The 72,089-nt window shown below is 43.2% G+C and overlaps 1 protein-coding gene across 1 annotated transcript; it reads right to left on the bottom strand.

The window, feature by feature from the left end:
• Window positions 1–18,576: 18,576 nt before the first annotated feature.
• On the bottom strand, window positions 18,577–54,137 carry LOC126456971 (UDP-glucosyltransferase 2-like). The gene is made up of 7 exons (XM_050092915.1): window positions 54,075–54,137; window positions 49,195–49,379; window positions 41,196–41,377; window positions 36,335–36,794; window positions 32,332–32,554; window positions 26,345–26,564; window positions 18,577–20,968 (listed from the first exon to the last, which is right to left on the bottom strand). The coding sequence occupies exons 2-7, from the start codon at window positions 49,369–49,371 to the stop codon at window positions 20,689–20,691; spliced, it is 1,542 nt and encodes a 513-aa protein (XP_049948872.1). The 5' UTR covers window positions 49,372–49,379; window positions 54,075–54,137; the 3' UTR covers window positions 18,577–20,688.
• Between the last annotated feature and the right edge of the window lie 17,952 nt (window positions 54,138–72,089).

Here is a 72,089-nt window from a genome sequence, read left to right as displayed (position 1 = left end):
CTTAACTGCAGATAATGAGCTCTTTAAGAACATTTAAATAACACTGACCTACTCCAACTCTATGATTTTAACTTAGATACTCTTTCTGGCAAACTCAATAACTGTGTTGCTACACCACAGCAGTCAAATTATTTATAACAAACAGCTTACGTACTTGTGATAGTGCACAACAGTTCACTATGAGGTATACGAGAATTTTGAGTTCCACAACTTACAGTCCATTGTAAGATTAGTGTTTAACAACTTAGAAATCAAGCACTCCCCAGGTTAGCCGAGAGCGCTAATGCGCTGCTTCCTGGACTCGGGTAGGGACGCCGGCCCCGGATCGAATCCACCTGGCGGCTTAACGACGGAGGCCGGTGTACCGGCCAGCCTGGATGTGGTTTTTAGGGGGTTTTCCACATCCTACTAGGTGAATACCGGGCTGGACCCCACGTCCCGCCTCAGATACATGGTTCGCAGACATCTGAACACATTCGGACTATTCCATGGATTTTGCAGTAGGCGCAGACAGTTGGGGTACACTAATTCCGTCCTGGGGGACGGGGGGTGGTGGTATCTGGACACCCCTTAAATTAACCTTGCCAAATCCGATTAACCTTGCCGACCCTGCGTCATCGCAGGAAAAAGGCATAAACCAAAGAAAGAAATTTAGAAATCAAGCAAAGAGCAAATGGTCAGTAGAAACCGATCACTACAACCACGATAAAATATGCAAATGGTATTCAGGGTGAATCCTTAGGACAATAACACGTGGAGAAAGTGGAAAAGGTGAGCTCTTTTTCAAGGGAACAGCTCATGCATGGAACACACACGACACTCACCTTTTGCTAACATCATCCTGCCAAACGATGCATCCAGCTGTTTGGGTCAGCCATTTCCTCAAACTATCCCTTCATCAGCGACCACCATACAGCAGAACATACCAGGTCACACCTCGTCCCAAAATGACCAAGTACATTCGACGTACAACAAATGGCTCAGCTCTACCAAGACACCATTGCGTCACGTAAACCACAAGTGGTGCCGGGGACGAGGGACGAGAATACACAGGCTGCCCACAGCTGAATGAGGATGAGGTTTGCCCCTTCTACCTAGCGGACTCGGATATCAACGTGAATACGGCTGTGTCTACACTCCATACGGAATGTGGGCGCAACCCCACAGTTAACACTGACTGATGCACAGCACGTCACAGCCATAAGGCAGAACTCTGCTGTTTGCCTTCTTGGGCCCACTCGTGCCGAGCCCGTCCGTTCACGGCTAGAAGAAGCCTCACCAAAAACCATGGTGGCGCCAACAGAGCGGCCGCTCCCATGATCATATGAATGGTAGCACGCGTAAAATCAAATGGAGCTATCGCACTCGAGCCAGCAGCGAACTGGCTCAACATACAGCATTATTTTGCTGTCTCTAGTGAAAAGTTTCTAACAGTGTGCATCTTTAGCAAGATGCCATGTGTGGTTACACGAGCACCAGCTACCGGTGTGGCAGTTTCTATCGGTTTTGTAGTGCTGTTTTTTCTTGTGCAGTGAATACTGCTTATAAACAGAAGAGTAAGTCTTGAAACTTCATTATGCAGATGTGTTAGCTAATGCTTACCTGGAAGACAACAAACTTACTGATCTTTGCTGGGAAGAGGAAGCCTGACTTTGGCTACTGGATGGATAATAAGTCCAGAAGAAGAAGAAAACTGAATGATGTACGATATGATAGTTTTGCGCACTGGCCAGACTATAGGCCGAAAAGGAAGATATTATAACTGTTGCAGACTTTATTACTGTATATCGGTACACTAGCGCTGCCTGGCGCGGCAGATAGCCAACCAGCTACAACACTTTCGAGACGAGATTTTCGCCTATATGAACAAATATTAATGAGCATTTAGCATCACAGGTTGCCCCAGAGAGCATCCCAGGGTGCCCCAGAGAGCTACAACACCAAGAAGAATCGCTTCTCGGCTATTGGCAAGATCAATGTGTAGCTTTGTTTTAACAGATAAGGATTAAGGATAAGGAAGGGAACTTTATTTATTTTCTATAATAATGAGTCAGATCACCAACGAGTGAGATCTTTTTACAGTTGTCAACACCTTTCACCCACACTGAGACAGATTCCGATTCATTTATTTTACGACGGTTCCTGGTCCTGAGAACCAAAGGTTCTAATCTCTGTTGTACTCTTCACAAATCTGAAATGTCCCATAAGCGATGACATCACGTGAATTGAAATTATCTAGCCCTTTTACTTTATCGACTTTCGTCCCACGTACAAGAGCAACGGTGATCCAGCCGTTACAGTGTTCATTCGTATCCCTATTAGCGAGAGTCCACCGCAAAACCACAACGGACCATGCAAGATGACTTGGGCGCCTACGAAATCCTTGGTAGTAATAGAAATGTTGCTTTAAAAACTGTAAGACGCGAACGCCTGCTCCTCCTAAAATGGCGCGGCATAACTAATCTATCTCGATGCTGCTGCACGTGCGGAATCTGTCTCAGTGTGGGTGAAAGGTGTTGACAACTGTAAAAAGATCGCACTCGTTGGTGATCTGACTCATAATTATAGACATTAAATAAAGCTCCCTTCCTTATCCATAATCCTTATGCATTTCATGTTATCGGTATGGTGGTTGATTGTCGTCGCACGTACTTTGTATGATGTGAAATTTGACAGTTAATTGTTTGCTGTTCGTCTCACGCATCCTATATTATTAGCGATGTCATTCTATTTTATTTATTCTGTAGGGAAGGTATGCTGTTGCCTCTTAAGCTTGACTATTTTACTTCTGTTTCCACAAACCTGTTTCACTTTTGCTGTACAATTTTTATCCATTTGTTTTAAAATACTTGATTTATAAATGTACTCTTTGCCAGACCTTTGTAGGACACTACCGTCCGATTCTTATTTTGATATTCGGTTACCATTGATATCAGCCAATTTCGTTTCTCAAGATGACAATTTAAACTGTGAAAAACGATCAACTGAACTAAGTAAAGGTTTTCTTGTGCACCTGACAACTCACTTTTTACCTTTTTGAAATGTTCTGCAGCTAGCTGAATCACAGCTAGGAACAAAAATCACTGTAGCATTTATATTGAAGCATCCGTGTGCCTTTTTTGTGGACAATGTTACTTAAAGGCAACATACCGTATTTTGAAAAATGGATGTAAAAGTTTTTACGTAATCATACATACCTACTTTAAGTAACTCAGTATTTTTTCTTCACATTATTTCTGTGTGTGCCAAACGAAGGGTTGGTGATGGGCCAAGTCCGTATAAATACCGCGTATTTTAGCCAGTCAGTATCAGTCGCCGCCTGCAACCAGCTACCAGAAGTACTCCAAGTCAGTCATAGTCCTACCTCTGCTAGACAGTCTCATCACTAAGCTGTGGGACTGCCTGCTACGCCTAAGTCCAAATACCAATGCTAGCTGAACTGGTGCCTTCCAGCCAGTTGCCTACAAACTTCCATCGACTGCTTGGGGGGTCCTTGGTTCACGCCCGGGTCTGAAAGGCTGCCTGGTATGGGCATAGTCTACTACTGCCCATTAGCTAGTGTGGCCACACTCTACTGCTGCTGGTTTCCTCTGTGTAAGCAAAGGCTCACGTACCTTAGTGCTTCCTGCACCAGCGCTGGACCTCAAGGGCACCTTCTCCAGAGGCTTGCACAGCTGTTTAACGGACGCTTTGGACGGAGCTGTGAATCTGCGGTTCCTCCCTGCCTTAATGCTGACGACAAGGTACTGGACCACTGCAGCCGGCCTATTCTGTGAGACACATAACTCTGTCTGCATCTCGTGGTCGTTGGTTATGGTGCTTGGTCAGTCAGTGTAGAGGCTGTCGGGAAGTAGAAATGATCCCTCCCCCCCCCCCCCCCCTCACCTTGAGGATTAGCAGTTTCTTTAACACTCAGTAATTTTGTTTAGTTTCTTTTTTCACGTATTTCTGACATCACTGAGGCTTTTGGCAGATGATGCTGTGGTTTATCGAGAGGTTGTAACAATGGACAATTGTACTGAAATGCAGGAGGATCTGCAGCGAATTGACGCATGGTGCAGGGAATGGCAATTGAATCTCAATGTAGACAAGTGTAATGTGCTGCGAATACATAGAAAGATAGATCCCTTATCATTTAGCTACAAAATAGCAGGTCAGCAACTGGAAGCAGTTAATTCCATAAATTATCTGGGAGTACGCATTAGGAGTGATTTAAAATGGAATGATCATATAATGTTGATCGTCGGTAAAGCAGATGCCAGACTGAGATTCATTGGAAGAATCCTAAGGAAATGCAATCCGAAAACAATGGAAGTAGGTTACAGTACGCTTGTTCTCCCACTGCTTGAATACTGCTCAGCAGTGTGGGATCCGTAACAGATAGGGTTGATAGAAGAGGTAGAGAAGATCCAACGGAGAGCAGCGCGTTTCGTTACAGGACCATTTAGTAATCGAGAAAGCGTTACGGAGATCATAGATAAACTCCAGTGGAAGACTCTGCAGGAGAGACGCTCAGTAGCTCGGTACGGGCTTTTGTTAAAGTTTCGAGAACATACCTCCACCGAAGAGTCAAGCAGTATATTGCTCCCTCCTACGTATATCTCGCGAAGAGACCATGAGGATAAAATCGGAGAGATTAGAGCCCACACAGAAGCATACCGACAATCCTTCTTTCCACGAACAATACGAGACTGGAATAGAAGGGAGAACCGATAGAGGTACTCAAGGTACCCTCCGCCACACAACGTCAGGTGGCTTGCGGAGTATGGATGTAGATGTAGATGTAAGGATCCCACTCCGCGCAGCAGTATTCTAAAAGAGGACGGACAAGCGTAATGTAGGCAGTCTCCTTAGTAGGTGCGTTACATTTTCTAAGTGTCATGCCAATATAACTCAGCCTTTGGTTAGCCTTCCCCACAACGTTTTCTATGTGTTCTTTCCAGTTTAAGTTGTTCGTAATTATAATACCTAGGTATTTAGTTGAATTTACGGCTTTTAGATTAGACTGATTTATCGTGTAACCGAAGTTTGAGTTCCTTTTATCACTCACGTGAATTACCTCACACTTTTCGTTATTTAGGATCAACTGCCACTTTTCGCACCATTCAGATATTTTTTTCTAAATCGTTTTGCAGTTTGTTTTGGTCTTCTGATGACTTTATAAGTCGTTAAACGACAGCGTCATCTGCAAACAACCGAAGACGGCTGCTCAGATTGTCTCCCAAGTCGTTTATATAGATAAGGAACAGCAAAGGGCCTATAACACTACCTTGGGGAGCGCCTGAAATCACTTCTGTTTAACGCGATGACTTTCCGTCAATTACTACGAACTGTGACCTGTCTGACAGGAAATCACAGATTCAGTCGCATAACTGAGAAGATATTCCATAAGCACGCAATTTTACTACGAGCCGCTTGTGTGGTACAGTGTTAAAAGCCTTCCGGAAATCCATGAATACGGAATCGATCTGATGTCCCTTGTCAATAGCACTCAGCACTTCGTGTGAATAAAGAGCTAGTTGTGTTTCACAGGAAGGATGTTTTCTAAACCCATGTAGACTGTGTGTCAATAGACTATATTCTTCGAGGTAATTCATAATGTTCTAACACAATATATGTTCTAAAATCTTGCTGAGTATCGACGTTAACGATATGGGCCTGTAATTTAGTAGATTACTCCTACTACCTTTCTTGAATATTGGTGTCACCTGTGCATCTTTCCAGTCTTTGGGTACGGATCTTTCGTCGAGCGAACGGTTGTATATGATTGTTAAGTATGGAGCTAATGCATCAGCATACTCCGAAAGAAACGTAATTGGTATACAGTCTGGACCAGAAGACTTGCTTTTATTAAGTGATTTAAGTTGCTTCACTACTCCGAGGATATCTGCTTCTATGTTACTAATGTTGGCAGCTGTTCTCGATTAGAATTGTGGATTATTTACTTCGTCTTCTTTTGTGAAGGCACTTCGGAAGGCTGTGTTTAGTAAATCTGCTCTGGCAGCACTGTCTTCGATAGTATCTCCATTGTTATCGCCCAGAGAAGGCATTGATTGTTTCTTGCCGCTAACATACTTCACTTACGACCAGAATCTCTTTGGATTTTCTGCCAGGTTTCGAGAGAAAGTTTCGCTGTGAAAACTGTTATAGGCGTCTCGCATTGAACTCCGTTCCAAGTTTCGAGCTTCTGTAAAGGATCGCCAGTCTTTGGGATTTGGCGTCTGTTTAATTTTGGCATGTTTGTTTCGTTGTATCTGCAACAGTGTTCTATCCCCTATTGTGTACCAAGGAGGATCAACTCCGTCGTTTGTTAGTTTATTTGGTATAAACCTCTCTGTTGCTGCAGAAACTGTTTCTTTGAATGTAAGCCACATCTGGTCCATACATACATTATTAATTTGTAAAGAGTGGAGATTGTCTCTCAGGAAGGCGTCAAGTGAATTTTTATCAGATTTTTTGAATAGGTACATTTTTCGCTTATTTTTCGAGGATTTGGGGATTACAATATTTCGTCTCGCTACGATAACCCTGTTTTCACTAATCACTATATCGGTTTTGATGCTGGTTATTAACTCAGGATTATTTGTTGCTAAGAGGTCAAGTGTGTTTTCACAACCGTTTACTATTCGCGTGGGCTCTTGAACCAACAGCTCGAAATAATTTTCAGAGAATGCGTTTAGCACAATTTCGGATGATATTTTATGCGTACCTCCGGAATTAAACATGTATTTTCGCCAACATATCGGGGGTAAATTAAAGTCACCTCCAACTATTATCGTATGAGTCGGGTGCTTGTTTGAAATCAACTGTATCATCTGAACTGGGAGGTCGGTAAAAGAATCCAATTATTATTTTACTCCGGTTGCCAACAATGACCTCTGCCCATACTAACTCACAGAACGTATCCAATTGAATTTCGCGACAAGTTAAACTGCTTCTAACAGCAACAAACACGCCACCGCCAACCGTGTTTAGCCTATCTTTTCGGAACACTGTAGGTTCTTCGCAAAAATTTCGGCTGAGCTTATATCCGGCTTTAGCCAGCTGTCAGTGCCTGTAACGATCGTGGATAATTTCCTCCACGATAGGACTTTCTTGGTTACTCAGAAGAGGTCAACGCTCGAGCGCACGTCACATTTCGATGGATACTGCGAGCCACTACGGACGAGAAATACCCATTTGCGAGCTACACTGGGTCGAGAAAACCATTTATGACGTGCCGCGGTTTCTCTCTATGCGCGAGATCGGGAGAAACACACTGGTTGCAGTGGGTGATCTCACTAATTTTAGTTCAGAGCCAGTTATCTAGTAAAATTAGATGGCTCGAGCCCCCAAGTGCTTCTGCACGAAAAAACAAAAAACAAAAAAAACAGTTATCACCCAAGTACCACATAGCATGCATCCCCTTATGGTTCCGTGAAATGTGGTTGGACTTATTAACTAAATTGGCTACGTTAGGTCTGAGGGGTGCCAACCACATCCGCTGCACTGTCACCCGTAATTTTAAATTAATGTCAAGTTTATACAACAAATGTTAGCAGGCAGGAATAATTTTTAATGAACACAGCACACTTTTAAGTAACTGGGGTTTATTTTATCTTGTTCAGGACAGATTTGACTGAAATACTGTTAAGTGTTCTTGATTTGACCTCAGATATTTACCGAGTGAGTTTAATAGCGCCTCTCAAATATTAATCACAATCATTCAGCAGTTATTCACTTAATGTTTCTTTTAAAATAGCTGAAACTCCAAGATGAACAAAGTTCCAAGCGGAGAATACTTCTCGAAAAAAAATAGTAACAATAAACCAAACACAATCCGAAGTCCAACAGCAAGCTGAAATCTGTATGTCCCACAGCGGTTGTTCAGAGTTAAAAGTTCGACACGACTTCGAGGTACAAAAATATTTGAAGTTCAACTCGTGCACGAAATTTTCACAAGTCTCACAAACGCATCACAGTGAATTCTTCATAGTCCAGTTGCACCCAACTGCTGAAAATCACAAGTTCCACGAGACTTCGCGGTCCAATTCGTGCACGGACTTTTGCCAGTCACACGTGCTACCCTTTTCAACTCAACTGAATGACTGCCCTCTACCACAGAAAATGTCCGCCCTTAAAAGCCCTTGGTTTGAAAACTCTGAAGTCAAATCAAGTTTGTTTGCACATAAAATTTACTTTTACAATTTATAGATGCAATAAAATGCGTGTAACACTTCTATTCAGATGGAAACTCTCTGCTGAATTCAGATCATCATCAGAATATCTGTACAGAATCTTATTCTCACATTATTAAAATTTATGTATTCTTCACATAGAACTTTTCATTACTTAAAATACTTTCAATGCATAAATAACTGACATTATTATTGTATTACCTATATCCTTATGTTAACTTTTCTGTACTACCGCTATCTTTATAGTTCCTATTTTTTATTTATCAAAATTCTGCATTTTTAATCACTAAAACAGCATTCTCGCTCCTCATTTGAATTTTTAAAACATGTAGAAAAAAGTTACATAGATATCTTAATACTACTCATTCAGACCTTTCATTTGACACCTCGTTCGTAAAATTTTGTCAGAGCGTCTCCAAAATGTCCAATTTACAATCTTACTTAGTTATTAAAATATTCAACTTATTATAATTCAAAAACCACCAGGGCGACTAGAGGCACGTTTATAAGAGCACAACCGGCTAATTTTCTGCTTTAAAATGAGCCTACAAGCTCCTTTGTGCCACATTGGGATCAGTTTTTATTTATCTCTACATCATACATTCACTTTAGCTCTATGCTAAAAGCGTCCAAGAGAAAGCCCGCCATGAGCCAGCCTGCTGGCCGTTGAGATTCCTCGTCACGTGACTGGACCCCAAACTGACCGTACTCATTTTAAAGTACTGCCATCTGCCGGTCAGTGCCGAAACTAGGACGATTCTGCTGCTGTCAAGGCGGCTGACTTACACCCATCTTAGATGTAAACACGCCAGATTCTAGACTGCCACTTTGTCGCGATTTTTACTACAGAAACTGCGGTTTTCAGATCCGCCTCCCAAAGTCTGTCACCTCACAATACACCTCATGGCTCTGTGTTGTCTCTCATCCTTTTTAACATTTATGTTAACGATATGCCAGTCCTCCGACACTGCCACCTGGCGCAATACGCCAATGATGCGACGCTCTATACCACCGGCCGCAACACAGGCCAGCTCATTGCTCGCCTCCAGAGGCTGGTGTACGCAACAGTGATCTGGTGTTGTTCAAATAAGATTGAACTCAATGCCGCCAAAACTACGGCAGTCTACTTCACTAAACGGCGCCCCATCCTCTGCTGCAACATCACTATTGCAGGTGTCCAGGTCCCATGGTCCCCTGATACCAAATATCTAGCGGTCTGGACGGATAAAAAACTGGTCTTCCATCGCCGTCCTGAATACATAACCCAAAAAGGACACAAGCTGATAAAAGCGCACCCAATGTTCACCAGCAGAGAACTGAACCCCGACACCAAGCTCCAGCTGTACCAGATGGTTGTCCTCTCTTTCCTACCCATGACTCCACTACATTGGCTTTTTTTTCCTTATTTTGATTCATTCCCCTGCCCCATATGCGCAGGGGTGGGCTGTCAGTGGCACAATCCGCTGCTCTTCAGCTGAGTGCCATGACAGCTAATAGAAGAAGAAAATGTTATATATAGAGGCGAAAAAAATGGGAACATAAAAACAGAGTAAGGGGAGATAATGGAGGGAAAAATACACTGACATGGAGATGTTCATGGGGAGACAATTCAAAAAGTCCACATAAAGTTAAAAAAACACAGTTGGCTGTTCGTAGACCGCAAAATGGGCACTGAAGTCACACACACAGGTTAAAAGTTGGCCACAGTATTAAAAACACTCCAGAACAACACACTTTAAACCCACTTGGAGCACACACGATGAAGAATAAACTGTCAGGTAGACCTGCCGAGGGAGAGGCCTGAGAGGATGGAAAAGGAGGAGAGATCAAGGTGCAGTAGGTGAGGGGCAGGATGAAAAGAATGGGGGTGTCAGCTGGTGCACCAAGAGGCAGGAGACAGGTGGGGTGGGAGATGAAGAGGGAAGACAAGGCAGGAGGGAGTGCAGAGACACTGAAGGGGAGCACAGGAAAGGGAGGGGGCATAGGAGGGGAAAGTCCCTCAGGAGAGGGAAGGGGGAGGCAGGAGGAAGGTGGGGTTAGAGTTGGTCGGAAGGATAGGTCAGGTCGAAGCTCATCATCCAGGAGGGTTAGATGCTGGAAGTTGCGTTGGGAAAGTCGACGGAGGGTGTGGAGATGTAGAGTGAGTGGGACACAACGGTAAAGGCGCGGCAATGGGCTGGGGGTGAAGAGGAAGGGAGAAACCAGGGGGTGAGGGGGATCGAGGCAGTGGACAATATATAGGGTGTGGATGTGTTCAAGGAAAAGGAGAAGTGGGGGAAGGGGATGAGGTCGTAGAGGATGCGCGTGGGGGACAGAAGGCGGATGCGGAATGCGAGGTGGAGAGCATGGCGTACTACCTCTTGCTTGCAATCTGAACTTTCGGGATCACAGGGTGGTATGGAAGTTCAAGTACCACTGCCACACTTTCAATGTGCGCTCCAGTGATGTCTTTGGAATTACGTCATTGTCGAATGGAACAGTTTCACTATCCACCAAGACAGTCAGACCGTGAGCCAACGGTGAAGTTGTATTTCAACCAGCTAGAAAAAAAAGATTCAAAGGGCAGTCGAGCAGCAGCGAGACGCAGTGGAATTTACACTGGTTACCGAGAGAGAGCAGTGACGCTGCCAGTCGTCATCGTTGCAGTAATGGACGTACCATGGTAGGTGGTGAGCTGTATGAGTCCAGAGTTTATTTTGGCCGATTACGGAAGCAACTCTCGTGAGTGGACGGCGAGGCGTGAGGCTTCACGCTAATATCGGATTGGGGCCTTGCTGCGTCTGGAGGACAGTGTAATCATGCAGAGGCCTGATTACAACCGCCTGCCGCTGCCACCTTCAGCTATGTTAATTGTGGTGGACAAGCTGTTTTCTCGCCCAGGATCGTACAAGAACGATTAACTGGTGGGTAGCATTTTACGATTTTCACATTGACCTATGGTATCTCAAATGCGCTGTCGCTTTTTGTGTATGGGACCTCCTCGCCCTGTAAGTGCCGTTACAAGTACTACCTATAACTATTGCGTAATGTAGGTACTGGGTCCAACTTTCGAAAGCTGTGCAAATTGTTCATACTGTATAGATGTTGCGTCCGGGAAATTCTGCTGGAATAATACCTCTTTATTTGAAGACCAATGCCTGGAAAGTTCTATAAGCGCGACTGTGCTAAAGTCTGTTATGTTGTTTGAAATATGTTTTATTGAATAACAGCGTGTGTAGTCTTAAGTGTGAATCAGTCACATTACTGGTAACGGTTGCTCCTGTAGTACTAGATTCTGTATTAGTTACCTCTACTCTACTGTGTGCGCAAGCAACTCAAATTATGCAATGCCGTTTTAGTTCTTATTTTAAAGTGTCGACTTCATCTTAATCGTATAATCAGCTGTGCTTTTATTGCTTTGAGAACTGCTAGAGTATTTCAATACGCCTCCTCCTCAACTCATTTGACGGCAAAAGTTGAAATGAAATTCTCCTATGTTCTTTAAAATATTGCAATTTGCTTTAAGAACTTCGGGCTTATTGGCTGTTTGCGAGGCTGTACGTCAATATCTAAGATCTTGCAAGCAAAATATAGGTTCGCTTCACAGATGGGGAAAAACTGACCATTACTAATACTAATGCATCATCTTGGTTCCGAGGGTTCCGGAACCTGTACAGAAAATTGGAATAGAGATCAACATAAACATCATTTCCGCACTTTTTATTACTCATGAGAACCACGTATTGCCTGTTCCACCATACAGTGAGACCTTCAGAGGTGGTGGTCCAGACTGCTGTACACATTGGCACCTCTAATATCCATCAGCACTTCCTCTTGCATTGTATACCTGTATTCGTCATGGCATACTGTCCACAAGTTCATCAAGGCACCGTTGGTCCACATTGCCCACTCCTCAGCGGTGATTCGACGTACATCCCTGAGAGTAGTTAGTGGGTCACGTCGTCCATAAACAGTCCTTTTCCAACCATCCCACGCATGTTCGATAGGTTTCATGTCTGGAGACCATCCGCCACTCTAGTCGAGCGATGTCGTTATCCTGAAGGAAGTCATTCAGAAGACGTGCACGATGGGGGCGCGAATTGTCGTCCATGAAGACGAATGCCTCGCCAATATGCTGCCGATATGGTTGCACTATCGGTCGGAGGATGGCATTCACATATCGTACAGCCGTTACGGCGCCTTCCATGACCACCAGCGACGTACGTCGGCCCCACATAATGCCACCCCAAAACAGCAGCAAACTTCCACCTTGCTGCAGTCGCTGGACACTGTGTCTAAGGCGTTCAGCCTGACCAGGTTGCCTCTAAACACGTCTCCGACGATTGTCTGGTTGAAGGCATATGAGACACTCATCGGTGAAGATAACGTGATACCAGTCCTGAGCGCTGAATTCGGCATGTTGTTGGACCCATCTGTACCGTGCTGCATATTGTCGTGGTTGCATAGATGGACCTCGCCATGGACGTCTGGAGTGACGTTGCGCTTCATGCAGCCTATTGCACACAGGTTGAGTCGTAATACGACGTCCTGTGGCTGCACGAAAATCATTACTCAACATGATGGCGTTGCAGTCAGGGTTCCTCCGTAGGTAGCGGTCATCCACTGCAGCAGTAGCCCTTGGGCGTCCTGAGCGAGGCATGCCATCGACAGTTCCTTTCTCTCTGGATCTCCTCCTTGTCCGAACATCGCTTTGGTTCACTCCGAGACGCCTGGACACTTCCCTTGTTGAGAGCCCTTCTGGCACAAAGTAATAATGCAGACGCGATCGAACCGCGATATTGACCGTCTAGGCATGGTGGAACTACAGACAACACGAGCCGTCTACCTCCTTCCAGGTGGAATGACTGGAACTGATCGGCTGTCAGACTCCCTTCGTCTAATAGGCGCTGCTCACGCATGGTTGTTTACATCTTTGGGCGGGTTTGGTGACATCTCTGAACAGTCAAATAAAGTGTCTCTGTGGTACAATACAATACCCCCAGTCAACATCTATTTTCAGGAGTTCTGGGAACCGGGGAGAAGAAAAAACTTTTTTTAATGTTTGTAGTTAAACTGGGAATTATTTAACCTGAAGAAAACATGTAACTTTGTCCTCGTTTAATAAATGAGGATCGACAAGTGTTGAAAAAAATATTGTTATGAAACTTTGTCTTAGAGGTAGGACATGTTTAAACTTGGCCATTATGCAACTGTTGGAGTTAAATGCCTTCTTCATTTTCTTCCAACAGTAAGTACAACAATAATTCGTGATCACTAATTTGAAAAATGTGCGTGTATTTCCACGAAATGTTCACGACTGAGACGCAGGCTGCGGTTCCTGTCCGTTGAGCGCTCGGGTAGCACGCACGGCGCCAGTCGGCACAAGTAAAACTTCTACCTTTTCAATACTGTATTGAAATATGGCTTTCGTTCCAACTTTAAAAACAATTTCGATATATGAGCTACATTTCGTTCGCAGCAACATATCACCTAAAATGAACGAAACGTAAAGTAGTCAGCGACAGCGTTTTTCGCTGAAAACCCTTCAAAATTTATGCTAAATAGTACTTCGGAACTGGGTATCACAGTAACTATGATCAACATCGCCAAAATAGGCACTTCGACACCAAACTATAATGTAAAACAATAAGGTATTGACAGTGACTTCCTTCAATAAAAGAAGGAATTTTTAAAAGGTGGAACTTGTGACAAAGCTTAGTTGTAAAATATAGCTTTCTTCTTCTTTTAAGAAACAAGAAGGTTTAAGGAAAGACTTTACGGATATTCTACTTGTTCAAAGCAAACACTTTAGACAAAACTATTTGACAGAAGACTAACAAGCCTGGCGGTTCCGGAAGGGTTTGAAATCTTTTGAATAATTTAAAACATCAAAAACAAGCTTCAGTTTTGAAGCAGGAAGGACGGACGGACAACAGGGCTGAAGTGGACTGCCTACCCTTTGTAGACGACATAGCAATAGCAAGTGAGACGGAAGAAGACGCAAAGACACAACTCGACACCTTAAGTAAGGTGGCGAGAAAGGTGGGGGCTGAGGATCGCCTATAACAAGATAAAGACATTCAATACCACTGCAGACCGGGAAACACCAGAAAGCACTGTGCAAATGGTGGACAAATTTAAATACCTGGGAGAATTTATAACAGGAAGGAACAGAAGCACGGAGGGAATAACAGAGAGGATAAAGAAGATGAGGTATGACGAGAGAGATATACAATAAGAAGAATATATGCACAGAGGCAAAGATAAGCCACTACAATGCAACAGCCGGCCGCGGTGGTCTCGCGGTTCTAGGCGCGCAGTCCGGAGCCGTGCGACTGCTACGGTCGCAGGTTCGAATCCTGCCTCGGGCATGGATGTGTGTGACGTCCTTAGGTTAGTTAGGTTTAAGTAGTTCTAAGTTCTAGGGGACTGATGACCACAGCTGTTAAGTCCCATAGTGCTCAGAGCCATTTGAACCATTTACAATGCAACATCGAGGAATGCAGTATTATATACTGCTGAGACGATGACACTAGGAAAAAACTGGGCAGAGAAAGAAGAGAGGAAAATACTGAGAAAAGTACTAGGTCCCAAAAGAGGTGGAGAGAGATGGATGCGAAAACCTAGGGAAGAACTGTACCGGGACATGAGAACAATATCCGGGGAAATCAACTCAAAAGGGCAGGTTTTGCTGGCTATGTAATTAGGATAAGTATGGATAGAATGACGAACAGAGTGTGAGAAACAACAGGGAGGACAAGGGGAAAGACAGGAACCAACTGGGTGGTTGAACTTCGTAACGAATCGTTGGAATTGGGGATCCAGGTCGAAAGAAAGGAAAATTGGAGGAACAAATATACACCGACCAATATGCTGGAGATCAACGACAGAGAAGAATACAGGAATAGAATAGAATGTCAACAGTGGAAGCGACAGGAGAAAAGGACACAGAAGATCTCGGAAGAAGAGCGGTAGAGAAGAAGAGAAAGAACGATGAGGTTCTGGGAGAAGAAGAGGAAAATGCAATCCACGAAGGGGCTACCCGTGGTCCTACAGAGGCCGTAACGCAAGATGAAGACTGTTTTCTGCTATTATCATTATTGCTTGTTTCGATGGCTGGTAAATAAAGTTTGTTGTTGGGATCCTCTGCGAGCTTGGTCCTTTCACTCTCCCACAGCCCTGAGACCTGGTAGCGAAATAACAATTTTGCAACTGGTTTACTTATTAGACTTTACTAGACAATGAACAACAACAATCTAAGACCTGACAGCTGCTCAGATTGTCTCCTAAATCGATTATATAGATAGGGAACAGCATAGGGTCTATAACACTATCTTTGGGAACACCAGGAATCTCTTCCGTTTTACTCGTTGACTTTCCGTCAGATACTGCGAACTGTGACGTCTCTGATAGGAAATCACGAATCCAGTTTCCGAAAGTACGCAATATGATTAGAAACAGATCATGTGGTACGGTGTCAAAAGTCTTCTGAAAATATAGAAATCTATAATACGGAATCGGTTTGAAATCCTTGTCGATAGCACTCCACACTTCGTGTGAGTAAAGAGAGAGTTCTGTTTCATAAGAACGATGTTTTCTAAATCCGTGTTGACTATGTGTCAATAATCCGTTCTCTTCTAGGTAGCTCATAAAGTTCGAACTCAATTTAATTTTTTGCGTAAATTTTAGTGCATTCTTTGTGTGAGGCGACTTTCTGATGGAATATAAGCTGGATATTGTGTGGCAGCAGAACGTAGATTGCAACCAGCGATGTCTTGGGTTAGTGTTACTTTATTTGTGATACAATTATAAACTGATTAAAGATGGATAGGTACTGCAAGTGTTGTATACAGATGCAGGAGGAATTGGCCATTGTCTGTAAACAGGTTGAGCTGCGTTGACCACGGCTGACAGGCTCCAGGCTGTCGCTCTGGGCTGCCGTGATGTTGGTGGACCTGACACGAATGCTTTGGCACCTCTGCAGCTTACATCGCCATCTGGGATCCCTGATACTGCTGCTCCTCCCGCATCGCAGGTGCCGGTGAATGGCGAACGGTGGCGGGGTATAAAATCTCTGGGCAGAAGGTGGAAATGGGTACCAGCCGCACGGCTGTCACTTTATGCCTCAAAACAAAGTATGAGTTATATATGACCTTGCAGCATTATGCAGGCGAAAAATCGGTCAGAAAAGTGTTTTATAATTGAAATAAACGGTTGTAGCTCCATTACAATTTGTATTGAGAAGCACCTTTCGTTATTTCTTGATGAGACTAGTTGTGGACACCTGTGTCCATTTTCAGACCATCTGTATCATGAGTGTGACAATACAGGCGATAGAATATGTGCAGAAACTGCAGTGCCGTTTTGCTCATCACTGCAAGGGCTGCTTTTATACATAGGCTATTGCCTGTATTGTCACATTCATGATATAGATGGTTTGAAAATGGACACAGGTATCCTAAGCTAGTCACCCTGAAGAAATAAAAAAAAAGGAACAAGACACGAAAAATCATACAGTAAGAGCAAAAGATCTTCCAGCAAAATTTACTGAAATGAGCAATAAACACTGAGCCATGCTGGAGCTCGCGTTGGTGCTGTGTAGGTTTCCGCCCTCGGTTGGAGGCAAGACCGTATCGTTTAGTTGGCACGGTTGCAGTTGTTTCTCTTCTTCTCGTGTTGACTGGCGCCACTCCATTTCGCAAGCGTTGCCTGTCTGCTAGTGGCAGCAGCGATATGTAGTAACTGTTGCCCTGCTTTGGGGCGATGTCGTTATTTTTATGGGTCGTGTAAGTGTGGAGTCGGTTGGGGACTGAGGAGGAACCAGGTCCGCCCAGTGCGAGAACATGCTGGGGCCGCTGGTGGTGCGCATAGACTGCCGGATCGAAGGGCTGTGGATATAGGGGTGCACGACCTCGTCGTAAACCGAATCCTGAAAGCTTTAAGATGAGTGTACTTGAATTCAAGTAGAGAAGCCTCCACCAGTGTGATATCTCACGATTTTCCAGTGACTTGGGTTGTGTTGTTGCTCGTAGTGTAGCTGAGGCAAAGAGCAGAGAGTGAACTGTCTGGGGAAGGCAGATCTGATTAGCTTTCCTTGACTCCTTATTACTGTTCACTGCACTCAGCTCGTTACAATTTGTTAAGTTCAACCAGCGGTATTTTTCCTGCCTGGTAGCCTCTAACACCCCAGTTACCTGCCTCGTGAGTTGGTGTATGTAACGGCAGTGTACGTTTCCTGACCTTGCCGATGCTGTCCGGTAAGTTTTGACAGCTTTCTTGATTGTAGGCCGGTTGGTGATTTTTCGACTCTGGTGGTAGTGTTTCTCGTTCTGAGCGCTCTAAACACTGTATTCGGGGGACGTAGTGCTGACCGCCGGTTCCGGCTTTGGCGCATTGTTCCATCGTTGTATTTGGTTTGTCGGACGTCAGGCAGCTTCAGCAAGTCATCATTAGTCATTCGTTGGACTGACACTAGTCTGAGTTAACATCTTGTGAAGTGAATACAACTCTTGGCTGCCTATCTCATCGCTTGCGAAAGTGTTTGTTCTCAGAGGTCGATTCCTGGATCACCGTCTGTGACTGGTCCTTGTGTTTTATTATTCTATTATTTATTATAATACTTTGTAATGCCTACATTAAAGGTTATATATGCCTAGTTAATAGTCCTGGTCGCCTTCTAAAATAAATCTAGCAATGTAAGGGTTGTCTTACAAGATTTACCATCATTTTATTTCACCTGTTTTTGGTGATCAGTTGCTTGTTTTTTTTAATTAACCTTTGCTATTGTGTTTGCTGTTTTACGGCAGGTTTCTAAATTTTTTAATGTAATTGCCGTTCCTGTCGTGTAAGGCCTTCAGCCATAATTGCGGTTACTTGCCTTAAATTCTAATTTGGTATTGGTATTTTTAGCAGTAAGCCTTAAAATCTTATTTACTGCCATGTCTGGCGTTTGATGCCTTCTGCTGTGTTTGTGGCTACCGACCTGTAATATTTTGATATTTGTAAGTTGTAAATTGCAGCGAGTTCTTAAACATTCTTAATTTATTGCCATTCTTGGCGTATAAGGCCTTCAGCCGTGATAACAGTGGCTTGTTTTTAAAACATTATCTGTTGTATCTGTATTTTAAGGTGATTGTTACGCACTGAAAACACTATTATTTTACACAGTTGTTCATTCCTTCATTAATAACGAGTGGTTTTTTTATTTATTGTTGAGTCTGGAATTACTGGTTTAAAATAAATGTGTATAACTATAAAGGGCAACCAATAGTAACTGACTGCGGCGCTGCCCACAATTGTAACCAAATCCTGCCTTCCCCTGACTACTAGACCTCAGACACATCACCCCAAACGAAACTCATGCTTAGCAAAAAATTATATGAGCAAGATGATAATGCAGAACACAGGAACAAAACAACAGTTTGTGAGAAATATTGTATTTATGCCCAAATAATAAATACAGATATATTTAATCCTCATTGTCATATACAAAACTGTCATATTGATGTAATATTTGTTAATGTTACATCTGTAAATTATTTTTGCCATTAATTCACTGCCATAATTGTTTCACACCAAATACCACTTTATAAAAAAATCACATAAAAATCTGTTTGTAAGAGATATCAGTCAGATTTTGATACAGCACTTATGGTCTACAGTAATAAAGAGTATCTTCTATCAAACTTAAAGAAGAATATTTGCACATTAACATATGAAACACTGGCAAATTTCCAATGACTAAAAACAGTGGGCACCAGGAGGGTGGAATCAAGAGATTAATAAGGCACTGAAGGGAAACAGACGTTTACAACAATCTTCTACAAGAGAACGTTTTAAAATGAAATAAATTACAAACAGAAAAGAAACGAGGCGAAAAGTATTCCGTCATACTCATCGGTAAAACTTAGTTCATTTATAAGTAACATGTAACATAGTCTACATGGTAGACAGGAATACGCATACGACAGATTGTAACACTGAAGTAAAGAGGAGAAAGACACAGTTGATTTATATGAAGAAGTATGAGACACTCTCAAAAAAATTGAAAATTTGGACCTGACGACATGCTAAATTGTGTATTGCTGTTACATCTTTTGAATGTTCTGGAATCAAAAAAATCCTCAAAAAATTGATTTCAGTCAAATTCGTGCCATTTGTTAAGAAGAGGAATAAATTGATTGTAAGAGTTGTATAAAAATACTGGAATCATAAAAAGTGCAGATGTCACCTTGGACGAAGGCTTAAACGGATTCTGCAAAGGTTGCTCATAATTTTATTATGTATTTAGTAAGCAACAAATAATCTAGAAGTGCTGGCATTATGATTTCAAAATGCACAGTGCTTTTTTTGATTACACAAAAGCGATCAGTAGTGTTTTAAAATAGAAACAGTGTGAAACACTTTCTGACAAAAGTTTTTCGTGCTATATCACACAAGGTACAAAACATATGTAGAATTAGATCCCATTTCAGTAGACAATAATACTGTTGAGGTTAACAAAACGATAAAAATCAACAACCACGCTACATCAGACTCCACTCTCTCTCCATTATTATTCTCTTTAGTCGTTGACAAAATGGTCTGAGAATGATAATCAGAGGTAACTACTTAGATTCAGCAACGTTCTCCAGAAGACTGTAAGTAGAAGGAAATAATTTATTTGAGGAGAACCGCGTTTTGATTTAGTATGTAGCATGCTGCTGACGTACTGCGTTGGAGAAACACAAATTAAATTCTACAAAACAATGTCTATACCAGCTCTGACACACATGGGAGAGACAAGGTGGCTAAAATGCACAGTTTAATTACACAACAAGCAGAAATAAAATCCTGTTAAGAGCTCCTTCGAGAGAGATGACACAAGAACTAATTTTTTTTGGAAAAGAACCAGAGATTCATGCTGTAATGTTACGGTAAGGTTAGGGTATAATATCCACTGACGATGACTCCTTTAGAGACAGAGTATACGCTCAAAAACGGGAAGACTGGGAAAGGAAACTGGCCATGCCTCTTCAGGGAACTATTGCCTTAAAGGATTTAGGGAAATCACTAAAACCCACCATCCTCCAAAATATAGTCTAGTGTCTTACCACTGCAACACATGGTTAGTAATGAATATCAGAATAAATAGTTCAAACATGTGACGAGAAAGGAACGAAGGAAGGAAGGTAGGTTAGGGTTTAATGTCTCGTCGATATCGAGGTCATTAGAGATCAATGAGAATCAATCAAAAATATGTACCAAAATTCCAGAATGAACTTCGACGCTACAGTGGAATAGAATATGTTTACCAAAATAAGCTGTACACTAAACTCCTTCAGACATATGCAGTGTGTGATGTTCCAAAAACAGGTGTAATTTTAAAATAAAGCCTACCAGGTGCCCCAACGCGTTAACATAATTGTGATGACGACAATTTCCCGTTATTCTTTGCTGAAAATGTCTCGTGAAGGTCTGACGTGTAGGAAAGTCTTAGCGAGCTTGGATGTATATCACAGATACGCTTTTCAGTAGCTGTGCATCAGCAGATCTACTCGGTTTTGAATTTCACTCTAAATTCGGAGAGGAACTGAACAAGTCGCCGAGTAGACAGGTACAGCAGGTAGGCTCCAATGGCGGTCACCAGAAGGACGAAAGCGATGACGTCCAGCAGTAGCCGCTGCCACCAGTGCAGATCGAGGGCGGCACTGCGCAAGTGCGGGGCCCCCTTGTGACGTATCACGTACTCCAGCCACCACACCGCGCGCTCTACAGAGTCCGCCTTGTGCTCGCGGAATATTGATGACAAAGTCCTCATGTTGTCCTTGTACCTATAGAAACAAAAGCACAAAGTCATACATTTTAGCGTACTGTTACTTGAGGAAAGGCAGAGACTGAGCAAGACAAAAGTCCAGCTAATCACACAAAATATCAAATATTCTATCATATTGCATTAAGTTTATGCAAAATCTATAGGTGTGATACAAATTACACTACTGCCCATTAAAATTGCTACACCAAGAAGAAATGCAAATGATAAACGGGTATTCATTGGACAAATATATTATACTACAACTGACATGTGATTACATTTTCACGCAATTTGGGTGCATAGATCCTGAGAAATCAGTACCCAGAACAATCACCTCTGGCCGTAATAACGGCCTTCATACGCCTGGGAATTGAGTCAAACAGAGCTTGGATGGCGTGTACAAGTACAACTGCCCATGCAGCTTCAACACGATACCACAGTCCATCAAGATTGGTGAATGGCGTATTGTGACGAGCCACTTGCTCGGTCACCATCGACCAGACGGTTTCAATTGATGAGAGATCTGGAGAATGTGCTGGCCAGGGCAGCAGTCGAACATTTTCTGTATCCAGAAAGGCCCGTACAGGTCCTGCAACATGCGGTCGTGCATTATCCTGCTGAAATGTAGGATTTCGCAGGGATCGAATGAAGGGTAGAGCCACGGGTCGTAACACATCTGAAATGTAACGTCCATTGTTCAAAGTGCCGTCATTGCGAGCAAGAGGTGAAAGACGTGTAACCAATGGCACCCCATACCATCACGCCGGGTGATACGCCAGTATGGCGATGACGAATACACGTTTCCAATGTGCGTTCACCGCGATGTCGCCAAACACGGAGGCGACCATCATGATGCTGTAAACAGAACCTGGATTCATCCGAAAAAATGACGTTTTGCCATTCGTGCACCCAGCTTCGTCGTTGAGTACACCTTGGCAGCCGCTCCTGTCTGTGATGCAGCGTCAACGGTAACCGCAGCCATGGTCTCCGAGTTGATGGTCCATGCTGCTGCAAACGTCGTCGAACTGTTCGTGCAGATGGTTGTTGTCTTGCAAACGTCCCCATCTGTTGATTCAGGGCTCGAGACGTGGCTGCACGATCCGTTACAGCCATGCGGATAAGATGCCTGTCATCTCGACTGCTAGTGATACGAAGCTGTTGGGATGCAGCACGGCGTTCCGTATTACACTCCCGAACCCACCGGTTCCATATTCTGCCAACAGTCATTGTATCTCGACCGACGCGAGCAGCAATGTCGCGATACGATAAACCGCAATCGCGATAGGCTACAATCCGACCTTTAGCGAAGTCGGAAACGTGATGGTACGCATTTCTCCTCCTTACACTAGGCATCAGAACAACGTTTCACCAGGCAATGCCGGTCAACTGCTCTTTGTGTATGAGAAATCGGTTGGAAACTTTCCTCATGTCAGCACGTTGTAGGTGTCGCCTCCGTCACCAGCTAATCATTTGCGTCTCACAGCATCGTCTTCCTGTTGGTTAAATTTTGCGTATGTAGCACGTCATCTTCGTGGTGTAGCAATTTTAATGGCCAGTAGTGTATGTAAATGAAGGCGAAAGGGGAGGATGGAAAGGATATAGAAGGAACTAATGACATCAGCTGCATCAGGACTTCATGCAGAATCAGCACGATGAGTGAAACTGTGTGCCGACTGGAACCCGAACCTGGGATTGCCTGCTTATTAGGTAGCTGCTTTTCTCGCTACTCTCCTCGGTTGACACACACTCCCAACTATCACCACCTATCCTCATATCCTCACCCCTCGTCCATGTCCTCCATGCTCGCTAATTTTAAATTCTCAAAAGAATAGATACAGCACTTTCATATAGCTGATTCTGCTCGATGGGTAATTAATCCACAACCTTCCAAGAGGATGCACTTTTGTGTTCAACCGCCAGTGGAACCTGAAATTAACAGTCATGGGGTCTCGGATGGGAACTGCGGATAGGCGACTCTGGATGGGAGTGTGGGTCAGTCAGGGAGTGTACCGAAATAGTCTGCACATTTGTGCTAAACACTGTGCTGTTAATGCGACTGCCTAGTATGCTGGGGAACCTGGGTTCGAATCCCAGTCTGTCATTCATCGTTGCATTAAGTTCCGATGCAGTTGATATCACTAATTCCCTTCTTTTTGTTTGCTTTCCCCACCCTCCACCTTCAATTACAGTACCAAGTATTCTGCTTTAGCAATAGTATTCACTTTGTGTAGGCAGACAAGTAGTGATAAAAGTCATGGGATAGCTATGTGCACATATACAGATGACGTTAGTATAGCGTACACAAGCTGTAAACGGACAATATATTGACAGAGCAGCCATTTGTACTCGGGTGATTCTGGTGAATATGTTTCTGACGTTATTATGGCACACGACGGGAATTAACAGACGTTGTATGCGGAACGATAGTTGGAGCTGGAAGCGTGGGACATTACGTTTTGGGAGTTGTTGTTGTTGTTGTGGTCTTCAGTCCTGAGACTGGTTTGATGCAGCTCTCCGTGCTACTCTATCCTGTGCAAGCTTCTTCATCTCCCAGTACCTACTGCAACCTACATCCTTCTGAATCTGCTTAGTGTATTGATCTCTTGGTCTCCCTCTACGATTTTTACCCTCCACGCTGCCCTCCAATGCTAAATTTGTGATCCCTTGATGCCTCAAAACATGTCCTACCAACCGATCCCTTCTTCTAGTCAAGTTGTGCCACAAACTTCTCTTCTCCCCAATCCTATTCAATACCTCCTCATTAGTTACGTGATCTACCCACCTTATCTTCAGCATTCTTCTGTAGCACCACATTTCGAAAGCTTCTATTCTCTTCTTGTCCAAACTGGTTATTGTCCATGTTTCACTTCCATACATGGCTACACTCCATACAAATACTTTCAGAAACGACTTCCTGACACTTAAATCTATACTCGATGTTAACAAATTTCTCTTCTTCAGAAACGATTTCCTTGCCATTGCCAGTCTACATTTTATATCCTCTCTACTTCGACCATCATCAGTTATTTTACTCCCTAAATAGCAAAACTCCTTTACTACTTTAAGTGTCTCATTTCCTAATCTAATCCCCTCAGCATCACCCGATTTATTTTGACTACATTCCATTATCCTCGTTTTGCTTTTGTTGATGTTCATCTTATATCCTCCTTTCAAGACACTGTCCATTCCGTTCAACTGCTCTTCCAAGTCCTTTGCTGTCTCTGACAGAATTACAATGTCATCGGCGAACCTCAAAGTTTTTACTTCTTCTCCATGAATTTTAATACCTACTCCGAATTTTTCTTTTGTTTCCTTTACTGCTTGCTCAATATACAGATTGAATAACATCGGGGAGAGGCTACAACCCTGTCTCACTCCTTTCCCAACCACTGTTTCCCTTTCATGCCCCTCGACTCTTATAACTGCCATCTGGTTTCTGTACAAATTGTAAATAGCCTTTCGCTCCCTGTATTTTACCCCTGCCACCTTCAGAATTTGAAAGAGAGTATTCCAGTTAACGTTGTCAAAAGCTTTCTCTAAGTCTACAAATGCTAGAAACGTAGGTTTGCCTTTTCTTAATCTTTCTTCTAATATAAGTCGTAAGGTTAGTGTTGCCTCACGTGTTCCAACATTTCTACGGAATCCAAACTGGTCGTCCCCGAGGTCCGCTTCTACCAGTTTTTCCATTCGTCTATAAAGAATTCGCATTAGTATTTTGCAGTCGTGAGTTATTAAACTGATAGTTCGGTAATTTTCACATCTGTCAACACCTGCTTTCTTTGGTATTGGAATTATTATATTCTTCTTGAAGTCTGTGGGTATTTCGCCTGTCTCATACATCTTGCTCACCAGATGGTAGAGTTTTGTCATGACTGGCTCTCCCAAGGCCATCAGTAGTTCTAATGGAATGTTGTCTACTCCCGGGGCCTTGTTCCGACTCAGGTCTTTCAGTGCTCTGTCAAACTCTTCACGCAGTATCTTATCTCCCATTTCATCTTCATCTACATCCTCTTCCATTTCCATAATATTGTCCTCAAGTACATCGCCCTTGTTAGGGAATTCAATATTCCGCGATCCATAGTGTCAAGGGTGTGCCGACAATATGAGATTTAATGCATTACCTCTCAACAAGGACAACGCAGTGGCCGACGACCTTCACGTATCGACCGAGCGCAGCGGCGTTTGCGTAGAGTTGTCGCGGCTAACAGACAATAACCACTTCGTGAAATAACCGCAGAAATCAATGTGGCACATACGAGTAGTGTATCCTTTAGGTCAGTGCGGTGAAATATGGCTTTTGGCAGCAGACGACCGACTCGAGCACCTTTGCTAACAGCACTACATCGCCAGCAGCTCCTCTCCTGGGCTCGTGACGATATGATTGGGTGCTAGATGACTGGAAAATCGTGATCTGGTCAGACGGGTCCCAATCTCAATTGGTAAGAGCTGATGGTAGGGTTCGGGTATGGCGCATACCACACGAAACCACGGACCCAAGTTGTCAAAAAGGCAATGTGCAAGCTGGTGGTGGCTCCAAAATGGTGTAGGCTGTGTTTGTGTGGAATGGGCTGGGTCCTCTGGTCCATCTGAAGCGATCATTGGCTGGAAATGGCTGTGTTCAGCTACTTGGAGGCCAAAGCACGATCTAATTTTTTAATGACAGTATGCCAGTCACCGGACCACAATCGTTCGTAACTGATTTGAAGACCATTGTGGTCAGTTCAAGCAAATGATTTGGCCACCCAGATCACCCGACATGAAACCAGTCGAACATTTATGGGACATTATCGATAGTCAGTTCGTGCACAAAATCCTGCACCAGCAACACTTCCGCAATCACAGATGGCTGCAGTGGAAGTATGGCTCAGTATTTGTTCACGGTACCCGCAACAACTTGTTCAGTCAATAACACGTCGAGTTACTACACCGGGTAAAGGAGGTCCGGCAGAATGTTAGGTGATATCCCGTGTCTTTTGTCACCTCAGTGTGTATCTTAGTAGCTGAAACGCTCAATTATAGAGGGTTGGTTAAGGTGCAACGGCCTTGCCGCAGTGGATACACCGGTCCCTGAGAGATCACCGAAGTTAAGTGCCTTTGGGCGTGGCCGGCACTTGGATGGGTGACCACCCAGGCCGCCATGTGCTGTTGTCATTTTTCGGGATGCACTCAGCCTCATATTGTCAATTGAGGAGCTACACGACCAAATAGTAGTGGCTCCGGTCAAAGAAAACTATCATAACGACCGGGAGAGCGGTGTGGACCACACGCCCCTCCTATCTGCATCCCTAATGAGGAAGACACGGCGGTCGGATGGTCCCGATGGGCCACTTGTGGCCTGAAGACGGATTGTCGGTTGTCAAGGTAATGTAGCAAAATCACGTAAATTATGGCTTACTTGGAATCTTGCAGGGCAGTTCGTATGTCTCTCAGCAAGGTGTCCTTGGTGACGTCACTGTACTCCAGCCGTACGCCTATCCCCGCTTGCTGTATCTTGGCAGCGTTGTGCGCCTGGTCGGAGAAGAACGGGATGACGAGCAGCGGCACGGCGTGGTACGTGGCTTCGTTCAGACTTTGCAGGCCGCCTTGCATGATGAAAAGCCGCACGTTTGGATGGGCTGTAATAACAAAACAACAAAAACGTTACCAAAACATATTGCTTCAAATTCATCTCGTTTGTATTTGGTCACAGAAGACTCTGGCATTGTTCCCCTGGAAACGGGTGTAAGCTGCGCTGATTTTTAACTGTTTGATTAGTTTTTCTCGTGTTGCTGGTGATTGTATCACAATGTCCAAACAGTGTCATAGTATATCCCGAAATTATTCCACTGCTTAATTTGATAATATCGAAAGCCGTCAGTTCGTTGACAAATACTGAAGAATGTACCATCCTACTATTCGATATATAGGTCGTTTAAAACGGGAGCAGGATTATACAGTTATTTTATGTTGATGTTAACACTCCTGGAGACGAAGAAAAATTTGAATTTCGCTGCACCCAAAGACGATTCTTAGGCACTTTATCTTGGTGGGTTGCTACTTTTTCGTGGTCCTTTTTCTGTTTTGTTTATTCCTTTAACCTTTTCCAGTATCTTCGTGGAATTTTAACATATGTGTCTAAGTAATGAACACTTTATAGTACCAGTAATTGCAAAATTACAAGATATGAGAAAAACAAATTCAGATATACATGGAATACACTTTATATTTTTAATATGTGACGAACATTACGCACAATGGTAAACCATCGCGCTTGACCGTACGCTTGTGAGAACTATGCTTCATTTAATAATAACTAACCAGAATGAAATTTTCACTCTGAAGCAGAGTGTGCGGTGATATGAAACTTCCTGGCAGATTAAAACTGTATGCCGGATCGAGACTCAAACTCGGGACCGTCGCCTTTCGCGTGCAAGTGCTCTACCATCTGAGCTAGCGAAGCATTGCTCACGACTCGTCCTCACAGCTTCAATTCCACCAGTACCTCGTCTCCTACTTTCCAAACATCACGGAAGCTCTCCTGCAACTTTTAGAACTAGCACTCCTGGAAGAAAGGATATTGCGGAGACATGGCTTAGCCACAGCCTGGGGGATGTTTCCAGAATGAAATTTTCACTCTGCTGTGGAGTGTGCACTGATGTGAAACTTCCTCGCAGGTTAAAACTGTGCCCCATGTCACCGCAATATCCTTTTTTCCAAGAGTGCTAGTTCTGCAAGGTTGCAGGAGAGCTTCGGTGAAGTTTGAAAGGTAGGAGACGAGATACTGGCGGAATTGAAGCTGTGATGGCGAGTCGAGAATCGTGCTTGGGTAGCTGAGATGGTAGAACACTTGCCTGCGAAAGGCGAATGTCCCGAGTTTGAGTCTAGGTCTGGCACACAGTTTTAACCTTCCAGGAAGTTTCAATAATTAACCACTCTAATAAACCCAGAAAAAGTTTCAAGAAGCCAAGATCGCTATTAATGTATTTATTTCGATAGCCAGTTTATATATACTGCGTTACCAACACTTGATCATGCGATCTTGTCAAGTGTACAGTTACATGTGTAGCCACTTTAATAGGCGACGCGCCGAATGCTCGAATTACTTGTTCGTTTGCAACCTCAGTTGCGGTCTGTTCACTTTTCAACCGTTATTTGTGCAATTTTGTCAACAGCCACCAGTATTCAGCAATAGACGAAACACTAAAAAGAATGAGCCATTTTTTTTAACTACGTATCTTCGTCGTATTTTCTTACACATTTTCATTCATTCGCCAAGACTGAGAACAGTATCGATTACTGAGGTTTCTGACAGTTATGCAATTTTAATTTGTTCTGACTGTCCGCACAGCTGTCCCTCCCTTTCCGCAGCACAATACGGTGCAGAACGGTCGTCACCATTAGGCAGGAAGTTAATTTGGCTATGGTATAGACTGCTCTCATTGGTAACGACAGATAGCTTGGTACATAGGTGCGAAATTTGTACGCTCAGTGCATAAATACTACGAGGGATGTTCAATAATGAGTGGCACTCATTTCCTAGAAACTAAGTTTCAAAAGTTTTTAAATTCATATCAAGCAGTAAAGGAAACAAAAGAAAAATTTGGAGTAGGTATTAAAATCCAGGAACAAGAAATAAAAACTTTGAGGTTCGCCGATAACATTGTAATTCTGTCAGAGACAGCAAAGGACTTGGAAGAGCAGTTGAACGGAATGGACAGTGTCTTGAAAGGAGGATATAAGATGAACATCAACAAAAGCAAAACGAGGATAATGGAATGTAGTCAAATCAAGTTGGGTGATGCTGAGGGAATTAGATTAGGAAATGAGACACTTAAAGTAGTAAAGGAGTTTTGCTATTTGGGGAGCAAAATAACTGATGATGGTTGAAGAAGAGAGGATATAAAATGTAGACTGGCAATGGCAAGGAAAGCGTTTCTGAAGAAGAGAAATTTGTTAACATCGATTATAGATGTGTCAGGAAGTCGTTTCTGAAAGTATTTGTATGTAGTGTAGCCATGTATGGAGGTGAAACATGGACAATAAATAGTTTGGACAAGAAGAGAATAGAAGCTTTTGAAATGTGGTGCTACAGAAGAACGTTGAAGATTAGGTGGGTAGATCGCGTAACTAATGAGGAGGTATTGAATAGGACTGGGGAGATGAGAAGTTTGTGGCACAACTTGACTAGAAGAAGGGATCGGTTGGTAGGACATGTCCTGAGGCATCAAGGGATCACATATTTAGCATTGGAGGGCAATGTGGAGGGTAAAAATCGTAGAGGGAGACCAAGAGATGAATACACTAAGCAGATTCAGAAGGATGTAGGTTGCAGTAGGTACTGGGAGATGAAGGAGCTAGCACCGGATAGAATAGCATGGAGATCTGCATCAAACCAGTCTCAGGACTGAAGACCACAACAACAACAACTTTTCTTATCCTTAGTATACTCCCCGGCTGTTTTTTGTTATGCACTTCGAACGTGTCTCTAAAGTTTTCACTGCCAGGATTCCATAATCAAAACAACGACCGTTAAGACCCTTTTAGTAGCGGCGTAGGGAAGGATGTCGCACGGTGTCAGTTCTGTATTGTAAGGTGGATGTGGTATCACGGAAATACCTTTTCCTGGTTTCGGCAAGGAGAGGCCTCGCACTATCCCGACGAAGCTTCCATCGCCCGACAAGTTCTTACGTCTTCTCTGGAATCTGATCCTTTTATCAGTTGGTTCAAGACCTGTCTGTATATGCTGCAGTGGATGCACACTCTGACTTCCTGTAAATGTGCTTTTTTCTGGGCTGGTTGTTCATAGTGGACCCATTTAGTGTTACTTTGTTCATTTCTTGGTTACAACAGTACACCCACATTTCTTCTACAGTGATGCTGTTTTGCCACAACGCACCTTCCTGATCTTCAGCACACATTCAAAACTGCACAGCCACTTCAGTTCAGTGTCGCAACTCAACTATAAGAGCAGGAGGAATGACGAAGTGGTCTCAGAATAGAGAGTATACAGAAAAGGGAGCAAAAGGGAGCCGTATTCAAACCGGGTAAAAGTGAAACGATAGCTGCTTACTACTACGGTTAGAAATTGACATTTTTACGAAACGGAACTAATCTAACCGACTAAATGCAAAATTTTACGAAAGGAGACGCTAATGAAACAAGTTGTGACAAATGTTTAGTGAAAACCTGATCGCAACTTCTTTATTGATTACTAGTTTCAACTCATTGTCGAGTCATCTTCAGATCAATAAAAAAGACTACTTAACCCTTAACGTCCCAGTGCAGTCTCACAGACCCCTAACGTTCATTGTTACTTTGTTGCAAATGCCCGCCGGACGGGGTGGCCGAGCGGTTCTAGGCGCTACAGTCTGGAACCGCGCGACCGCTACGGTCGCAGGTTCGAATCCTGCCTCGGGCATGGATGTGTGTGATGTCCTTAGGTTAAGTAGGTCTATGTTCTAGGGGACTGATGACCACAGATGTTAAGTCCCATGGTGGTCAGCCATTTGAACCATGTTGCTAATGCCCAGAGAGGGGATAGAAGATTACAGTGTTGTCTGGTTGTTCTTTCCGAAGCACTGTGGTTCTACCCTGCTAACAGTCTGTGAGAGCAGACCGCACATGGGACTTTGCGTTATGGATTCCATAGCCAGGTCTTCGTTTACTGTTGATGTTATGGACCTTACCTTTGAAGACACTGTTTTAAAATCATCTGAGGACGGGGGTAGAAAACTTTCACTGTCAGTATTTGGCTGGCAAGGGTCGGAAATGTGGTGACATAAAGCTTCTGATCACTAGTCTTTGGGACAATGTCCTGCATTGAATTCCAAGTCTCTCTGTGATGTCTCATGAAATGAGGGCATGTAACACTGCTGATGGTGATCATTGCGTCGGAGGGGGGCGCCAAACCCCGCTTCCCCCTAGGTGCTGTTTCGGAGGAGTAGACCTGCGTTCTGGGACCGCCTTTCACCCTCTCCCTTGCCGTCATCCACAGCTGTACAAACCCGACACTTACAGTGTAAAAGCACTCACTCCAGTTTCCCAAGCGACACAGATACACACTTGACATTAAATAATGGGTTGGATGAAGGGAATAGCAGAATACCTCCACTGGGATCTTCCTTAGGATGGCGACCTTAGGATGGAGTGGCCTGCCTATTCCCCGGACAGGGACCCTATCGAACACGTGTAGGATCGGTTGAAACGAACTAGTTTTGGAAGTCCACTACGACCACGTACTGTGCACGACTTAACGCATAGTCGCTATTAAACAGAAAGCCAATTTGGACCACGGCTGGCTTGATGATCCCATGGATGGGATACCAAAACGGATTCAAACCTGCATACGACCAAGGGGACGTTCCACCACGTACTGACGTTTTAAGGGGAACTATAAAACAAACCACGTCGATCTTACCTTTATATACAGGGTGTAAAAAAAGGTACGGCCAAACTTTCAGGAAACATTCCTCACACACAAAGAAAGAAAATATGTTATGTGGACACGTGTCCGGAAACGCTTACTTTCCATTTTAGAGCTCATTTTATTACTTCTCTTCAAATCACATTAATCATGGAATGGAAACACACAGCAACAGAACGTACCAGCGTGACTTCAAACACTTTGTTACAGGAAATGTTCGAAATGTCCTCCGTTAGCGAAGATACATGCATCCACCCTCCGTCGCATGGAATCCCTGATGCGCTGATGCAGCCCTGGAGAATGGCGTATTGTATCACAGCTCGTCCACAATACGAGCACGTAGAGTCCCTACATTTGGTACCGGTGTTGCGTAGACAAGAGCTTTCAAACGCCCCCATAAATGAAAGTCAAGAGGGTTGAGGTCAGGTGAGCGTGGAGGCCATGGAATTGGTCTGCCTCTACCAATCCATCGGTCACCGAATCTGTTGATGAGAAGCGTACGAACACTTCGACTGAAATGTGCAGGAGCTCCATCGTGCATGAACCACATGTTGTGTCGTACTTGTAAAGGCACATGTTCTAGCAGCACAGGTAGAGTATCCCGTATGAAATCATGGCGGTGATTCGAGGAAGTACAGTACATACTGACGAAACTAAAATGAGCTCTAACATGGAAAGTAAGCGTTTCCGGACACATGTCCACATAACATATTTTCTTTATTTGTGTGTGAGGAATGTTTCCTGAAAGTCTGGCCGTACCTTTTTGTAACACCCTGTATACTGATAGTGTGTGTGTGTGTGTGTGTGTGATCTGGAAACATTGCTATGAATTTATATGCATGCCTCCAACCCAGTTTTTATTTTCTGTGCCATGAACTTCGAAATAAAGGGTGATGCAGAACTTTTTTTGATGTGTATATAAGTTAAAAAGTCTGGGTAGTGCAGTAACAGAAGTAGAATCAGCGAGTAAAGCTACGTGCCTAGGATGTCCTGCTGCGGCAGCCACTTGCTGACCATGAGGTTGTCTGGCTGGCCAGGCAGGGAGTCGTTCTCCCACTTCCAGAGGACCCTCTGGGGCAGCTCCCGGAATGCTTCGATGAACGCCTGTCGCTTCCAGTCTGGCATCGCGTTGCTGCGCACGTTGGAGCCCAGGCTGAAGTAGATCACTCCGTCTTCCGCCTCGTCCAGGAACTTCTTGATGTCCTGAGGACAGTACAATTACATACAAACTACTCTGGGGCGCATATACGCTATTTTATGCAACTGTCACGAGACCAATAAGGGGAAGGCCTCAGACACGGCCAGCCGATTCGGCTTATATTTTTAAGGTCGTTTTTGCACAGCCTAAAATGAAACACTGAGGTATTTTGGCTCAACATGCTTTTCCCCCTCCCCCTCCCCCATTTTCGAGAAAATCACCGCTAAAATTCGCGACGCGCAGTCTAATCAGTATTGACAACGTGGACAGATAATTCAGAACTGAGCACTTTCCATCATTAGATATGGGATCCGCAAACTCATTTTTTCCTATCAATCGAGGACAGAAACGTTTCTGACTGCCACTTATGTAACCAAAGTTAAGAGCTATTTTACGAAAGCTCCGCTGGTGTAGCGAACAAGGCGTCTGCCTATTGGAGCCGAAAACCTGTATTCCCTGCTAGTTTCATTCCACAAGTTTTTTTTATTTTTTCCGTTTAGAAACTGGTAGGTATAGGAGGATTAATAAGGTAACTAAATCATTAGGAAATAATAAGATAGTCAAATAAATTTCTCAAACAATTTGATAAGTAAAGAATTAAAATTTTAAACGTCATTTATATGAAACGGTTCCGAATAAGAGTGCTTCGAAGACGAGCATTCGACACAATTTATCGCATGAGGGTGAAAAACAAACCTTATCGCACTTGGTAGTATATGTAAAAATGGTTCAAATGGCTCTGAGCACTATGGGACTCAACTGCTGAGCTCATTAGTCCCCTAGAACTTAGAACTAGTTAAACCTAACTAACCTAAGGACATCACAAACATCCATGCCCGAGGCAGGATTCGAACCTGCGACCGTAGTGCTTCCAGACTGCAGCGCCTTTAACCGCACAGCCACTTCGGCCGGCGGTAGTATATGTAAAACAACGCTTCGTACTCAGCGCAGTATTCCATCACAGCGCCTAGAAAATTATTGCCTGAAGTTCTCCTGTGCTTGTAATGCACATATGGTTAATTTGGTTCTCTGTGTATATAAGAGATCAATCGTTTACCCGACTCATTAAAAAATGTTGGCGTCACTTTCTCCAGATCTGGTAAATTGACAAAATAAATTTACAAAACATACCTTGAGAACATTTTAAAATCATTCGTCGCTGATAACAATATTGGATTCCTGAGGTGAACAAACTAATACTGTCATGTATGACAGCATCTTTGTAAATAGCGAGGGTCAGCCGATTTGCACGGGGGAAGTAATACCACCAAACTACACACATGTGTGCCACCCGTGTGGTTTTTACTTTCATCGCCAGATTAAACACATTATTTCGAAGCTTCAAACTCGTAATCTGCTTCTGTAAACCAAGCGGGAATCGTACAACAGCACGGATGCAATACTGATTCACAGCATAATTCATAATGAACTTTCAGCACCGACTTTTCAGACAATGTTATCGTATGTGTGGTATGCATCAACATTAATTCCCTGAAACAGATATTTTAAAATCTAAACCAAGTCTGTTTGCCGCCGTTCTTCGAAAGTAACGCTTTAACAGCGCGAAGATTGCATTAATTAGATGTTGTTGTTGTCGCGAATATATTTGCTTCGAATGTTGGTCTGACAAATGCTACCCGTGCTGGTGTTCGAAAGAAACAAAGAGAGTGTGTGAAACAGTCGTTGTAAAGCGAAAGGCATTTAATTTTTAATTCTTTATTAGTCAAAGTCCTGTGAGAAAATGTTTTATTACCTTGTTACTATTTCTTATTGCCTTACTTACCTTATTAATCCTCCTATTCCTAATAATTTCGAACAAAAAAATGCAAGTAAAAAAAATGAACGCTCTCGGCAATTGAGCAAAAATTCTGTGCTCCTCAGCCAAATGCATGGTTGGTAAGCCACGCTCCTTTCGTTGCGGTATGGGTGCATACAGTGAGGTGACAAAAATCATAGGACACTACCTAATATCGTATTAGAACTCCTCTTGCCTGGGGTAATGCAGATACTCGTCGTGGCATGGATTCAACAAATTGTGGGAAGTCCCATGCAGAAATACTGTGCCACGCTGCGTTTATAGCTATCTCATAATTGCATACGTCTGCCGGTGCAGGATTTTGTGTACGAGCTGACCTCTCGATTATGTCCCATAAATGTTCAACAGGTTTCATGTCGGGTTATCTGGGTGGCCAAATTGATTCGCTCGAATTGTTGAGAATGGTCTTCAAACCAACCGCGAACAATTGTGGCCTGGTGACATGGCGCACTGTTACAAAAATGATTGGCCTGCAAATGATATCCAAGTAGCTATTGATCGGTTCAGTTGGACCAGAGGGCCCAGTTCATTCCATGTAAGCACAGCCCACACCATTTTGTAGTCACCACCAGCTTGCACAGTGCCTTGTTGAGAAACTGTGTCAACGGCTTCATGGGGTCTGGGCCACACTCGAGCCCTACCATCAGCTCTCACCAACTGAAATCGGGAATCATCTGACCAGGTCATGGTTTTCCAGTTGTCTAGAGACCAACCGATATGATCACGAGCCCTGGAAAGCCACTGCAACCGATGTCGCGCTGTTAGAAAAGACACTCGAGTCGGTCGGCTGCTACCGTAGCCCGTTAACGCCAAGTTTCGGCGCACTGACCTAACAGATACATTCTTCGTAAGACCCACATTGATTTCTGCGGTTATTTCACCTAGCGTCGCTCGTCTGTTAGCTCTGACAACGCTACGCAGACGTTGCTGCTCTCGGTCGTTAAGTGAAGGCAGTCAGCCATCGCGTTGTTCTTGGTGAGAGGTAATGCATGAAACTTGCTATTCTCGGCACACTCTTGAAACTGTGGATCTCGGAATACTGAATTTCCATATGGAATGACCCATGCGTCTAGATCCAACCATCATTCCGTGTTCATAGTCTGTTAATTCAACAGCCACATCGGAATTAGTTTTTACACGAATAACCTGAGCACAAATGACTGGTTTGTCAAAGGGGGTTGGGTTGGGTTGTTTGGGGAAGGAGACCAGACAGCGAGGTCATCGGTCTCATCGGATTAGGGAAGGATGGGGAAGGAAGTCGGCCGTGCCCTTTCAAAGGAACCATCCCGGCATTTGCCTGGAGCGATCTAGGGAAATCACGGAAAACCTAAATCAGGATGACTGGACGCGGGACTGAACCGTCGTCCTCCCGAATGCGAGTCTAGTGTCTAACCACTGCGCCACCTCGCTCGGTGTTTGTCAAAGCATTGTTCTTTAATACCTTTTGCACGCTATATTACCGCCATCCGTGCATCTGCATATCGCTTTCCTATGACTTTTGTCACCTCAGCGTATGTGGCAGTCAAAAAATATATTTCCTAGATTTCTATGAAAATATGCGATTGAGGAACCTATATCAGATGATGAAAGATACTCTGCTTTCAGTTACCGAACGAGCCTGTCAGTTTTGAGTGCTGTTTTCTCAAATCCGGCGGGTGGAGTGGAGGGGCGATTCGAGCCAAAATATGTAGAGTCTTTGTTTTATTTTAGGTCTTACACAAGCGACCTGGCAAATATGAGTCGAATCGTTTAGCCGTTCTGAGGCCTCCCCTTGTAAGCCATTTATACTGGTGTACTTATTACATGGGTCGCTCAATTCTCTTATTATTAGGATTACACTGTTATATGCTGACATTTCTCTCGATTATGGAAATATGGTTTTTCCTGATTTTGTTTTTCAGTGATCCTCAAAATTGCTGTATATAATAAGTGGAATTTGTAGGAGGAGACTAATCTACAGTAGCAGTACCTTGGGCAGCGGTTTCTGTTTTGTGGCGACATGAATCCCGGTGATCTCGATGATGTTGGGCAGGTGCGGACGAGGATATTCAAAGACGAAGTGGTTGGCAGTTATGAGCAGACTGACGTTCCTGTCCGCTTCGTAGACAGACGGAGGATCTGGACCGAAGTACTTCCTCATGACTTCCTCTTGTAAAGGCATGGCCTGGTAGAACCACATGTACATCAGCCGCAGGTAGAAGTACGTGTTGTACAGCCGCTGCCAGAAGTCCATGCGGTCTGAGTACCCGAGCCACATGTCCGGCATGTATGCCGGCTCCATGGGGCTTCCGAAGTTGTAGTAGACGGACGATGGAGCCGTGAGAGACAGAAGCTTCGCCACAGGCGGTGAACCCATCTTGTGTATCAGTCCGTAGAATGAATGGTAGGCGAGTCCCTCCAGAATCGCAAGGTCAAACGTCTCGCCAGACCTGGAAGCAACAATACGGCAATTAATCTTCCAATATCTGCGCGTTGACCGTTTCGTGCGCGAAAACCGCGTCTGTTCGCCGAAGAAAATGAATTCTGATGCCTTCTTTGGAATGCTTAGACGAAGAAGATCTATCATTCTTTATTCCTGTCACTGCTACCTGGTTCTATACCCGTTGTCACCCCTTGTTATTATTTGACACAATATAGTGTGTTGTATCGATCAAAGATCGTGGTGCCACCCTGTGTTAGCAAAACGTACCGATACGAGAGACATTAGCGATGTTTCACTGGAACCCTCAACGACGAATGGGAGAGGCTAAAGAAGACACGCTCTCTCTTTCAGAGCAGCGGTGCTCCCACAAAGAGGTCAATATAGATCCAAGCGTCGAAGCCGTCTGTCTGGTTAGTGAACTTAACTGAAGCAGTCAGCATCATCGAGTAGGACCAAAGAGTTATTCAGGTCTCAGATGAAAATGTACTTCTGTAAATGATGAACGGTGGACTTCAAGAGAAGGGTTTGCTAATTAGAGAATCAAGTGATCCTTTAATAGTCAGTGACAACTGCAAATACTGTATTCTACGCACTCCTGTGGATGTAGATGTCAGAGTGCTCACATTGGCGTTTCAGCAAGGCAGACTAGCTCTGTAACAGATCATAAAAAAACCAAAAAAAAATTCCAAGCTACTCCGCCGATAGTATTCTTACTGTTCTGTGGCCGAAACGGCCTTCGATACATCTACATCTACATACATACGTCGTAATCCACCACACGGTGCGTGGCGGAGGGTACCTCGTACCACAACTAGCATCTGCTCTACCTGTTCCAGTCCCAAACGAAAGGAGGGAAAAATGACTGCCTATATGCCTCTGAGCGAGCCCTAATCTGTCTTATCTTATCTTTGTGCTCTCTCCGCGAAATATAAGTTGGCGGCAGTAAAATTGTACTGCAGTCAGCCTCAAATGCTGGTTCTCTAAATTTCCTCAATAGCGATTCACGAAAAGAACGCCTCCTTTCCTCCATAGACTCCCACCCGAATTCCTGAAGCATTTCCGTAACGCTCACGTGATGATCAAACCTACCAGTAACAAATCTAGCAGCCCGCCTCTGAATTGCTTCTATGTCCTCCCTCAATCCGACCTGATAGGGATCCCAAACGAACGAGCAGTACTCAAGAATAGGTCGTATTAGTGTTTTATAAGCGGTCTCCTTTACAGGTGAACCACATCTTCCCAAAATTCTACCAATGAACCGAAGACGACTATCCGCCTTCCCCACAACTGGCATTACATGCTTGTCCCACTTCATATCGCTCTGCAGTGCTACGTCCAAATATTTAATCGACGTGACTCTGTCAAGCGCTACACTACTAATGGAGTATTCAAACATTACGGGATTCTTTTTCCTATTCATCTGGATTAATTTATATTTATCTATATTTAGAGTTAGCTGCCATTCTTTACACCAATCACAAATCCTGTCCAAGTCATCTTGTATCCTCCTATAAAACACAACATAGGAGGAAATTCGAAAGCTGATGAAGATGCGTATAAAACTAGGTTATAAGGAAACTCTGTGTGATACTAGCATACTTCACAAAGCAAAAGCGTTCATAAACTATGACTAGAAGACGTCAGAAACAAAGATGCGAAAATTTTAAGGCAGACAGCCAAGGACAACAGTTGTATGAAGATAACGAAACAAGTAGGGTACTTGCACTTGATAGATATTATATTGCATCACTCAGGAAGTCCGATGGCACAGTTATAATCAACAAATAGACTGCACTACGAGTCTTTGAATGTTTCCTCAAAACTTTGAATATCTCAACATTTGCAACAGGCATGTCAGCAATAGATTACAAAGGAACGCGTCTGGTTCACGGTATACACTCCTGGAAATGGAAAAAAGAACACATTGACACCGGTGTGTCAGACCCACCATACTTGCTCCGGACACTGCGAGAGGGCTGTACAAGCAATGATCACACGCATGGCACAGCGGACACACCAGGAACCGCGGTGTTGGCCGTCGAATGGCGCTACCTGCGCAGCATTTGTGCACCGGCGCCGTCAGTGTCAGCCAGTTTGCCGTGGCATACGGAGCTCCATCGCAGTCTTTAACACTGGTAGCATGCCGCGACAGCGTGGACGTGAACCGTATGTGCAGTTGACGGACTTTGAGCGAGGTCGTATAGTGGGCATGCGGGAGGCCGGGTGGACGTACCGCCGAATTGCTCAACACGTGGGGCGTGAGGTCTCCACAGTACATCGATGTTGTCGCCAGTGGTCGGCGGAAGGTGCACGTGCCCGTCGACCTGAGACCGGACCGCAGCGACGCACGGATGCACGCTAAGACCGTAGGATCCTACGCAGTGCCGTAGGGGACCGCACTGCCACTTCCCAACAAATTAGGGACACTGTTGCTCCTGGGGTATCGGCGAGGACCATTCGCAACCGTCTCCATGAAGCTGGGCTACGGTCCCGCACACCGTTAGGCCGTCTTCCGCTCACGCCCCAACATCGTGCAGCCCGCCTCCAGTGCTGTCGCGACAGGCGTGAATGGAGGGACGAATGGAGACGTGTCGTCTTCAGCGATGAGAGTCGCTTCTGCCTTGGTGCCAATGATGGTCGTATGCGTGTTTGGCGCCGTGCAGGTGAGCGCCACAATCAGGACTGCATACGGCCGAGGCACACAGGGCCAACACCCGGCATCATGGTGTGGGGAGCGATCTCCTACACTGGCCGTACACCACTGGTGATCGTCGAGGGGACACTGAATAGTGCACGGTACATCCAAACCGTCATCGAACCCATCGTTCTACCATTCCTAGACCGGCATGGGAACTTGCTGTTCCAACAGGACAATGCACGTCCGCATGTATCCCGTGCCACCCAACGTGCTCTAGAAGGTGTAAGTCAACTACCCTGGCCGGCAAGATCTCCGGATCTGTCCCCCATTGAGCATGTTTGGGACTGGATGAAGCGTCGTCTCACGCGGTCTGCACGTCCAGCACGAACGCTGGTCCAACTGAGGCGCCAGGTGGAAATGGCATGGCAAGCCGTTCCACAGGACTACATCCAGCATCTCTACGATCGTCTCCATGGGAGAATAGCAGCCTGCATTGCTGCGAAAGGTGGATATACACTGTACTAGTGCCGACATTGTGCATGCTCTGTTGCCTGTGTCTATGTGCCTGTGGTTCTGTCAGTGTGATCATGTGATGTATCTGACCCCAGGAATGTGTCAATAAAGTTTCCCCTTCCTGGGACAATGAATTCACGGTGTTCTTATTTCAATTTCCAGGAGTGTATATGCAGAAATGTAAACATGGAGAGTTGTTCAAAGCCAAAGTTGCTGGGTTTGACAAAACGTCTATATATGAAAGTGATACCCTATAACAGAAACATGGGCTTAATTTATGCGGCTGGCAATAAAGTGATTACAAAAAAATAAAAAGAATTATCAGCGCCACTTATTTTGGAAATACTCTAACAAGTCTTTCAGATTAACATTAGTTATTAACCAGGACACACAATGGGCAAATGTCAAAATAAAGGAGGCTGTAAAGTCAATTACTTAGTTTAGATTACTTTTTTGTGTTTGAGTCACTGATTTCGAGGCACTTTTATACTCGAGTTCCCCCAAATTTATATGCTGTAAAAGAAGGAATCGACATTCAGCCAATCAAGGAACTTACTGTCGAGAGTGCGTAGACAAGATGACTGCATTGCTCAGATTCAAATACTTGTACCATTGTGAGTGACTTTTAAAGCAATGAAATCAGATTAAAAAGGATTTTTTTTTCAAGATGTTACTGTCATTAACATCAGAAAAACTTTAGCAGAGAATGGATCAGTTCAACAGATCAGATAACTAATTATGGGCCTCAGGGATGATTTAACAACTGGGACGAAAGTGTAATTAATTTGGGGGAAGGGGTATATCTCTACGAACTGACGAAAATGAGAAAATTGGTTGCTTGATTCTTTCTGAAAGGAATAGTTTGAGGCAGTAAATTAATGAACTACAGGTATACGGCGTCACAAAACAGATTGAACATAACTGAATGCTTAATGTTTTGAGACCGTAAAATGTCAAGACGTCTGGAACAAACATTTATAGAACAGAGACCATAAACTGACTGATGTTAGAGATGACAACACTCGGGATAACCGAATAACAGTCTTATTACTGATCTACTCAACGGCGTAAATGACAAGTTACCTTAACACATACTGTTTCATAATATTTCTGTGCTGCTTGCAATAACACGTAAAAGCTTTATACAAAAGCTGTATGCAGAATATGCAGAACTGGTTGTCCGCCAACGGAGGGTATTAAGTGCGTTGTTGAGCTATATGTATGGAAGGAAAATAATTGCTAAAGAATTGCAGTTACCTCATAAACTTCTGCACCGAAGAATCGTTGAACTCCATGTCGGCTACTGCATGGGATATGTAGCGTAGCATAGTAACAGACTGCGTTGGTGGCTGATGGTACGTCTTCAAAAAATCATACGCTTCTCGAACGTAGTTATAAGACACTGATAGGTCAATCTCCGTATAGTTTTCGTGAGATATCTGAAACAAGAAAGAAATTCAGGTTTCAAATAGTTCCCTTTCGCTGCAAAAACATTTTGAAAGACATAGAGATGTTAATCATTTTTAAGAACAAAAGAATTATGGTAGATTTAAGAACTCAGGGCGTGCACAAAGAATATTCTTATCCTAGAAGAGTGTAGTCAGAGAGATCTGCAATATCTGTTTACGAACTTTACGTACGCCGTTGTTCAAGAGTTCCCGAATTCTCGCTCTGACATCCCTATATATGTAATACCTCTTCTCGTTTGTGTTTAATAGCATGGAATTATTCAAAAGGAACTGCAGTATCCACTCAGAGATGGAGAAGTTGTTGTACAGAAACGCGTGCCTCATTCAGCATATTTCATTTTCGACAGGATCCCAGCTAAACTGATAAATGGTAGTAATACGCCCCATATTTATAGATGTAAAAGGCTTCCTTGTGGCACGTTCCTTTCTTTCTGTACTGTAGTCTATTGCAGTATTTTAGAGCCTTACAATGTAGAAAGTAGTTTGCTTCATATATGGTGTAGTAACTCTTTTTTTAGACTTTTATAAATTTTTGTAGTAACTTCATGGGAGAAGTAAAACACTTAAATGAAGAAATGTGTTACTCAGTTACTAATAACCTTATTTTGGTATTCACTGAAATTAGCATGATCAAGGACTGGTATTAGACAAGATGACTCTTTTACCCCGATTCTTTTTAATATTTAGCAAAGAAATTCGTCAAACTGCAGTGCAGATTTTTATTTTTTTATTTTATTTTCTGCTATCGGTTTCGGCAATTCAATATGCCATTTTCAGGTCTCAAGTGCACCTCTCAAAAATTATCGATATTGACATACTAGGTCTATCTGTTTCTGGATGTCGTGAAATCTCAAGTGCTTCCGTCTAAGACTAGACTGCAAGTGACAAGTCCGGATTTCCAGTGGTTCGGAGTCTTGCGGTTCCCCCGGAGGGCGATTCGGTGGCGCAGCTGACGGCGGACTGCGACGCATCTTCTTGAATTCACCGTAGTAAGCCCCTGATTGTGGAACAGCTGCAGCTCTCGGTGCCTGGCCCAGAAGCTTGCTCGGTGAAAATTACCTTCTGTGGTTTGTGGGTGGGCTTAATTTGGCTGTCCGACGCATAATACTCCACTCACTATTTTGAGTGACGTGTCTATTCTTAATAAACTAATTCGTGCGCGTCGAGGCCTCTAGCCGAGCATCTGACGCCTCTTGGTGGCTGCCGGCTTGACAGCCGACAGGCTGGCCCCTAGAAGGTCCGGGACCCGCCTGGCAGATCTGTTGTGCAGGTGGCTGGTATGCGTAGGGTCTCGAACAGGCTGTATCATTAACATCAAAACATATTTTAAAAAACAAGATTGCGCTTGTACTGGGCAGACACGGCGCAAACGGTTTCTCTGAGAAGCTGCCTTGTCAGTTAGACCTCACCAAAGTCTTGACTCGGCCGTCGACGGCCCAGAGTTGGTTATCGGGGCCGTCGCTTTGTGGCGACGTGTCTCTTGCTGTTGTCTTGCCTCTCACCTCTGCGACGGGGCAGTGCGTAACGGATGAATGACAACTGTTGACGGTCGAATGGCCATTTCCTTCACTGCAGGCCGAGAGCAATAGCTCCGAGGAGCCCCAGCGGAAACGGCGCGTTCACTTTTCAGATAGCAGCATTATGAGGCATGTGAAGTTTTTCATGGGGCCGTATTAAAGAGGCGGCATCCAGAGAATCAGATTTTAACCAAATTAAAACTGTGTGCCGGATCGAGACTCGAACTCGGGACCTTTGTCTGGTCAAGTGCTCTACCATCTGAGCTACCCAAGCACGACTCACGCCCGTCCTCACAGCTTTACTTCTGCCAGTACCTCGTCTCCTACCTTCCAAACTTTACAGAAGCTCTCCTGCGAACCTTGCAGAACTAACACTCCTGAAAGAAAGGATATTGCGCACACTCCGCTGCAGAGTGAAAATCTCATTCTGGAAACATCCCCGAGGCTGTGGCTAAGCCATGTCTCCGCAATATCCTTTCTCTCGACAGTGGTAGTTCTGCAAGTTTTGCAGGAGAGCTTCTGTAAATTTTGAAGGTAGGAGACGAGGTACTGGCAGAAGTAAAGCTGTGAGGACGGGGCGTGAGTTGTGCTTGGGTAGCTCAGATGGTAGAGCACTTGCCCAGGCAAAGGTCCTGAGTTCGAGTCTCGATCCGGCACACAGTTTTAATCTGCCAGGAAGTTTCATATCAGCACACACTCCGCTGCAGAGTGAAAATTTCATTCTGAGATCTTAACCTGATTATGGGGGCACAACGAGAATGGCTCATTCGCAACAGAGTTAAAATTCAAACCATCATTGGAATCTGACTGCAAAACCAGCATCAGGGGAGGGAAGGAAATAAAGTTGAACACTCCTGAGAATAAGTATTGGACTGGAATGAAACCCAACAAAAACTGGAATTGCATGCAGAACAACATCGAGTGGACTGAAGTTGTAAGTGCAAATGGGGACGAAGTCCTGACTCCCAAGTCTTGAAATAAAGTTCCAACAAGAAGTCTCTCGAAAGTATCATCACTAACCATCACTCTTACTTCAGTGTCTCCACCGAAAGAGTCCCCCGAATGTCATCACCGAATCTCATCACTCTACCGAAAATTTGTCTCTCCACTCTCCAGCACACTGGTTCTCATCCATGTCTCCCCACTATAGAGCTTCAAGAATACTAGAATTCTTTTGTCACATTCTGTCATTTGCCGACTATACATCAGTGGCAACCAGTAGACGATTCTACCTTGATGCTACTCTTCCTCTTGATCCCTTGCTCTAGAACACCAACTTTCCATTAATGTTAAAATGTCAGCTCAACCACTCATTTACAGTGTAAAAACACTACGCGTTTCGAAGACTTCGTCATCAGACTACTGTACAAGGACCTCTCAAAGTTACCAGCATAAAATTTAACAAAAACAATAAAAATAAAATAGCGTGGCTACTTTCCCTGCAGTCGTGTCTTCTCAAGATGTACATCGAAATCACCGTCAACCGATAAAACAGACGAAACTGGAATAGTGTTCATTGTCCTGCTCCCACCTCTCGCTCTATGAGGGGGCGTAATGCAACCAGGCACTTCGTCGAACATGATCGTTTCGGTGCTCCAGGTGTTATGGTGTTGGGAGACCAAATCAGTGAAAAAGGGACGCTCAACAGGCAACGTTTCATGGCTGCATTCGACCCTAAATTCACTTTTATGAATGAAAATAAGCGACAGCATCGAACTACGGAACTACACAGTTCAGGAGCTCTTGGAACGAGAGGATATTCGGAGAATGTACTGGCCTGTGCGTTCCACCCCCCCCCCCCCCCCCGCCCCGTCTTAAAATCCCGTCGACCACATGAGGGCTCCTATACGTCAATTTGTTAGCTGTTGGAGGGTTGGAACTCCGTACCACAAGGTCTCCTTGCCAACCTCGTGACAAGCTTCGGCGCACGTCGCACAGCATGCACTGCCGTCTGTGGTGATCACTCACCCTATTAAGAACCATGATGTCCCTACTTTAGTAATGTCCAGCGGACCATCTGAAATCGCGGTACCTTCAGTGCAACTGAATCAGTAATTTTCGAAACTGCTTAAGCCCAGGAAAGCAAAAAAAGCTTGAAATAACTGACTTCACATCAAAAATAGGAATATCAAATGTTTTTCTATGTGTATGATAACAAAGAATAGTCTCTTTCAGCACTGTTAAGTCCTATAATCCATAATTAGTAGCTCCAGAACAGCAATAAATTATTAAAGTTGTAGGATTTACGTTGTTTCTAAAATTACCATTGTACTGTATGGATTCTAAATGTATGCTATTATAATTTTTAATAGGCCTGCTACAACAAACGCAAGCATCTGAAACATGAAGTACTCGCATGTTAATAAAAAAGTAGTACACCCGTAACTTACACTAGCACATTAGTTAAATTTACACTAACCTAATTTGAAGAATACGTTTTATGTCCTTTCTTTCTGATCTTCATCACTTTTTTCAAGATTGTTGATGATAATGACACTAAGCAAAATTACGAATTTAAAATGACGTAAAAGAACACATTTTAATTTACATAACAAAATTAGTGCCCTTTTTCTGTAAGATTTCTTTAACATAGTTTGTATTCCTCAGGAAAATACTTAAGTATCTTCGTAATATGGCTACATTTTGTTTAATTGAGGTTTATGTTCTCACAGGCCTTGTCGAATGGAAGGCTTACTGGATCACTAATTTATGTCCTATGGCTTTCTGGTTGAATGTGTGTTGCACCAAACCTTTGGAGAATTCTAAGCAATAACTGTATCCGGTAAGTTGCTGAAGTATTTGAAGTGCCTAAAACTTGATTTCTGGAATTGGATCTTCTGATGTTGTGGAAGATTGATACTTTCTGTAGAATATACATTCTTCTTGCAGCGGTTAGGACACCAGTCTGAAATTTCTGATATCACACAAATCTGCCACTGTAATGGTGTATTTAAGTTTGGAACTTGAATGTATTATTAATTCGCACACCTGTTCTGGTTGATAAATTCTGTCATCCTGTCTTAAAAACCTCTTTATTACCCCGAAATCACCGTCGGTTGGTATGAATGAATGTCCCCTTATGGGAAAAAACTCCACAATAATCATAAAATATTTGGTTTCTGTTACGTGCTATGAGAACTCGTACATCCGTCTGGTTCATGTTTTGCTCCAGCCAGCCATCGGATAGCCGTGACGTCCTTTGATAGACTGTTATTGATGTAGTGTTTTAAATGAAAGATGCTGTCTCCTTTCGCACGTTTTTCCAAATTCAGATGGTTCAAATGGCTCTGAGCACTATGGGACTTAACATCTGAGGTCATCAGTCCCCTAAAACTTTAGAACTCCTTAAACCTAACTAACCTAAGGACGTCACACACATCCATGCCCGAGGCAGGATTCGAACCTGCGACCGTAGCAGTCGCGCGGTTCCGGATTGAAGCGCCTAGAACCGCTCGGCCACCGCGGCCGGCCACGTTTTTCACTTGGCATTCGGTAAAGATGTAGAAGTGGACGACAGTATCAATATTAAGTATAGAAATAGCGGTAGTCCCAGACTTACGTACTTTCTGGACTTAACCAGACTTATCGCGCTTTTTTGGCTGCAAGGAAACATTGGGCTGCTTTATTTTCTATGCAGAATGATATAACTTGGCTCAGAGAAGCAGATAAAAAAATTACTGATTTAATTGTGCTGTCTTTGAATCAAAGTGTCATTTCTGTTGGTCTCATTTGGTATTTCTCACAGTTATCGGCTGTACTATGCTCAAGCAGTTCTTTCTATGTGTGGTCCAAGTTTCATCGAGCTATGTTATTGGAAGTCACACAACATGCGAAAGTTGCTTTCTTTCATAATTTTTGAACATGAATGAAGATTACCTTAATATTAAAGAAACTATCTACAAATCGCTTGTCCTTCAAGGAAGGACAGTTCGTTCCGTATTACTGCGAATTAGAGGAGAGAGTGTTAGGAATATGATAAGCGAGTTGGTGTGGCAATTATTGAAACGGAGACCTTTTTCGTTGCGGTGAGATATTTTCACAAAAATTTTATCACCAACTTTCTCCTGTGAATTCGACTCCCTTCCACGTAGGGGAAAATGACCACCATAACAAAAAAAAGAGAAATCAGAGCTCGCACGGGAAATAGGTGTTCATTTTTACCACGTGCTATTAGACAATGGCGATGTCGATAAACAGTTTGATAGTGTTTCTGTGAAGCCACTGCCAAACATATAAGTGTGAATTGTCGAGTAATCGTGTACATGTTGAGAGGTGGCATGCCTTTAGATGCAGACAATGACTTGTCCCCTCTCATATTTATATCTTACTCTGAGTAATTCGATTTGGAGAAGTATGGCCGAGTATTTTCATTACAAGGCTAGTATTGAGAACTCAGAAGATATGAATATTTTCCTCTCTAATTGCATGTGGTGAAAAGTTGCTATTGCTTCACACGCGGACTTCCCATGTAGCGTCTTCCGTCACCCGGGTAGTCCAGTGACAGGCGGGTTCTGCTGATCTTGAAAGGGTTATGCCGACGGATGTGAGGGAGTCGAGTGGATGCTTTCCAGATGCCGACATTGTCATAAGAGCGGCGGCGACACGCACACAGGGCCTGAAGGAGCGACTGGGGCTAGAGGTTCCGTTACTTCGCAGAAACTTAGTGAAAACACTTTCTGACGGGCTACCAGCGAGGCATGGGAATGACTTGTGTTCCCAGGCAATCTTTGTGGGCAAATTCCCGCGTTTTCTGCAAAATCATAACTGTGCTTGGCTTGCTCAGGGGATAGCTCCGTGACGTAGCAAAATCACGGCAGAAATTGGCTCCAAGTATCTCCATTGGTGGAATAGTAGTGCTTCGGCAATAGAGTGGAATTTTCCGCCGGTTTTCGAGTTGCTAATTGGACCACTGTCGTTGGGCCGGGAATGTTCTGTGTCTGGCTTGTATGGGTGCTCTTGAAGAGAGTCGCCTCTCGTCTTTCGGTCAGAGTAGGTTACAAGACTGAGCTCTTGCTGCTCTGGACAGCCTGCCTTTCGTGGGCTGTCTAATATACTTTCATTTAATTGTAACTGTTTGACGAAGTTGCTGAAGTTTCGACTTCAACATTACTTTCCGAGTACAGCTGGCAGTTGAGCGTTCTGCGTATAAGCGGCCTATGTTGTCCGTCTTGAACAGTTTTGGCTAAAGTTGACTGTATCGGAGTTACTGTGTGACTTCACTCGTTAAAATCAATCACTGTACCGTCAGTGATCGTGTAGCGAGCCTTCTTCGTCTCCCTCAGAGGCGTATTTGTGTTGCTAGGAAGTCTTTAGCCTGGAAGAACAAGACCAGGATAATTAGTTTCGGGCTATACTCGCAACATTATCATCACCACGACGGGACATCGAAGCAACCATCCATCGCCTCCGATACACCAGATCGTGTCCTTGCAGTTAAGAAGACAGCTTGGTAATGTATGTCCGCAGCACCGGCAAATCAGGGAATTCTGTTATGTGACAATCAGAGGTCAGCAGAGCGCGCCTGTTCCCGTCTTTTCTAACGTCGTTCTGTCTTGGGTGTTCATTATCTGAGTTCTCACTACTGTAGCAGCAATTAATGTTGGGTTGGCTGGGTGTTTCTCTTAAGATTTGAATTGCAAAGAATTGGCCCCACATACCACTTGGTCATAAATGTCACAATCTAGTTTATGGACAACTTCACCTTCACAGCATTTATTTGAGTATCCAATTTGACGTATTGTAAACGTTTCATGTGTTTTGTTTATTCTTTTGAGTTTAGTCATAATAAATCAAATTGTTATTTTGGACAGAACTTATCATTCTGTGGATCGGTAAAGCAACCCTTTCATTTCTCACTATGTTAATGAAACTTTCCTTTATCAAATTAATTTCTATCAAATTAAACTATTGCAGGTGCCAAACTCTTTTCTACTCCACTTGCAGGGTCGATTACAGTCAGTTCGCGTTTCTTCTTAATCCATGTGCAACAGCAAAAGTCGGAGTCAGAAAAGGAGGGCTTAGAGCATCATCCATATGAAGATTCTAGAAGAATATAGTGTTAAATACACTGCTAGCCCTGGCACCTCGCGAGGTGGATTTAGACGTGTAGCTAAACTGTGATGGGTCAGCTCTGGCCGCCCGTCACTGATATAAAAACTATCACTGTTCGTACCATCTTCTCAAATATATAATAGTGGAGATTAGATTCGAATCATTGATGCAGCAGTCAGCTTATACATCCTCTGCGCTATGAACAATTGGCTCCTGTACCTTCGCCGAGTCCGTCGTCATGAGGGTGACTTGGTGGCCCCTCTGGAGCAGCGCCTTGGCCAGGATGTGGAACGGCAGCTGGTGGCTGAACGACGGGGTTGGCGCCATCATCAAGATTCTGGCAGCCGAGCAGGCTGTCACCACGGCCAACAGTGACACTGCAACCGCTTTCAGCATGGTTCCTCCTGCAAAAGACAAGCTCATCTTGTACCTGCCATGTGGCTGTTTTGCGTATCATGTCTGTGAAAAGCAGTACCATTTAAGGCACTGATGGAATAAGACGAACAAAATGTGAGACCTCAGCGGATATGACGTGCGTAACAGTTTGGATATTTTGCTAAGTGTGAATGACGTAATTTTTTCCGTTGACACAAATTACAGGGCGCCGTGTGTTTCTTTCTGGCAGTCCAAGTCGTGAAAAAAAGTGAAAACTGTAGTTAATACTTTTTATACTTCGCAACATCCTTCTGTATTATAGTAGTCACACAGTTCCCGAGTATTTGAGGAAGTGGTAATGGGACAGCCTGAGGTCATTCCTTCTTCAAATGGACTATTCAGAGATAATGCAGACATTTAAGACCGTCATGCGGAGGTACTGGCGACAACTGAATGAGTGTAATGCCTTTCCTTCCACTCTATTGTAGCTCTTTTTGCACCAGTTATGAGTGTGGAAAATCTGAGACACGAAACAGCAATTAAAAACATTTAATGTTGCTGCTGTCGTGACATTTGGATTACTGCCGCTTTGTAACTGGAATCTCTGTTATTGCTGTCACAAATTTAGCCTTCTCTAAAGTTTGTAATGATGTCTTCGTATTGCATAACGTTGCACGTGACAGAGGATGGGCGAACGATTACGACGTTCGAAATGGACGTACACAGGACCCAACTGGGGGCGGGGAATGGAGACAATGATTCATGTTAGTTTCACGGTGAATGACGAGATAGTTTAGTGGTTTTCAGATTTCTTGACCTTGGGTACACTAACTGTTACACAGTTTCCTTTACACGTTCTGTTACTGTCCAAAATGGCTGAGGTGGCAGGATGTCCCTCGCAGGATGCGCTGTTGTTATTATGTTAGCAGAATCTCTAGCTGACGACATAATATCAATACATCTTACGGCATAACTTTCTGGGGCTATAAATCGAAACCATGACATAGAAAGAACGTATTGATTATACGAAAACAACCGCTAAGAGTAATGTGTGGTGTTCATCCAAAGTAATTTTAATGAGACAGACATTCTAACTTCACCTGCGTAATATTTATACTAGGTACTGAAATTCATCATGAAAAATCCATCGCAATTTGAGGATAATACCTGTACAGCTACAGCACAAGAATATAAAATGACGTTAATTGCACATTACTAAACCTGTGACTCAGAAAGTATTTCCATATAAGGTAATAAAAATACCTTATCACTTGCCCAGTAACATAATATTTCTAAAAAATAGAAATAAAAATTTTAAACCTAATCCAAAACATTTCATCTCGACAGCTTTACCTAAATATATGAATATTAACTAAATAATCGCACTATAGGAAATATATGTACTGACACAGGACCTAAAAGGCATCACCAAAGATATATCGTCTCTCACAATACATGGTATAATACGATATTTAATATTATTGGTTTATGACTGTAATAATGTTATTTGTTCAACATGTATTACAAACTGCTTGTGTTACTTGTTTCATGCATGCCGACGGAGATCTGGGAAGAGCCGATGCTGCATCACACTTCACCTAGCACTAATCGCATCTGTTGGTCAGAAATCAGCCTGAAGAAGAAGCCGAAGCGACGTCAATTATATTGATGTCATTATGATGTGAGAATATGATAAATGAATTGCTATCGAACATGGTGTTTGATTGTATTCGTAAAATTGTATTCAGCATCGTTTTGCATTTTGCTTTGTACAGACGTTTATGTTTTAAAGTCTGCTCTTGGCCATTTAATAGTTCACAATAACTGCACATTATTTTAAGGTCAAGTATATTTTCGTATTAAATAAATAAATAGTTCTCACGTGTTCGATTGAAAATTGATTAACTGGTTTAAAAGTGTCAGTCCATCCCTTAGCCTAAAGAAAGACAAGCTTTGTTTGCTGTGATTATTGGAGGAATGATATTTGGTTGAATATTCTGCCCAACAGTTAATTTAACTGAAAGTTTCAAAAAGTAGAACATACATCTCCTGTCCAAAAAATATTACAACATAAATTAACTGCAGCATAAAGTGGCTTTATCAGAGGAAAGGACATTACCATGCGTGCTCAAATGGTTCAAATGGCTCTGAGCACTATGGGACTCAACTGCTGAGGTCATTAGTCCCCTACAACTTAGAACTAGTTAAACCTAACTAACCTAAGGACATCACAAACATCCATGCCCGAGGCAGGATTCGAACCTGCGACCGTAGCGGTCTTGCGGTTCCAGACTGCAGCGCCTTTAACCGCACGGCCACTTCGGCCGGCACCATGCGTGCTAAACCGATAAAAAGTATATGTTACACATAGACTAATACCACTCTGGCTAAATACCTGCGAGACAATTTGTTTGTAATGAAATTATTAAAACAGAGTTAATGCTTCATTGATAATCTTGAAAGTCTGTTTCAAACATCATCGGTGGTCGTTAGGACTACGGCGATAAATAACTGATATTATTATGATCACCGAAAGTTAGACTCAAAAATTTCTTCCTTTCTACAACCTTGTATAGGCACGAATCAATCGAACATGCTAATTACGAAAACGTAAAATCAGAGACATTGAAAACAATTGAATTGGTATATTTCATACAACAGTTCAAACGTCGTGAAACTACTTCGGCACTAATTGAATCCTCGATGGCGTACGATGTTGGTGGCTCTCTGGACAGGAAACATATTTTGTGCAACATACCAAATATCAGGTACGTTTTATGTTGTGTTGCCGGGAAGGCACGCAGTCACAAATATTATAAGGTTACGTGACGTTCAAGAAGCTTAGAGGTCCACCGTATTAACATATTTACTTCGTTGTAAAATTTGTGTTTCGCTTATAACATGAGTAGTAACATAAGCTAGTACGTCCATTTTTGCTAAATTTGGTTCATTTTGGTAAATTATCTATAAATGGCAGCTTACTGGCACAAGCACCAACAAGCATTGTATACATAGCCTGTAAACCGACTCTTTCAAAATGGTTCAAATGGCTCTAAGCATTATGTGATTTAACATCTGAGGTCGTCAGTCCCCTAGACTTAGAACTACTTAAACCTAACATCACACACATCCATGCCCGAGGCATGATTCGAACCTGCGACCGTACATTATATGCTGCGTAATTAGTTGGTGATGTTACAATCTTTCAGGGATGATGGAGAACGATAAACGTCCCAATTTGAGGTAATGGACACTGAACCAGAAACGAAAATTCGAAAGTTATAAGTGAAATCGTTCTGACACCTCTGATAGTGGAATACATGTACCGATAGTGTTGTTGCTAAGACTATAGGTAGACAGCTTTCAGAGGTGATAGCAAGGACTAAATCAAGAACAAAATTTACAGTAAACATAGGTTCTAAAATGTATACCTGAGGATCAATCAGCACTTGTTCATCTTCGCTACTGTCAAACACATCTCCTCTATTGAACAAGTGTTCATAGCTCTTAAGGTACGCAACTTAGAACCAATTTTCACCAGCCATTTTGTTCTTAGTTTGGTCCATACTACCATCTCTGAAAGTTGCCAACCATACAATCTTAGCAACAACAGTACCAGTACATATATTCCACTGTCAGAGGTTTTCAGAACGTTTCTCGCCTATAAGTTTGCAACTCATTCGTTTCCGGTACAGGGCACATTATCTCAGACTGATACATGTATCATTCTCCATCATGCCTGAAAGTGTGTATCATAATCTCGGATTCACCATGTATATACATACATATAAGCTCTGTATTATCACTGGATGACGTTTCCAGAGACGTGTTCCTATCCTCATTTTATTCCTCAACACATCTTTTACATTCCTTCGAAGTTTGTCGGCCTAATTTTGAAACACCATGTATATAAGAAACAGGAGCAGTCCCAGCACTGATCCCAGAGGTAAATCTTCCTCCCCCCCCCCCTCCCCCACACACTTAACAGTGCCCCAGTCGGACTCCACGTCATAGCCCTTCTCAACACTGTGAAAAATGAAGTTTTTCTGTCTTTTCCTGAAGTATGAGACGAACCAACTCAGCCCTACTACCTTAATCCGTAATAGACCAACTTTTGCAATAACATTTTGTGATCAAAACAATCATACGCCTTAGTTAAATAAATGAAGACCCCTAGAATTCCAAACTTTTTGTTTAATCCATCCAGTGCCCCGCAAGGAAAAGAGAGTACAGCATTTCCATTTGTTAAAACATTTCTAAAAACAAACTACACCACTGACGACGAATTAGGAGTACCATTATACAGTACTTGTATATAGAGACTTTCCAATACTTTATCAAAGACTGACGGCATAGAAATAGGTCTACAAGTTTCTAAATTTTCCCTTTTTCCTTTTTTTGTAAAACAGCTGCCGTACCAAGCACTTTAATCGTTCAGGAGACTGACCATTCCTGAAAGGGTGCAAGGTAATATTTAATTTTCCTATGTTAAAGGAATGTTCAGTGTGTGTGTGTCTATTGTTCCAGAAAATAATCAACCGACTTTGCGTTTATACACAAAAAGCGAAACACTTCTGAAACTTTAGTGTTACACTGCAACATGAAAAAGGCGTTTCTGTTTACAGAACTAATATTGCTATTAGCAAGTTTACAGATACTTCAGATCGGTACTCGGAATTCCGAGTAGAGTGGTGCTCTAGCATAGGCTACAGGAGATAACATACGTTCCGTGTGAGCTGGTGTGTCCGGTGCGAGCTGCGTCCTCTCTCCTTAGGTCCGGCTGGTTCGCCACTGCCGCCGTCTCGCAGCGGCACCCTATTATAGGGTCGCCGCCATGGTGACCCTGGAGCGTCTCAGCCAGCAGCTAGCAGCCCAGCCCCTGCGCGATAAACGGCTGCCGCGCGCCTTACACTACGTTGCGACATGTGTCGTCACACACAGTATACGTACTCCCGAAAGACCGCGGCTACCATTAAAAGTGTTCCGGCAGGAAGCTGTCCGTTTTCGGCGACATCTTCCTAAATAAAGTCGGTGAAAACCACTTCACTGGGGATAAAGGACGAGGAAAAACAGAAATCCTGCGGTCCTTCCAAAGATATTGCACAACTGGCATGCATGCATGTCTGAAGGAACGTACAGCGTAAAAATAAATATTACAGTCTAGACGGTCAAAAAATTCGCCAGATGCGAGAAGGACTCGCGATCTGAAGGTTTCGTACAACTTTAATTATGTATACAGTCAGTTCATCCATTCCGAGAAACGAGAACGTCGTCCATTTTTGCTTGTTCCCGACGTGGATACTGGTGCGATACTGGTCCCAGATATTCCGAAATTTTTCAAACAGTTTCAATTTCAATAATGTAAACGAGACATAAAGTCATGCACGAGGCAGGTGACCGTTATTACAATTATCTGTAGTTCTCCATTCAGGCTGACTGGGTCACGATGGTAAAAGTCAATCATCAGGAAGAAATGACTTTATTGGTCATATGACACGTTTCGGAATTTATCCATCATCAGATCCCGAGGAGCGATCACTGCACATAGATATGGCGTTTCATGTTCTGTGTTACATCAACATTCGCTGACTACTTTTAATTTCAAATTCGACATCTGGTAACAAATGACAAAAGAAATATTTTTCTTGTGATATAATTAGACTATTTTCGTTTTTTTTTTCCTTTACTTGTACTGTGAAATGTTGCTACTGGCCAAATTTCATGATTCTAGGTGAGTGAGAAGTATCCTATAGGTTTTGAGTTTGCGAGTATCAATATATATAAAACATATGCCCGTATCTTTCCGTTGGACTCACTCAGAAGCTTACATTTATTACATTGCCAAGGGACCATAGACCTTGGCATGAGACATGAATTTTAACTTGATATGTCTACCCGCTACTTAATGAACAGACGAACAGTCAGATAAGAAATGACAACAATACGCTTTTCTTGTGATATAACTATAAATTCACAGTTTTCCGATTTTTTCCTTTACTTTTACTGTGAAACCTCTCTTCCTGCCAAATTTCATGATTCCAGACCAATTGGAAATAGCCCATACATTTTGATGAGTGAGTTTGCGAGAATAGAAATACACTACTGGCCATTAAAATTGCTGCACCAAGAAGAAATGCAAATGATAAACGTGTGTTCATTGGACAAATATATTATACTAGAACTGACATGTGATTACATTATCACGCAATTTGGGTGCATAGATCCTGAGAAATCAGTACCCAGAACAACCACCTCTGGATGTAATAACAGCCTTTATACGCCCGGGCATTGAGTCAAACAGAGCTTGGATGACGTGTACAGGTACAGTTGCCCATGCAGCTTCAACACGATACCACACTTCATCAAGAGTAGTTACTGGCGTACTGTAACGAGCCAGTTGCTCGGCCACCATTGACCAGACGTTTTCAATTGGTGAGAGATCTGGAGAATGTGCTGGCCGGGGCAGTAGTCGAACATTTTCTGTATCCAGAAAGGCCCGTAGAGGACTTGCAACATGCAGTTGTGCATTATCCTGCTGAAATGTACGGTTTAGCAGCGATCGAATGAAGGGTAGAGCCACGGGTCGAACACATCTGAAATGTAACGTCCACTGTTAAAAAGTGCCGTCAATGCGAACAAGAGGTGACCGTGACGTGTAACCAATGGCACCCCATACCATCCATCATGCCGGGTGATACACCAGTATGGCGCTGTCGAATACACGCTTCCAATGTACGTTCACCACGATGTCACCAGACACGGATGCGACCATCAAGATGCTGTAAACAGAACCTGGATTCATCCGAAAAAATGACATTTTGCCATTCGTGCACCCAGCTTCGTCGTTGAGTACTCCATCACAGGCGCTCCTGTCTGTGATGCAGCGTCAACGGTAATCGCAGCCATGGTCGCCGAGCTGATAGTCCATGCTGCTGCAAACGTCGTCGAACTGTTCGTGCAGATGGTTGTTGTCTTGCAAACGTCCCCATTTGTTTACTCGGGGATCGAGACGTGGCTGCACGATCCGTTACAGCCATGCGGATAAGATGCCTGTCATCTCGAGTGCTAGTGATGCGAGGTCGTTGGGATCCAGCACGGCGTTCCGTATTACTCACCTGAACCCACCGATTCCGTATTCTGCTAACAGTCATTGTATCTCGACCAACGCGAGCAGCAATGTCGCGATACAATAAACCGCAATCGTAATAGGCTACAATCCGACCTTTATCAAAGTCGGAAACGTGATGGTACGCATTTCTCCTCCTTACACGGGGCATCACAACAACGTTTCTCTGGGCAACGCCGGTCAACTGCTGTTTCTGTATGAGAAATCGGTTGGAAACTTTCCTTTTGTCAGCACGTTGTAGGTGTCGCCACCGGCGCCAACCTTGTGCGAATGCTCTGAAAAGCTAATCATTTGCATATCACAGCATCTTCTTCCTGTCGGTTAAATTTCGCGTATGTAGCACGTCATCTTCGTGGTGTAGCAATTTTAATGGCCAGTAGTGTATCTGACATAAATGGCCACATCTTTTGAGTGCATTGACTTAGAGTCTTAAAATTTTGTCGCCGCCAAGATACCGCAGATCTTATTGTGTGACATAAATTTGAACTTGACCCGACAATCTGTTCAAGAAAAAAGTGGATCATAACAGATGGACAGACATAGAGACAGACAGTTGAGAAATGGCGAAAAATATTTTTTCGTGTTATATATAAGTAATTACGAATTAACAATTTTCAGAGTTTTTCCTTTACTTGTATTGTGAAACTTTGCTTCTTGCCAAATTTCATGATTCTAGATCAACGGGAAGTACCCTATAGGTTTTGACGAGTGTGTTTTCGAGTATCAAAATATGTCACAGAAATGGCTGTACCTTTTGAGTTCATTCTCTTAGAGGTTTAAAATTTTTATACTGTTAAAGCACCATAGACCTTATTATGTGACATAAATGTGAACTTGATATGCATATTCGTTCAAGAGAAAAAATGGTCTTAACAGACGGACATATAAACAGATAGACGGACGAAAAATGGTTAAAATATTTTTTCGTGTTATATAATTACAATTTAATAGTTTTCGTATTTTCCCTTTACTTGTACTGTGAAACGTTGCTTCTTGCCAAATTTCATTATTCTAGGTGAACGGGAAGTAACTTATAGTTTACGATGAGTGAGTTTACGTTATACAGAGGTTTGTCAAAAATAAAACATTTACAGCCAAAAACACCATGTACACATGGTCATACCCGTATATGTAGCGCTCACAGATGATCGTTACGCTATAACAATAACAGTATTCATCAAAATGTACGCTAGTACATTTGTTCAGGTTAGCTTGACATATTCCATTCGTTGATGATACAACACTGGTGCCAATCTGCTACATTTTATCCACTAATAAGACAACTTGGCATGACGTTCCAATTCACAATGAACACGTTCTGTCACAAACATTTATTGAAGACCTGAAGATATCATCGTCTGTCGAAACCTAGGTGCTTCGGTCTGGAACCTCGGGACCGCTACGGCCGCAGGTTAGAATCCTGCCTCGGGCATGGATATGTGTGATGTCCTTAGATTAGTTAGATTTAAGTAGTTCTAACTTCTCGGGGACTGATGACCTAAGATGTTAAGTCCCATAGTGCTCAGAGCCATTTTAAAAATAAAGAAATATTTATACGATATTAGCTTTAGAAAGTCTTCCCACAAGTTGAACAGATCGCTCCTTCTTATTTCTCAATACGAGAAAAAAAAATTGAATCGATACTACCAACGTTGAACACTTTTGTCTCATTAGCCTTGTTGCGAGAATTCTCACAAAGCTGTGGGCACTAGTGGGCGTAGACACTGTGGCATGTTGAGGTACTGATCGACCTTGGAAGCCTGCACGAATAGCAGAGTGTTTAAGGCGCCTACTCACGAAAAGTGAGAAATCTGAGTTCGAGTCCCCCTCTAGCACTAATTTTCATATCACCAATAGTTATTCTTTCACTAAATAACGCAGTTGATATCAAAATTATTCACAATTGCGACTAATATTTCAGAACATATCTACAGGGTTATTACAAATGATTGAAGCGATTTCACAGCTCTACAATAACTTTATTATTTGAGATATTTTCACAATGCTTTGCACACACATACGAAAAGTCAAAAAGTTTTTTTAGGCATTCACAAATTTTCGATATGTGCCCCTTTAGTGATTCGGCAGACATCAAGCTGATATTCAAGTTCCTCCCACACTCGGCGCAGCATGTCCCCATCAATGAGTTCGAAAGCATTGTTGATGCGAGCTCGCAGTTCTGGCACGTTTCTTGGTAGAGGAGGTTTAAACACTGAATCTTTCACATCACTATGCGTGAAACTTGTCCGCACGCGTTCAACCGCTTTTTCGCTCACTGCAGGCCGACCCGTTGATTTCCCCTTACAGAGACATCCAGAAGCTTTAAACTGCGCATACCATCGCCGAATGGAGTTAACAGTTGGTGGATCTTTGTTGAACTTCGTCCTGAAGTGTCGTTGCACTGTTATGACTGACTGATGTGAGTGCATTTCAAGCACGACATACGCTTTCTCGGCTCCTGTCGCCATTTTGTCTCACTGCGCTCTCGAGCGCTCTGGCGGCAGAAACCTGAAGTGCGGCTTCAGCCGAACAAAACTTTATGAATTTTCTACGTATCTGTAGTGTACCGTGACCATATGTCAATGAATGGAGTTACAGTGAATTTATGATTGAAGCGTCAATCATTTGTAATAGCCCTGTAGTTGTCATTTTTCTGAAAAATTCACGCCTTCTTATTTCAAATTACATATCACTTACAAGAAACAGTTTTCATTGCAAATATAAAGTCTTAATTATCGGTATCTTATAAACGATTGTTATTAAAGATTGTTTAAATTAAAAGAATACATAACACATTGCCGGCCGGAGTGGCCAAGCGGTTCTAGGCGCTTCAGCCTGGAACCGCGCCACCGCTACGGTCGCAGGTTCGAATCCTGCCTCGGGCATGGATGTGTGTTAGGTTTAATTAGTTCTAAGTTATAGGGGACTGATGATCTCAGATGTTAAGTCCCATAGTGCTCAGAGCCATTTGAACCATAACACATTAACTGTTTTCATGTTTATATATTCTACGCTTCCCAGAAATGCTTGGCATCACACTCAGGGTGTTCTCGTGGCAGGCGAGCATTCTACCATGCAGCCACACGGCCTGCCAAGAAGACTTACTTTAGGGTTCTTAGGAACTCAGAATACTTCAAAGTTGATATTTCTTGAAACTTTTTCAATTCCGAACTTCAAGTTCCTTAAATATAAAAAATACAAAAATTCGTTTGCCGTGTTGTCTCCTTGTTAGACATTTTTCGAAAAATAAAGCAGTGTGAAAACAGTTTAGAAACGGGAAAGAGTTTCAGGAAATTACAAACAATGTCCAACATACGACACTTTTCAGTTGCTCTTTTGAAATCGAGCCTACACAGATGCGCTCACCTACTGAATAGGTATAAAGATCAACACAACCAGGTAAAGGTGATCATTCGCAGCCTGGTCAAAATTACTGCCAACATTAAATAGGTGACGGTTCTTGAGTCCACAGATGGAACCGGCAATACCACAGCGAGTTGAGTTAGACAAGAGATAAATGGAAAGAAAATTACCGGACAAGTGCGAGTAGGACACACTATGAGGGTTCTGTACAAATTTAATTATCTCCATTGATAATAATAATAATAATACAATAATAATAATAATTATTATTATTATTATTATTTTGTTATTATTATTTCGTATGGCCACCTTGGCTATTTTTGTGTCCCTAATCTACCCCTGTTGTCCACCCAGGGAATGCGAACCAAGTTTTGCTCTCTGGCAACTCCTCACGTCAGTTGCAGGTGAGTGAAGAGGAGGCTAAAACAAAGACTGAGAAGTCCGCAGGTCGACCGAGATTCAATCCCGTGAGTTCTTACCACTAGACAACCAAATCCAACCCGTATCTAGATAGTTACCACAGTTCGGAACTGGAGACTGAAGTGAACTAAGTGAAATAACGAAACGGTTTCGGCCTTCTGGTCAGACGCAGCTCGCAAATTTCATCGTTAAGAGTTCACAACTGTGCACGTTTAGGTCCTGGAAGTTAGATATACTCAGTAACAAGGGAGGAAAAAATTGTGGATGTGCATTCTAACTTCCAGTAAGAAGGGGAAGCGAGCAGTAATGTTAGAAAGAAATGTTAGTTCACCTAAATAAAAACAGCTCCGAACAGTTCGTTTCCTGGAATACTTCATTTAAACTAGTTCAAATTGTTGGATGTGAGGTCCACCAGTTATGTAAAGCACCGTTTTTTCTCAGTACCCAAACATGTTTCGGCATCACTGTGCCATCATCAGTGGGTTTTCGTTTTTATTTATTCTGTAATGTGAACAGTTTTGTTAAATGATTATAAAATTATATGCATCTTTAGTTCAAACAAGAGATCGTTTCTTTTTGTAAATACCTTTACATTTGGTGTGTATGATTTTTCTGGGTCACTTGTGTGTTAATTACTACAGGTAGCTTGTCATTTGCAACCAAACGATGTTGATGAGAAAGTTTTTTGCTGAGAGTTAGCCCATCTAGAATGTAAGTTAGTTTGTCGCGATGTTTTCCCGCCTACATTCTAGAAGATAGGTTAACTCCCAGCAAAAACTTTCTCATCAACATCTTTTGGTTGCTGTGGTGTCACCGCCAGACACCACACTTGCTAGGTGGTAGCTTTAAATCGGCCGCGGTCCATTAGTACATGTCGGACCCGCGTGTCGCCACTGTGTGATCGCAGACCGAGCGCCACCACAAGGCAGGTCTCGAGATACGGACGAGCACTCGCCCCAGTTGTACGGACGACGTAGCTAGCGCTGCACACTGACGAAGCCTCGCTCATTTGCAAAGCAGATAGTTAGAATAGCCTTCAGCTAAGTCCATGGCTACGACCTAGCAAGGCGCCATTAGTAACATTGCATGTATCTATGGAGTCTCACTTATATCATCAATAGCGATGTACCAAGGATGGATTAAAGTTAAGTATTCCAGAAGCTACGTACTTTTCTTTATAGCATTCATTACGTATCCTGTTACAGACCTATCTCTTGCCGGCTAAACGCGTGCCTTTCGGCTACTTCCGTGGCGTGGCTGTCTTGTTACGCCACAACAGGTGCAGATGACAAGCTACTCGGAGTAATTAACACACAAGTGATCCAGAAAATTCATGCACACCAAATGTAAAGGTATTTACAAAAAGAAACGATCTGTTGTTTGAACTAAACATGCACATAATTTTATAATCATTTAATAAAAATGTTGACATTACAGAATAAGTAAAAACTAAACCCACTCATGATGGCACATTGGTGCCGAAACATGTTGGGGTACTGAGAAGATACGGTGTTTTGCATAACTGGCGGACCTCACATCCAACAATTTTAACTGCAAATGGTTCAAATGGCTCTGAGCGCTATGAGACTTAACGTCTGAGGTCACCAGTCCCCTAGAACTTAGAACTGCTTAAACCTAACTAACCTAGGGACATCACACACATCCATGCCCTAGGCAGGATTCGAACCTGCGACCGTAGCGGTCGCGCGGTTCCAGACTGACGCTCCTAGAACCCGCTCGCCCACACTGGTCGGCTTTAACTGCAAACACGGCCAACAAAAGGAGCTGCAAATCAAAATGATGAATACTAGTTTATTTGTGAAACGCTCATCCCTAATTCTGTGTGAGTGGACACTCTTTAGGAGCTATCTAGTGAACGTTAAGCCTTATTTACACAAGGGAACGTGCAACATCGGACGGGAATTAAAAGTTATGCAGGCGTGGACAAAAGGCGTGCGGTCATGTTCCGCTCGTATTCGCTTTGGTTCGCTTGCGTTTCGCGGGTTATCGGTGTTTTAGCGAACCATCAAAAAAAGTTCGTGGCCTCTCCCTTTCGGGACCAGCACTACAGAAAGCTCTGGTCTGCTGTCTTATCTACTTTTGCCGCTGTTGGCGTGAGTTAGGTGAGCGATGGAGTTCTCCGAAGAGAAAATCATGTTGCTGACAGAATAATATAGATATCACTCGTGCTTCTGTGATCCACGAGAACCACAGCACAAATGTCAAAGGAAAAGAAATATGAGTGATATAAAATAACTGAAGCAATCAAAGATGCTGCTGGGGGCGTGAGAAAGATGATAAAGTTGGGCATACAGAGATAAATTCATTTGCTGCTTGCACCAGGCGGGAAAGGACTGAATAAACACAGCCTTTGTAGTTCTTTTTATTAAAAAGGAAGCACAATGAATTTCTATGACAGTAAACAAATGCGAATATTTATCTAGAATTCTGATTAAAGTTAAAAATACACGTTAGGCCTGATCATTCTCGTTACTTACCTCTGTGATAGCTTTAATTATAAGGCAGATGAATCGCTGTTACGTTAGAGATTTTTAATGATAAATAAAAATGCTTTATCTAGGATCACTCTATCTACCATTTAACAAACTATAAAGCTGTTTTTATCAAATAGCGTGACGAATAGTATGAATATTTCACATTTAATTAATCATATTCCATTGACTTTATCTTCTTTACACGTACTTTAATTAAATCCTTGAAGCGCTTCAGGTATCTCACCGTAGACATTGGAAATTATTTCGTACAAATGGATCAAATGGCTCTGAGCACTATGGGACTTAACATCTGAGGTTGTCAGTCCCCTAGAACTTAGAACTACTTAAACCTAACTAATCTAAGAACTTCACACACATCCATGCCCGAAGCAGGATTCGAACCTGCTTCCGTAGCGGTCGCGCGGTTTCAGGCTGAAGCGCCTAGAACCGCTCGGCCACAACGGCCGGTGGAAATTATTTGGGATATAGAAACTACTGAAATGCGAAAACATCTCTAACGTAGAGTCTGCTAATTAAAAACGTGGTCGAGATTACACACAGATGGTAAAAGATATCCTCTTAGTTTTTTTCATAGCCAAATAGAGGAAACATTTGTCCACAAAGCATTAGTTAACTTTAAATTCTTGACTGAGATACACAAGAAGAGACATGAGTGCAGCTTACAAGTCGCGTTTTGACACTGTTTTCCTCTGTAGGCACCCCAAAGGTCCGAAACTGAGTCTCGTCGCGACGTCTAAATATGTTGGGAAATGGAAGTCATTCGTCATTCGTATAAAAGTGGGTGAACGTATAAATTGACTTAAAACGAGTATGACTTGGGAGAACGTGGCTAGTTGGTAAAGTGATTCCAAAAGTGAAAAAAAAAAGATTACTGATCTTTTTTCAGGAACCCATTGTTAACATTGCGTCAAGCGCAAGCAAAATTGCCTTTGAAACAGTTGTCAACGAAAATTCGACGGATTGGAGTTCTCTTCCACTGCAATACGCGGAAAACTTGGTTTTAAGCATGCCACAGAGATGCCAAGCAATTATCGATACTGTGGTGACTGTACGTAATATTATTTATATCTCCATTTTTCTTTGGTTCATATATAATGTATGTATATGTTTTAGTTTGTTGCCAAATACATTTCTCTAGTGATTAACCCTACCACTATCTTACTTAATAGACTGTAAATGTCTCCGGTTGCTAATAACCAACGTTATGTTGCTTGTCGATAATTACTGTTCTGGTTTTAAATTTACACCTGGCTATAATAAGAAGCCAGTGAAAAGTGTCAGCCGACTTACGTGCAAAGTTTTGAACTAACGTTAAGGAAAACTAGAGCTACAATTCAGTGTGAAGACCACTACCTCCACTCATTTCACGCTTCTAACACCATTTTGCTTACTTCGTCGGAAGCAGTGAGCTCGCCAAGCAAAATAATACTCCGTGAATGTGAAAGTTTTGGATCGTAGCTCTAACTACATGGTGTTGTATACTGCGCTGATTATACAAGCGAATATAGCGAACACTAGCGAACTGTTTGCAAAGCCGCATTCACTTACATTCGCCTCCATTCGCTGCGGTGTAGGGGGCCCGTTAGATGAGCTACACGGCGAAATGGCGTAGTTGGTTACGAGAATTTTCCTTACTCCTGTTGCGAAAGGCCATCATTTTACTGCTCGTTTAACAGCAAGTGTTAATGTTCCATTTTCTTGCAGTGCGAATTTACAGTCACTAAAGACTTAATCTGGTCGTTTTACGACAGGCACGTGGGGCTGTACTGTAGAAGCCGTGTATGACAGATTTAATGACAGATTCCTTACACCAAAATAAGAAAAACATTTCTAGTAAATAAGGACTCTGAAATACATACTTTAAGAACTCTGAATACTTGCTCATTTTCGATACTGTGAAACACATTTCCTCTCGTGAACAAGTGCTCATAACTCTCAAGGCATGCACATTAAGGTCCATTGTTTTCTTTATTTTTTTCTTGTCTTGGTGTAGGAATCTGTTCTCAAAGTCTGCAAAGGGAATTTAGCTACACCGTGTATACACCAACGGAAAAATCAAATGGTTCAAATGGCTCTGAGCACTTTAGGACTTAACATCTGAGGTCACCAGCCCCCTAGAACTTAGAACTACTTAAACCTAACTAACCTAAGGACATCACACACCTCCATGCCCGAGGCAGGATTCGAACCTGCTACCGTATCAGTCGCGCGGTTCCGGACGGAAGCGCCTAGAACCTCTCGGCCACCGCGGCCGGCTACGGAAAAATCGCAAATGCTGTTACATTAATAACCGGTGTAACCACCATAACGTTGGATGCGACCAGGCAAAGGTGCATGCACTGCGAACAGCTGCCGTATGTCAAGTTTGGGGGATGGAGTTCCATGCCACTACCATTTGGTCGGCCAATACGAGGACGGATAATGCTGGTTGTCGATAGCACTGGAGTTATGATCCGATGATGTCCCAGATGCGCTCGATTGAAGACAGATCTGGCGATCGAGCAGGCCAAGGCATCTACATCTACATGGATACTCTGAAAATCACATTTAAGTGCCTGGCAGAGGGTTCATCGAACCACCTTCACAATTCTCTATTATTCCAATCTCGTATAGCGCGCGGAAAGAATGAACACCTATATCTTTCAGTACGAGCTCTGATTTCCCTTATTTTATCTTGGTGATAGTTCCTCCCTATGTAGGTCGGTGTCAACAAAATACTTTCGCATTCGGAGGACAAAGTACACTCCTGGAAATGGAAAAAAGAACACATTGACACCGGTGTGTCAGACCCACCATACTTGCTCCGGACACTGCGAGAGGGCTGTACAAGCAATGATCACACGCACGGCACAGCGGACACACCAGGAACCGCGGTGTTGGCCGTCGAATGGCGCTAGCTGCGCAGCATTTGTGCACCGCCGCCGTCAGTGTCAGCCACTTTGCCGTGGCATACGGAGCTCCATCGCAGTCTTCAACACTGGTAGCATGCCGCGACAGCGTGGACGTGAACCGTATGTGCAGTTGACGGACTTTGAGCGAGGGCGTATAGTGGGCAAGCGAGAGGCCGGGTGGACGTACCGCCGAATTGCTCAACACGTGGGGCGTGAGGTCTCCACAGTACATCGATGTTGTCGCCAGTGGTCGGCGGAAGGTGCACGTGCCTGTCGACCTGGGACCGGTGCCGCAGCGACGCACGGATGCACGCCAAGACCGTAGGATCCTACGCAGTGCCGTAGGGGACCGCACCGCCACTTCCCAGCAAATTAGGGACACTGTTGCTCCTGGGGTATCGGCGAGGACCATTCGCAACCGTCTCCATGAAGCTGGGCTACGGTCCCGCACACCGTTAGGCCGTCTTCCGCTCACGCCCCAACATCGTGCAGCCCGCCTCCAGTGGTGTCGCGACAGGCGTGAATGGAGGGACGAATTGAGACGTGTCGTCTTCAGCGATGAGAGTCGCTTCTGCCTTGGTGCCAATGATGGTCGTATGCGTGTTTGGCGCCGTGCAGGTGAGCGCCACAATCAGGACTGCATACGACCGAAGCACACAGGGCCAACACCCGGCATCATGGTGTGGGGAGCGATCTCCTACACTGGCCGTACACCACTGGTGATCGTCGAGGGGACACTGAATAGTGCACGGTACATCCAAACCGTCATCGAACCCATCGTTCTACCATTCCTAGACCGGCAAGGGAACTTGCTGTTCCAACAGGACAATGCACGTCCGCATGTATCCCGTGCCACCCAACGTGCTCTAGAAGGTGTAAGTCAACTACCCTGGCCAGCAAGATCTCCGGATCTGTCCCCCATTGAGCATGTTTGGGACTGGATGAAGCGTTGTCTCACGCGGTCTGCACGTCCAGCACGAACGCTGGTCCAACTGAGGCGCCAGGTGGAAATGGCATGGCAAGCCGTTCCACAGGACTACATCCAGCATCTCTACGATCGTCTCCATGGGAGAATAGCAGGCTGCATTGCTGCGAAAGCTGGATATACACCGTACTAGTGCCGACATTGTGCGTGCTCTGTTGCCTGTGTCTATGTGCCTGTGGTTCTGTCAGTGTGATCATGTGATGTATCTGACCCCAGGAATGTGTCAATAAAGTTTCCCCTTCCTGGGACAATGAATTCACGGTGTTCTTATTTCAATTTCCAGGAGTGTAGGTGATTGGAATTTCGTGAGAAGATTCAGTCGCAACGAAAAACGCCTTTCTTTTAATGATGTCCAGCCCAAATCCTGTATCATTTCTGTGACACTCTCTCCCCTAGTTCGCCATAATACAAAACGTGCTGCCTTTCTTTGAACTTTTTCGATGTACACTGTCAGTTCTATCTGGTAAAGATCCCACACTGCGCAGCAGTATTCTAAAAGAGGACGGACAAGCGTAGTGTAGACAGTAGATCTGTTACATGTTCTAAGTGTCCTGCCAAAAAAACGCAGTCTTTGGTTATCCTTCCCCACAACATTTTCTATGTGTTCTTTCCAATTTAAGTTGTTCGTAATTGTAATACCTTGGTATTTAGTTGAATTCACGGCTTTTAGATTAGACTGATTTATAGTGCAACCGAAGTTTAACAAGTTCCTTTTAGCACTCATGTGCATGACCTCACACTTTTCGTTATTTAGGGTCAACTGCCACTTTTCGTACCATTCAGATCTCTTTTGTAAATCGTTTTGGAGTTTGTTCCGGTCTTCTGATGACTTTATTAGTCGATAAACGACAGCGTTATCTGCAAACAACGGAAGACGGCTGCTCAGATTGTCTCCAAAATCGTTAATATAGATAAGGAACAGCAAAGGGCCTATAACACTACCTTGGGGAACGCCTGAAATCACTTCTGGTTTACTCGATGACTTTCCGTTATTTACTACGAACTGTGACCTCTTTGACAGGGAATCAAAAATCCAGTCACACGACTGAGACGATATTCCATAAGCACGCAATTTCACTACGAGCCGTTTGTGTGGTACAGTGTCAAAAGCCTTCCGGAAATCCAGAAATACGGAACCGATCTGAAATCCCTTGTCAATAGCACTTAACACTTCATGTGAATAAAGAGCTAGTTGTGTTTCACAGGAACGATGTTTTCTAAAACCATGTTGACTGTGTGTCAATAGACCGTTTTCTTCGAGGTAATTCATAGTGTTCGAACACAATATATGTTCTAAAACCCTGCTGCATATCGACGTTAACGATATGGGCCTGTAATTTAGTGGATTACTCCTACTACCTTTCTTGAATACTGGTATGACCTGTGCAACTTTCCAGTCTTTGGGTACGGATCTTTCGTCGAGCGAACGGTTGTATATGATTGTTAAGTATGGAGCTAATGCGTCAGCACACTCCGAACGGAACCTAATTGGTATACAGTCTAGACCAGAAGACTCGCTTTTATTAAGTGATTTAAGTTGCTTCACTACTCCGAGGATATTTACTTCTACGTTATTCATATTGTTAGCTGTTCTCGATTCGAATTCTGGAATATTTACTTCGTCTTCTTTTGTGAAGGCATTTCGGAAGGCTGTGTTTAGTATGCTTTGGCAGCACTGTCTTCGACAGTATCTCCATAGCTATCGCGCAGAGAAGGCATTGATTGTTTCTTGCCGCTAACACACTTCACGTACGACCAGAATCTCTCTGGATTTTCTGCCAGGTTTCGAGACCAAGTTTCGTTCTGGAAACTGTTAAAGGCGTCTCGCATTGAAGTCCGCGCTAAATTTCGAACTTCTGTAAAAGATCGCCAATCTTGGGAATTTTGCGTCTGTTTAAATTTTGCATGTTTGTTTCGCTGTTTCTGCAACAGTGTTCTCACCCGTTTTGTGTACCAAGGAGGATCAGCTCCGTCGTTTGTTAATTTATTTGGTATAAATCTTCAATTGCTGCCGATACTATTTCTTTGAATTTAAGCCACATCTACTCTACACTTATGTTATTAATTTGGAATGAATGGTGATTGTCTCTCAGGAAGGCTTCAAGTGAATTTTTATCTGCTTTTTTGAATAGGTATATTTTTCGCTTATTTTTCGAGAATTACAGTATTCAATCTCGCTACGACAACCCTGTGTTGACTAATCCCTGAATCAGTTTTGATGCTCGTTATTAACTCAGGATTATTTGTTGCTAAGAGGTCAAGTGTTTTCACAACCGTTTACTAATCGCGTGGGCTCATGAACTAACTGCGAATGCGTTTAGCACAATTTCGGATGATATTTTACGCGTACCTCCGTAAATAAACATGTATTTTCGCCAACATATCGAGGGTAAATTAAAGACACCACCAACTATTATCGTATGAGTCGGGTACGTATTTGAAATCAGACTCACGTTTTCTTTGAAACTTTAAGCAATTGTATCATCTGAATTTGGAGGTCGTTAAAAGGACCCAATTATTATTTTATTCTGGTTGTGTAACCTGTGGAATCTCCATCGACCAGCATCTCTGGTTGAAGGAGTACATTGATATAAATACCGAAGAGAGGGTACTTGTAAGAGTGATTCTAAAGAAGACTTTTAAAAATTAATGAATAATTCAGTTTTCAGAAAAACCGTGGAGAATGTTAGAGAATACTGCGAAATTCATGTAGTTTACTGGTGGTTTGGGCGTTACGGCGTCAGAGGTTACGTCACTAGACCAAATTTTAAATGGGTCACCATCTTCAATAATGGACTAACCACTGTGGAAATGACCAACGTTTCAGTGCCGTTCATGAAACTTGAATTATCGGTATGTTTGTTCTAGATCTCTTCTAACTTCACATGACTAATTTCACTATGACTTTTCTAAACATAAGTTCGCTGCTCCCAAGTCACTTTATATGGACGCGGGTAATATCATCCACTGGGCGAAAGGCTGTGATCCATATGAAGCAATTACGTACAGTCACAAGAAATTCGAAACGTCTGCATATGCAGCCAATAATCCTTTTGGGATAACATCTCAAAACTAAAAGGTTATTATCCTGATGAAAGACGAAGCAAATGGTTAGCAGAGTGAGGAGTTTGTGGGGCACAGATATAAAATGCTCGCTTACCGCCGGTCGGTGTAGCCGAGCGGTTCTAGGCGCTAAAGTCTGGAACCGCGTGACAGCTACGGTCGCAGGTTCGAATCCTGCCTCGGGCATGGATGTGTGTTATGTCCTTAGGTTAGTTAGGTTTAAGTAGTTCTAAGTTCTAGGGGACTGATGACCTCATTTGGCTCGTAAAACTCCGCTTGAAAAACCATTTCGTTCATAACAAGAAACAAACTAACGCTTTCTGTCGGCGTTGGGCGTCGCACGAAAGAAGTGGTGAGCAGTATATTACAGAAAAGAAATTACAGATATCTGCCGAAACGCCAGAGAAAATCTGCGTGACGAATCTTAGGAGAAACACCCTGTATACAGGGTGAGTCAGGAGGATGCTTTGAGCGGTTATATTATTAGTGATTCTGAACAAAACAACTGCGTACGAACGTACGCCCTATTATGAACGGTAGCGAGACAGAATGTATTTAATATCACTTTTGCACGCTTTTCGTGAATAACTAGAAAACCGCTCCCTCCAGTAAATACGTGTCGTAGCACAAAATTAAACTACATTGAATTTCCTACAAAAAAATGTCGTATTCATTTTTCATCTAGGACTAATAACTTGCGCGAAGAAAGCGCGAAAATACTGATAATCTCGCGCAACGCGCATGCGCAGTAGCTTAGATAGTTTGATTGTTCGTCTCAACTTCATCCTCTACACTGTTGTGTGTACGTTATAAACAGTGGCAATATCTGAATATTACATTCGGATTAGGATATGTCCATATGAAGTTTATTGTTCAGAATAACTAACACTATCACCCCTTATAGCATGTACCTTTCCTGCTGACTCACCCTGTATAAACAGGGCGTTTGACTATTATAGATACAAACGGAAGTGATGAGGAAATAATCCTAATATACATGGGTTCGGGAATTAAAGGTTTCATTGATACAACGTATTACGACTAAGTACATGAAAACCTTACAACAGATACTGCGCGGGATAGTATAGTGGTTAGCACCCTGGACTTGCATTCGGGAGGACAACTGTTCAAACATACGTCCGACCATATTCGTTTAGGCTTTTCGTGATTTCCCTAAATCGCTTAAGGCAAATGGCGGGATGGTTTCTTCAGAAGGGCACTGCCGCTTTCTTTATCCATCCTTCACTAATCCGAGCTTGCACTCAATCTTTAAGATCTCGTGGTCGACGAGACGTTAAACTCTAATCTCTTCACAACCTTTCAATAGAGTCCCTGAGAATCAGACTGCAGATACGCACGTCAGGGCAAAGACGTTATAACAAGCGTTCCACATGGCGACTGTTCATGTGATGGCAGGCTACAGCACATGTTCTCGTCGATGGCCGTACATTTCCAACAATCCCAGAAGTGTTCTGAATGCACTGACAACCATCCGCAGAGTGGATCAACGCTATCAGCAGGGCTGGAATACATTAAAGCTTTTAAATATCCCAGAGTAAAAAATTCCAACAGGTTCAAATTAGGCGACTTGAGATGTCATGGTATTGGCAAGTCATCGTTGTTACACTTGTCAAAGATTCACGCTACTTTTTACCTGACAGTTGAAATAAGTGGTTCATGTAAGCAACAGCTGATTCCTCAAACTGGGGGGCTATCAAGTACGGGGTCCCACAGGGTTCGGTCTTAGGTCCTTTACTGTTCTTGATATACATTAATGACTTACCATTCCACATTGATGAAGATGCAAAGTTAGTTCTTTTTGCTGATGATACAAGTATAGTAATAACATCCAAAAACCAAGAACTAAGTGATGTAATTGTAAATGATATTTTTCATAAAATTATTAAGTGGTTCTCAGCAAACGGACTCTCTTTAAATTTTGATAAAACACAGTATATACAGTTCCAGACAGTAAATGGCATAATTCCAGTAATAAATATAGACTTTGAACAGAAGTCTGTAGCTAAAGTAGAATTTTCAAAATTTTTAGGTGTGTCCATTGATGAGAGGTTAAACTGGAAGCAACACATTGATGGTCTGCTGAAACGTCTGAGTTCAGCTACATATGCTATTAGGGTTATTGCAAATTTTGGTGATAAGAATCTCAGTAAATTAGCTTACTATGCCTACTTTCATTCACTGCTTTCGTATGACATCATATTCTGGGGTAATTCATCGTTGAGTGGAAAAGTATTCATTGCTCAAAAACGTGTAATCAGAATAATTGCTGGAGCCCACCCACAGTCATCCTGCAGACATCTATTTAAGGATTTAGGGATCCTCACAGTAACCTCACAGCCGGCCGAAGTGGCCGC

The sequence above is a fragment of the Schistocerca serialis genome, chromosome 2, assembly GCF_023864345.2.
Source record: "Schistocerca serialis cubense isolate TAMUIC-IGC-003099 chromosome 2, iqSchSeri2.2, whole genome shotgun sequence".
NCBI lineage: Eukaryota > Metazoa > Arthropoda > Insecta > Orthoptera > Acrididae > Schistocerca > Schistocerca serialis.
Note: the sequence above shows the minus strand (reverse complement) of the source record. Positions and strands in the feature narration are given on the sequence as shown.

What these genes read in the sequence shown, in the direction of transcription:
- LOC126456971 (XM_050092915.1), bottom strand. Translation starts at nt 49,371, where the DNA reads ATGCTGAAAGCGGTTGCAGTGTCACTGTTGGCCGTGGTGACAGCCTGC. An exon ending in TGACGACGGACTCGGCGAAG is followed by an intron (nt 41,378 to 49,194) that starts GTACAGGAGCCA and finishes TTCTTGTTTCAG; the next exon opens with ATATCTCACGAAAACTATAC. An exon ending in AACAGAAACCGCTGCCCAAG is followed by an intron (nt 32,555 to 36,334) that starts GTACTGCTACTG and finishes TACTGTCCTCAG; the next exon opens with GACATCAAGAAGTTCCTGGA.